General features: G+C 53.5%; 3 protein-coding genes across 4 annotated transcripts in view; 1 reads left to right on the plus strand and 2 right to left on the minus strand.

Moving 5' to 3' along the window:
• Nucleotides 1-9,821: 9,821 nt before the first annotated feature.
• On the minus strand, nucleotides 9,822-33,708 carry TRPV1 (transient receptor potential cation channel subfamily V member 1). Its single transcript, XM_036755849.1, has 15 exons — nucleotides 33,443-33,708; nucleotides 32,743-32,909; nucleotides 32,508-32,660; nucleotides 32,155-32,295; nucleotides 27,299-27,597; nucleotides 26,726-26,905; nucleotides 24,186-24,344; nucleotides 23,897-23,992; nucleotides 23,247-23,317; nucleotides 21,587-21,752; nucleotides 17,420-17,486; nucleotides 16,882-17,198; nucleotides 15,613-15,740; nucleotides 11,235-11,350; nucleotides 9,822-9,994 (listed from the first exon to the last, which is right to left on the minus strand). Exons 1-15 carry the CDS (start codon nucleotides 33,706-33,708, stop codon nucleotides 9,822-9,824), a joined length of 2,499 nt encoding a protein of 832 aa, XP_036611744.1.
• Nucleotides 33,709-52,071: 18,363 nt separating this feature from the next.
• On the minus strand, nucleotides 52,072-61,733 carry SHPK (sedoheptulokinase). The gene is made up of 8 exons (XM_036757401.1): nucleotides 61,511-61,733; nucleotides 58,269-58,410; nucleotides 57,344-57,527; nucleotides 56,818-56,970; nucleotides 56,254-56,429; nucleotides 55,528-55,728; nucleotides 53,715-54,160; nucleotides 52,072-52,756 (listed from the first exon to the last, which is right to left on the minus strand). Exons 1-7 carry the CDS (start codon nucleotides 61,688-61,690, stop codon nucleotides 53,751-53,753), a joined length of 1,446 nt encoding a protein of 481 aa, XP_036613296.1. The 5' UTR covers nucleotides 61,691-61,733; the 3' UTR covers nucleotides 52,072-52,756; nucleotides 53,715-53,750.
• Nucleotides 61,734-61,896: 163 nt separating this feature from the next.
• The window catches only part of CTNS (cystinosin, lysosomal cystine transporter), a 9,437-nt gene continuing 2,295 nt past the window's right edge, over nucleotides 61,897-69,038 (plus strand). The window contains exons 1-10 of one of the 2 annotated variants that reach the window (XM_036758049.1): nucleotides 61,897-61,992; nucleotides 62,650-62,726; nucleotides 64,154-64,232; nucleotides 65,079-65,163; nucleotides 65,292-65,395; nucleotides 65,568-65,699; nucleotides 66,289-66,388; nucleotides 66,473-66,592; nucleotides 67,110-67,280; nucleotides 67,605-67,722. In XM_036758049.1, the coding sequence (XP_036613944.1) occupies nucleotides 62,657-62,726; nucleotides 64,154-64,232; nucleotides 65,079-65,163; nucleotides 65,292-65,395; nucleotides 65,568-65,699; nucleotides 66,289-66,388; nucleotides 66,473-66,592; nucleotides 67,110-67,280; nucleotides 67,605-67,722 (979 nt within the window). In that variant the 5' untranslated portion in view covers nucleotides 61,897-61,992; nucleotides 62,650-62,656. The remainder of the gene's footprint in view (nucleotides 61,993-62,649; nucleotides 62,727-64,153; nucleotides 64,233-65,078; nucleotides 65,164-65,291; nucleotides 65,396-65,567; nucleotides 65,700-66,288; nucleotides 66,389-66,472; nucleotides 66,593-67,109; nucleotides 67,281-67,604; nucleotides 67,723-69,038) is intronic. The other variant, XM_036758050.1, reaches the window with a different exon arrangement.

Raw genomic sequence — 69,038 nt, forward strand, 5'->3', positions numbered from 1 at the left:
CTGATTCTCACCATCCAAGATACTGACAATTCTCCCATTCTCTGGGTGAACCTACTCAAGATATCTGTGATTTCCTGCTGTGTAAAATCCTCCAAAACCAGCCTAAACTGAGTATTATCATCTTTTGTTTCCTGCCTCCTCTGCTCTATGGGGTGCATTTCTCTTTGAGAAGTCTGGTGTGATACTGTCTCACTCTCTCTGTGAGACGTACCATGAAACAAAGTATCGCCTCCTGCCATAGGTTCTGACACTGTATCCTCCTGTTTAGATTCTCTGCCCCTGTTACCATGGTAACCAGACTGCCTGCTAGCCTCAATCTCAGCTGAACTGTGGTGCACTCTTGACCTCCTTGGCTCCCTCTGCCTTCTAGCTGAATTTACAACAAGGCCGTTGGCTTCCTGCTATTCTGCCGCCTGAGTTTCTCCATCTTGCTGTAGTAGAGGCTAAGTATTCTCAGACATTTCAGCAACTGTCTGAGTCTGAGCTCTATCTCTTAATAGCCCGTCTGTGTGTTCACTTACAATACAATAGGCTGTGAGTAAAATCCAGCCTCATCTAGAGATTGCTCTTGGGATCCCCATTCCTGGCTCAACAGTAACCTCTCTGAGGCATGGCTCCAAATCTCTGGGTCCTCCACTCTGTAGCTTCTGCTTCCAGTCCTCACAGAGACCAGCGCCCTTAGGCCACTCCCTTGCAAGTGAGCAATAAGTTACATCCTCTCATCCTAGGATAATCATTTCTTCTTCTAAAGCCTTTCTACCTCTAAACAGAGATCTTCTACCTTGTGATCCCATCTTCCTAGTCACCAAATTATGTGCCAGTAAGGCAATAAACACACTAGCAATGATAATCGTGAATATGCCTATGTAGTTCTGTATTGCAAAGTATACAAGACTCTCCACACAGAAGGAAGAAGAAGCAAACCATTTATTCAGACACTAGGGAACCATATCCCATAAGCCATTCATCCAGTCAGTCCACTTCATCATAACAGCAAGGAACCCAAAACATTCAATACACAATATCACAACATGGAGACTGGCCATCCCAAAACCTCTCTGACCCTCTGCTGGGATTTTCCCCGAAACAAACTCACAGTACAGCTAAGTCAGCCTGTTAAGTTCTAACAATCACAAGGGCTGCCATTAGCAGCCATTAGTAGCCATAACATTTTTCTCTCTTTCTCTCTGCATTTCCTGTGACATGACTTCCTTTTCCTGTCAGGAAGCTCTTCCCACCATGTAACTTAGGCTTCCTGTGATGTAATCAGGTCACATGGCCTATTAATGGGTGGGAAAGATCTTCAAATCTAGTTGCTACTACAAAAACCCAAAGAGAAGAGAGTCTTCAGGAGGAGAGAGTGACCATCAGTGTCCAAGGCTGCAGAGAGGCTGAGGAGAATGAGCACTGAGAAAAGGCTGTTGGGTTTGGTGATTAAGAGATCATTGATGACTTTGGAGAGAGCAGCATTGGTGGGAAGATGAGGTCAGAAGCTAGATTGTAAGGGTTTGAGAAGAAAGCAAGAGGAGAGAGAGTGGAGATACCTTTTTGAGGAGTTTGACCACAAAGAGCAGACGAGATATAGCAAATGTTTGTGGGGATGAAAGGACCGAGTAAGGGTTTTCTCAGGATGGGGGAGTCTCAGGCCTGTTTGTGGGCAGGAAGGAAAGAGCCAGTGGTCAGTGTGTGGCCTTCCTCCCCTCCACCACCCTGCTGCTCACTCAGCCTGACCCATGGGCCCATGTTCTCTCTCTCAGCCCTCTCAGCCCTGACCAGCCAGTGTCTGGGGCCTGGCCACTGTCCCTACCATAGCATGAAGAGTGCAGCAGGGGCTCTCTTCAAGCTGACCCTCGGGCTCAGGGACCTGTCAGGCCCTGAGCACTCCAAGTTTCCAGTCTTCTTCAGCTTTCTCCTCATCATGTATGTGATTCTCACCTCTGTGCTTCTCCTCAACATGCTGATTGCCCTCATGACTGAGACTGTCAATATGGCGTCCTCCAGGACTGAGAAAATCTGGCGGGTGCAGGTACTGGAGTGTCTAGTGACTGGGAACTGACCCGGCACCTATCATCCCCAGAAGCTTAGCAGGCAGAGGGGCACAAGGGGCATTTTGTTCTTGCCAGACCCAAGATCTGTGAGTGGGCAGGACTGTTAGAACCTGGAGGGGTTTCATTTACTCTCTGAAGCCCCAGAGTTCTGTGGGTTAGCCTGACATTCCTGTTCATGATGAATTCTTGTTGATATGGTTAGCAAAGATGTCTGGCAATCTACAGTTTATCCTCTGGGTAGGTGGAGAATTATTATAGATAAGGGAGCCCAGAAGCAGATAGTAAGTGACTTCCCAAAGTCACCAAAGTGAAGGCCAAGGGGTTGGGTGGAGATACATGCATGAATGGACATGTACTCATGGACATGTACTCAGTGCCTGGCACTGAGCTGGGCACCGAGGTCCTGCCTTCAAGGAGCTTCCATTCTACAGGTGGAGGGGGGAAAGGCAGGGAAACCACAAGAACCCCAATGCATCAATACAAAAAACATCCAAAATCATTTCCAAAATAGGGCAGGGGGTGGGGAGGGAAGCAGAAAGGTCTTGTGTTGGAGGTGCTGGGGATTCAGGAGTCAGGGACTGGAGAGAGAGCAGTCCACTCATGGAAGCAGCAGGAGATGGAAAGTCCTTTCCTGGGCAGGGTTGGCTGGAGGGCACTCTGAAAAGACAGGTGGAGCCGGGCTGCCTGGTACCCTGGGGCCAAGAGCCTGGAGCATGGGGGTCAAGGCATGCTTAGGGTGCCTCCCTATTGGAGACCCAAGCCCTGGAGTCCCACACCAGACGGTTGATGCTGGGGAAGCTGGGGAGTGACACACCTGGGGTCCCTTAACCACCCTTCCCTGCCCTGCCTACCCCACCATAGGCCCTGCAGGGGGAGCCTTCTCACAATCCCAGGTCTGTGCCTTGTTCAAGCTAGAAGGGGCTGTTTTGGAAGTAGGGGTCACTGGGACTAAGCTTCTCCCACAAGGAGCTGGTTCTCCCACTGGTAAGCCAGAGAAGAGTCCACCTGGGTACCACTCACAGAGACCTGGTTGGCAGAGGGCACCCACCTGCCAGGGTCACAGCAGCCCCTGCAGTTCCTGGGCTGTCAGCCCATTCTGGGCTCTGACAATGGATTGAGTGGCCTCTCACTTTGATTTAGAGAGCCATCACTATCTTGGACCTGGAAAGGTGTCTGCCAGAGGCTTGGAGGTGGTGGCTTCAAGAGGGCAAGATTCACTCTAACCTGCAGGTGGGGCTGACTCCAAGCCAAGAAAGAGACCTGAGGAGGTGCTTAAGGTAAGGGCAGGAGGTCTCCTCCAGTCTGGGCCTCCTCCAGCCTCATCCATGAGGAACTAAGTCCAGGCCCCACCCCCATCAGAGACAGGTCACCCTGGACGGGTCATGTCTGACAGGCCTCCTGTCACTCAGTCAATCAACAATCATTGCAGTGCCAGGACAGCGGGGGTGGTAGAGGGGCTCCCCTGCATGGCCAAAGAACATCATCACTCCTTCAGCAGCCTGGGAAGGGGTGGGATATTAGGCAAGTCACCTCATTGGGAGGTTTGGTGTTCTCATCTGTAAAGTGGTTGTGTTCCTTACTCAACCTTGAAGCCATGGACGAGGGACTAAGGAAGATGCAGGAGCCTGGGGAGAGGGTGGGTTGCCCTGCTCACACCCCCTGAAGGCAGGCCCCACCCCATCTTTAACTTCCTTTCCCGTAGAGTGAATGAGAGGAGGAGGCAGACAAGGACTGCTGGGAGGAGCCAAGTCATGGGCATCAATGAAGACCCCACTGTCTCCCCAGGTACTGAGGCCAGAGCAGGTGGTGCCAGCCTGGGCTGAAGACAGGGCAGGGGGCAGCTGGAGAGAATGCCAGAAGCTCCCTCCTGCAGAAGCCTGTTCTGCCCATGGCCCCAGACCTGCTGGGGTGGGGACAGGGGGCCTGGAACTCTTCAGGAAAGGCTGAGGCCCAGTTCTGGGACAGGAAAGAGCCATCTTAGCACTGCTGTGGCCTTGCCAGCAGCTAAGGGCAGCAGGCAGAAGGGCAACCCGGCTTGACTTTAGGGGACAAAGCCTGGGGCCCATCAAGTTTGTGGACCCAAGGATGGGGTTCCTCCCACAGGGGATGCTCCTGCTGGGGTCCCAAAGTAGTGAGCATCTTCTGCCCTCCCCACACCCAACCCAGGCTTACCCAAGTTGGGTATGTGTGGATAAACAGCCATTTCAAGACATCACAGAGACAGACATTTTCATAAATGATTACGGCCCATCAGGATCACCCAGAGAAGGAGTGGGGCCAAGCTCAGCGCAGGTTAAAGTCAGGCAAGCCTCCAGGGATTGCTCTCTGTTTCTGAATGATCTGTGTGCCCTGAACAGGAATGGCACGGTACACCATGGAGGGGAGGGAGAATCTGGTACCACCCATGCCTGGTACACCATGATGGGGAGAGGGAGATCTGGTACCAGCCACACCTGGTATGCCATGGGTGGTATCTGGTACCACCCACACCTCGTACACCATGGTGTGGGGGGTGGAGAATGGGATTTTGGTACCACCCATACCTGGTACACCATGGGAGGGGTTATGTCTCTGGTACCACCTACACCTGGTACACCATGGTGGGGAGATGGGGGATCTGGTACCAGCCATACCAGGTATGCCATGAAGGGGAGGGGGGCTCTGGTACCAGCCACACCTGGTACGCCATGGGGGGGGTGGAGAATGAGGCTTTGGTACCACCCATACCTGGTACACCATGGGAGGGAGTATGTCTATGGTACCACCCATGCTTGGTATATCACCAGGGGCTCTGCTCAGGCAGCCAAACACAAATCACTGAGTGGTGACGTCCCCTTCATGTCCATCTCCCCATTTATGGACCCCCCCTCTTTCTGTTATCCCATAAACACACTTGCTAAATTGCCACCCTGAGGGAATGAGACCAGCATGAGTGAGCACAGGTGCCCAGCAGCCCCACCAAGAGATGCCAGTGCAAGCATCCTGTGGGGGGGGCAGCACCACCTCTGCACCCCAGCTCTGCCTGGGGCGCAAAGGGACGTGGCCCTTGAGGTCCCCACCCAGCCCCTGCTAGGCAGCTAGGTATCTCAGTGGGTGGCAGGGAGAACCTGGAGGCTGGTTCAAACCTGTCTCAGGTGCTAGGACCCTACCTCCCCTCCCCACCCCAAGGTTGTTGGGAAGATTGAATGAGATGATGTTTGTAGGTCGCTCTAGAAATGCTAGCTAAGGATGCAGGCCAGCCTCAGCTGAATGGCTGTAGACACAGACTGGGATGCCTGTCGGAGCCGGGACCTTTCTCCCTCCTGCCAGGCATGTGTAGACACAGCTGGGGGAAGGGTGGGGCCTGGAGGACCCAGAGTATCCCTGGGATTCTGCAGAAGGCACACTATTGCTGGGGGAGGGTGAAGGCAGAGGGTCCTTAAAGGAATGAAATTTATTTTTAAAAATACAGATACACCTGAACTTTGTTGGGAGACCAAATACAGTCTTTTTTTTTTAGATTCCTAAGGAATGGAAATACAAGTGTGGGTTCAGTGGCTAGAGCACTGGTCAGGAGTCAGGAAGACTTGAATTCAAATCTGGCCTCAACACTAGCTGTGTGACCCTGGGAAAGTCACTTCATCGCTGCCTTCCTCACTTTCCCCATCTGCAAAATGGATAAAATAATAACACCTACCTCCCAGGGTTGTTGGGTGGATCAATGACATGATAATTGTAAAGTGCTTAGCCCAGGGTCTGGCACGTAGTAGGTGCTCAATAAATGGTAGCTAGCATCATTACTGCTGTCGTCATCATGGGAACCTGAGGAAAGCACCTCTTTGGTCTGGAAGAAGTTTTCCTCTCCCCCATTCAGATCCAGCCCCTCCCTTGCCCTCTGCTCTCTCCCCTGGGAAGCTCTTGGGGTCCTGGCTGCTCAGCAGCCACCCTGCAGGCCAGCCCTGGGGATGGCCAGGCCACCCACACTGCACGGTCCCCAGGCTGTCCTGGCTGCCCTGTGAAGGGGGCCCTACCTTCCCCTTCGCCTCCATCCCGCGCCTTGCCCTGGGCAGGATGGACCCTTTATGTGGCTGATAAAGACAGAGCTTAGCAGGAGGATGGACTATGTAGGGAGAAGAGGTTGGGCTGAAGCTCACTCAATGTATGAGGTGGGTCTCTGACCATCTTGAGGCATCATGGGAGCGGGGGCACCCAGCAGTGAAACCTGCTCTGGTCCTCCCTTCGGAGAATTTACCATCTCCCTAGGGAGCCCCAAACTGACATCCTCCTCCCAGCTGCTCTTTCCTGTCCCCCCAGGAGCCCCCAATACGGGGCAGCCCCCCTCAGCCTCTGAGCCACTCTGGTGATGCCCCTACCTAGCCCGAAATTCAGACTTATCTCCTCCCACAAACGTTCAGAGGTCAAGTCTTTCTGGCCCTGATCACCCCAGGCCTACAGACCTGACTGGTTGGGTTAGATCCTGCTCCACCCCTTGAACAGTGGGCTTCCGCTGCAGTTATAGGAGGCCCCCTCTGATCACCTGCTTCTAGGCCCCTCAACCTGGCTGTGCAGTGAGGTGGGCCTGTCCTCATCTTGTGCAGCTAGTAAGCACCTGCTGCGTGCAGAGTTCTGGCTGGGCTGGCTAGCAGAGTCAAGGGAGGAACAGTCATGGGTCCCACCAGGAAGAGGAGCTCCTGGGACAAAGGCTGGGTGCTCCAGGGGTGGATGGGAGAAACGGCTGGCCCCCTGGCTCCACCGCAATCCCTCCCAAGGGCAGGAAAGACCCCAAACTACACTGTCCCCACTGGAGCAGTTAAAAATCATGGGGGAAACTGGGAAAAAAACCTTCACAGTCAGTGTCTCTGATAAAGGCCTTATTTTTAAAATATACAGAGAACTGAGCCAAATTTATAGGAATGCAAGTCATTCTCCAATTGAGAAATGGTCAAAGGATATGAACAGGCAGTTTTCAGAGGAAGAAATTAAGGATATCTATAGGCGTATGAAAAAACACTCTAAATTACTATTGGTTAGAGAAATGCAAATCAAAACAACTCTTAGGTGCCACATCTCTCCTGTCAGACTGGCTAAAATAACAAAGCAGGAGGATGATAAATGCTGGAGAAGATGTGGGAAAATTGGAACACTGTTACATTGTTGGTGGAGTTGTGAGAGATCCAGCCATTCTGGAGAGCAATTTGGGACTATGCCCAAAGGGCCATAAAAATGTGCATACCCTTTGACCCAGTGATACCACTTCTAGGGTTGTATCCCAAAGAGATCGTACAACTGGGAAATGGACCTGTACGTACAAAAATATTTACGGCCGCCTTTTTAGCAAAGAATTGGAAATCAAGGGGATGCCCATCAACTGGGGAATGGCTGAAAAAATTGTGGTATATGAATGTAATGGAATACTGTTGTGCTATAAGAAATGAGGAGCAGACGGACTTCATTACAAACTGGAAAGACTTGTATGATCTGATGCTGAGTGAGGGGAGCAGAACCAGGAGATCATTATACACCATTACAGACACACGGCATCTGTAAGGACTAACTTTGGTAGACTTGACTCCTCTCATCAACGCAAGGTTCAAAGACAGCTCCAAAAGAATCATGATGGACGGAGCTATCTACATCCAGAGAAAGAATTACGGAGTCTGAATGCAGAGTGAGGCGAACTATTTGCCCTCTCTTTTTTTCCTTCTTTTTTGGTTTTGTTTCCTCTTTCTCATGATTCATTCTATTGGTTATAATTCTTCTTTACAACTGGACTATTATGGAAATAAGGTCGGTGTGAAGGTACATGTAGAACCTATGTTGGATTACATGCCATCTTGGTGGGGGAGGGGGAGGAGAGGGAGGGAGAGAAAATTTGGAAGCCCCCAAACCTGTGGAACTTAGTGTTGTAAACTAAAAATAAAAAAATTTAAAACTCTTGGGGGAAGACATGTGAGGGGGGCGATACTGAGCCAGCCACCAGCCCCCCAACCCCCCGCTGGGCTTTCCCTAGCCAGAACAGGTAGAAGAGACACCAGTCCTACCTTAAGGGTGCTCAGGGGTGAGGAACCTGTGGCCTCTAGGGTTGAGTTTGGCCCTTTGAATCCAAACTTCACACAACAAATCCCCTTCCTTCAAAATATTCTGAAATGCTGTGCTTTGGAGGCTTGTTGTGGGTTTGCCTTCCACCGCCCCCAGTCTTGCCACAGCCACATTTAATGGGCTGATGGGGGCAGGAATGAGGAGCAAGATGTGTGGGCGAGGCTGGAACCCTAACCATTCTCCACTCCCTGCCTTTCTTGGGCTGTAGACTGCAAAGGCCCTCCATCCACAGGCTGCCTCAGTCTTCCTCCTAGCTGTCTGGGCTGGCTTCCTTGGGGGCTTAGGGCCAGGCTACTGGACTCTACTGCAGGAGGTTGGGGGCTGGCCAGTGCAGGCATTTGGATGCCATCCACATCAGTACCTGAGGCACCGACAGCCCCTTGTAATCATGATGTCCCCCACTTTAAAAATGAACATCGATTTCTACAGGGCAGATGGGTGGCTCTAATGGCTTTTCCTCTCCCCCCAGGACAGATACAGGGCAGGATGTGGCCCCAACCCCATCCCTGATCAGTTCAGCTTGAAAGCGATGTAAATAATGTTCTCCAAGATCCCTTTACACACACCAGGAACACTCAGCTGAGTGAAGAGGTAAATTGTCAGAGGACACTCACCTGGCACATGCCTGTGAGTATCTGTCCTCATAGACCAGCCCCCAGAGCCCTGAGGAGCAGCTTCAGTAGCAAGACCTCATATCCAAGCAGGCGGCTTGGCTCTGGGCCTTAGGGGGATTCTGGGAGCGTTAGGGGCTCTGAGAATTTGTCTTTTTAAAAAACGTATTTTGATAATGAAATTCCAACATCATTAGTTTCTTTTGCAATCATATGTATTTATTTCATGCATTTAACATTATTTAGAGAAGGTGTCCATGACAGAATGAGAGGCAAGAATTGCTGCCCTGGGCTAAGCCTCTGGATCACAGGAACCTTGGAGACAAAGGCAGAAGGATGAAGACATTTAGGACAATTCCTTCTAGTCTGTAACATGCAAGTGCATGTGCGCGTGCATGCACACACACGCACACACGGGCATGCGCGCACACACACACATGTGCACACACACACACACACACACACACACACACGGGCTAATTTCAAATATAACTAGTCCTTATTAGCTAAAGGGATCCTAAAAGCTGTGTGGGTAACATCAATATTATATGCTTAACATGTGAAATAAATTTCTTCCTGTAACCCTTTGACTTTCTAGGGGTCCTTGTTGGCCAGTTCCTGGCTTCCCTGTTCGGGGGAGGGGGTTGTGCATGTGGAGGTGACCCTAAGTATAATGAAGAAGGCAGTCAGGTAACAGGTAAGGGAGGAGATGGGGGAGGCAGAACTGGGATGCCCAGAAAATGCTTTTAGGACCAGAGAAGCAGGGCAGCCAGAGGACCCCTGCAGTCCCTGCTCCACCCCCAGGAACCAAAGGACCTCACAGTGTAGCACTGGTACCTGACACCTCCAACTGACATACTGATGGAGGCTACAGCACCAGCACCAGCAGCGCCAGCAGCAGCAGCACCAGCAGCAGCAGCACGAATTGTGGGGAGCTGAGGAGGGGACAAGTTCAGAGTTGCCAGGAGTCAATGGGCAGGACCCAGGGAGACCCAAACGACTGGAGAATCCTTGACTGTCCCGGGCTGGTGAGGCCCAAGTCACATGAGACAGCACAGGCTACCTGAGACCTGGACCATAGTCATCACTCAGAGCCCAAAGCCTGGGGGTCCTTAAACACTTCAGCATCTTCAGGCCTGAGAGACCCTGAGAAGGGCCTCAGGCGTACTTCTTCGGGGGCGTTGGAACGCCTGTCTCGGCTCGTCCCATCTCTCAAAAGTGGAACCAGAGGAAAATTCTTCCAATGTTTCCCTGAAACTGAGGTGGGGAGGGTAAAGGTCATTCAAAGAATCTGGTGCAGGAACTCTGCCTTCAGTGGCCCTGAGATAGCCAAGGGGATGGGCCACCCTCTTGTCTATGAAGTCCCTGATGCTTCTCCTCTTGCTGCTTGTGAGAAAACCCTCAGCTCCCTCTAGCCCCACCGGCTCTGTCCTCACCACCTCTGACTCACTGGCTGGCCTGGCAAGTCAAATCTCTCTACTATTAAAGTGGGACAGTAATCCTGTCCCCTTCTAAACCTGTGAAAAAGGAAACTGTGGGGAATGGGGTCAGGGAAGACAGCTAGGACTTTCTTGTTCTAAGAAACCAGGGAGAAGAAAAAAGCCTTCCCTGAAGGAGTGTGGGGCAGCCTCTCCTCTGACCTTAGAGCCTCAGTCAGGGTCCTAGAGCACTCAGAGGCAGGGAGCTGCCCAGGGCACATAGCCCCCACAGGGCAGAGGATGCACTTAGACCAGGTCTTCCTGGACCCAAAGCCGGCTCCCTGACCACTAAGCTACACAGCTCCTCATCGGGATTAAACTAGGAGAGTGACCACAGAGCTCAGACTTCACCCAAGAGCTCCTAGAGGCCAAAACCAGACAGGAAGCCCTCCTACCACCCACACCCTCTGAGTGGCCTTTTTGTGAGAACAAAGGCCCACAAGCAGAAAAGCTGCCTGCCCACCGATGGCAGGATGGCCCAGCCAAGCTTGGACTGGAAATGGGCTGGAATCTTACTGGGCTGAACAAGAATGAATGCGAAGAGTAAGGAGCAGCACCAAGTGGGGAGGGGAGAGGGGAGCCAGCTGACTGGGGGGGAGAAGGGGGAAGGGAGCTAGCTAACTGGGGGGAGGACCTTAGTCTGGGGAAGCCTCTGCTAGACAGATCTGACCAGCCCAGGACTGGAGGCCCAGGAGAGAAGGTCCCAACTGTCTGTTAGCCTTGACCGTGACAGCTGGGGACCAGCTGTTTTCCTTTTCCTTACCATTATAGCAGGCCAGCACCTTCCCAGGTGAGGTGACTACTTCAGGGGGCAGATGAGCATAGATCTCAGCCTCTCCCTTCCCTTCTGCCCTTTCTGCTCCCAATTCCAGGGCAAGGAGGGCAAGGAAGCAAGCTCATTGCCAAGTGGTGGCTTGGCCCGTAGTCTAATTCCTCCTCTTGCCACAGGCCATGGGGCAAGGGTCTCTCAGTCCCCAAGAGCAGCCTGTACCTGCCTGAGAACCCAAGAGGGTGCTCACCTCTACTGGACCGTAAATTAAAACTCAAGGTCCGCTTGATCCCTTCGCAGTTTCCAGGGTCCTCATTGATGATGCCCAGGTTGGTGTTCCAAGTGGTCCAGTTGATTTCATCAACTCTGCAAAAAAACCATCCAAGTGAGAGGCTCTCCTTAGAGGCCAGTGTCCCTCCCCACCCCTGAATCTCTGTCTTGCCATTTGTAAAAGAAGGGGCTGGAAACTGAAGAATCCCTGCCTGACCTGGGTGCCTGGGGAGGGGTCTTGTGGCCAGGGGGCCATGCCAAAGGACCCATCAGCTAGCTTCTGGGAGGCCCCCCCCCCACCTAGTGCTAGCATCCTAGGGTCTCTGGGCCCCTCCCAGTTCTAACATTCCATATTAGTCTGCTCAGCTGCACAGACTCAAGATTTGGCAAAGAGGGAGTCCTGTCCTAAAAGTCACCAAGTGATGGATATGCTTGGCGCAGTGCCCGGTACATAGTAGGTGCTTAATAAATGCTAGTAGATTGTTATTGAAGTAGATGCTCTGGTAAGCAACAACAGCAGTGCCAGGCTTGTGAGCTGGTAGGGTTGGGAGCTTCTGGCAATGAGGGCACAGGAAGGGCTCCCAAATCTCAAACCTGTCACAGTGTCTGGTGTTCTCTCACTAAAGAGTCACTCCTGTGGTTGGTTGACAGCTGTGAGGAACGATGGAGATCCCAAAGGCCCAAATCCTCATCCTGTGGTATCGCAAAGCACAGCTGAGTCCAACTGAGATCTCCTGACCCACCACAAAGCTAGATGCTAAAAGGAATTAGGATGGATGGCTCACAGGCTCTTCCTGGGGAATCCAATGAAGGGTGCACTTTTATCAGAAGGGTCCAGAAGGAGCATCATCTGTTAAGAAGGTGTACTCATGGGAGGAACCCCAGAGCAGGAGCTGAAAGCAATGTGGAGAGCATTCAGGTGAAGGTCAAAGGAAAGAGGGACAGACTACAGAATACCTAGACAGAGAAAGGAAAGAGACAAGGAGCTTGGGAAAAGATGATAAGCTGGGCCCAAAGGTATGATATAGGAGTGATGTCCCGGCATCCGATGGATCTGTGTGTGTCCATCTTTGCCTGACTTTCTGTCTCTGCCTCTCAAAAAACAGCAGCTCAGAACTTTTCAGCTTGCCATAGTGATAATTTCATCCTTCCCCTCTTTGGGGATCCAACAAGGGGAAATTCCATTGTGGATCTGATCCTTTCTGACAGGGAAGACCTGGTCACAGGAATGGAAAAGATGGAAACTTTCCAGGATAATGACTCCTCCCTCCCCCTTGTACAGGGTGTTCCTAAGGTCTGAACACAGGCAGTTGATGGCAATGTGGAGTTATTACATGGAGTTCACATGAATCTTGCAAAGTGCATCAACCTTTGCATCACAAATGAATTTAAGATGTTATTTGTTAATATTCCAACTAAATAAAATGTTGTTGAAAGTTTCATTCTTTTCATTTCTTGAAAATATACCTTTATTCCTCCATGTCCAGACTCTAGGAACACCCTGTAGAGCTGGTAAGAGAGGAGAGGCTTCTGACACCAAGAAGAGATTCCACTTTTGCTGGAGGTGCCTAAGACAATGATAACTGTATAAAGAACCACATTGGCTCTGCTCAGGTTCTCTTCTGCTGAGAGCACCCTTTGTACTGGGAAGGTCGCCAGGAGCTGAGAGGTGCCCAAGATTCACAGGGAAGGCCAAAAGGAGCCCATGCTGCCTTGGAGGGACTCAGGAGCCTTGGGCCAGATGAACTTGTTCCAGTAGAAATATCAGGGACAAGCCCCTGTCTGCAGTGACATGTTAATGAGCATGGAAGACAGAAGTGTATCACAAGCTGGAGAAGAGAAAATCCGGATCCTGTTCCTCACAAAGGGGAGAGAGCAGAGTCTACAAACAATGGGCCAGGATGACTGCAGATGGCCCCAGAAGATAGAGACACGTGGATCAGACAATAATACAATTAGATGGACTCAAAACTGGTTGAATGGTCCCACTCCAAGAGTAGTTAATAGTTCTGGAATTTGAAAGGAGGTCTCCAGTGGAAGGCTGCAGGGATCTACACTAGGAATTGGCTATTTAAGATTTTTATCATTCACTTGGATAAAGGCATGGATGGTGGGCTCATTGCCTTTATCAATGGTGGGTAGGGATCCTGGCAGCCTAGAGTATCAGGCTGGATCTAATGAGACTTAGCCCAGTTTAGTAGGAATCAATGTAAAGGCTTGTACTTAGATACGAAGAATTGACTTCACAAAGACAGTGTATGGAAGACAGGGTTAGGGAATCAATTTGTCTGAAAAAGATCTGGGGTCTGAGTGGAACCACAGGCTCAATATGAGCCAACCATGGGACACAGCAGCCAAAAAAGGCTAATGTAACCTTGGGCTGTGTTGAGAGGCAAAGCATCCAAGAATAAGAAGGTGATTTCAGCTGTGTCCAACTTTTCATGACCCCATTTGGGGTTTTCTTGGCCAAGATACCGGAGTGCTTGGCCATTGCCTTCTCCAGTTTATTTTACAGATGAGGAACAGAGGGGAACAGAGTGAAGTGACTGGCCCAGAGTCACACAGCTAGTCAGTGTCTGAGGCCATATTTGAACTCAAGCCTTCCTGACTTTAGGCTGGGCACTCTCTCCACTATGAGGTACCCTGAGAGGTAATGGTCCCCTTCTCCTCTACCCTAGTCAAGTCCCACCTGAGCTCCCGGGTTTAGTTCTTGATGCTATAGCTTAAGAAGGACCCTGATGAGCTGATGAGAGGCAGAGAAGTCTGGGCTGCAGGGAAGGAAAAGCTGGAGCCATCCACAAGTGGCACAGGCTATCTAGGGAGGTGAGGACATGCCTGCCCCCTCCCTGGAGGCTGCAAACAGAGGCTCGGCAACCACTCCTCACTACATTTAGGTGGGGATTCCATTCAGGAATGTGGTAGACTAGTGGTCCCTCTGAGAGCTTGGCATCCCATGCCTTGAGGGTCCCACTTTGCTCCATCATTTCAGGGAATCCCGGCCATCTCTCCAGCACTCATGATAAATGTAATGAAAAAGATCCCCCGCCCCCCACACACACTTTGCAGGCGATGGAGCTGGTGTCCTAATAGTCCATGAAGAACCACCTGAACCAACATATCCCCCTGACTGATGCAAAGGCAGTCCAGAAAGATGGGGAAGAGAATCCCGGAGGACGAAGCCCAACAGGCAGCCACCATAGCAGCCTCCGAGAGCTTTCCAGCTGACCAAAGCCAGGCTGGCTGGCTCGCCTCAGGGCCAAAGGTTGGATCAGGCCACACTAACCTCTGCCCCCCAAACTCAGCACTGAGAATTTGTGTATCTGGGTAGTGACATCACCACTGCAGACCTGGATACCCCTTGTCTCTGTGTGTGCAGCCCCTGGCCCTGCCCAAATGCTCAATTTTTACAGATAACTTCTTCCCTCCTCTGTATAACAGGGACTGGCCAATGGAGACCAGTCCTTGAGCATGTGTGTATGTGGAGGTGGGGGCACCTGCTTCCAGGAAAATAGAATTGAGGGTTCTACCCTCCCTCCACTTCAGAGTATTCTGAGAATGGTACTAGTGGCTGCCTTCAATGGGCTGCAAAGCCAGAACTGAGGGTTCATACAAAAGGCACAGATAGACCCAACCTCCCACATCCCTACCTAAGGGGCCCAAGGCAAGGACAAACTCCAAGGGCTGGGGGTGGGAAAGTGCCCCTCCTCCCCATCACTGAGCCTCAGGGAAAGCCTCTGGCTGGGGTCTCCTCCTCTCTGGGTCTTCTTTCCTTTTTTGTTTTCCCATTAGACTTCCTTCGTCAAGCTGGAAGTTGATGGGGACCCGTCTTACAATATTGCACATGCTCTGAAGGGGAGGGCAGAGGCCTCCATTCCACATTTCAGAGGCAGGTTCTCCAAGTATCCAGGTAGGCTGGCACCGACAGGTAGCACAGGCCCGTGGTGGCCAGCCCCTGTTCCATTGGCCATGGCCTTCCAGGCCTCCCTCCCCATGCGCAACTGCAGGACCATCTCTTTCTCCTCCCTTCCTTCCCCCTCTCTCTCCCTCCCCCTCCCTCTCCCTCTCCCTCTCTCCCTTTTCCTTTCCGTCCCTCTCTATCCCCCTTCTCTCCTCCTCCCCCTCCCCCTCTCCCTCCCCTCCCTCCCTCTTCCTTCCCCTCTCTCCCTCCCCCTCCCTCCTTCTTCCTTCCCCACTCCCACTCCCTCTCCCCTCTCTCCCTCTTCCTTCCTCTCCCTCTCTATCCCCTTTCTCTCCCCCTCCCTCCCTCTTCTTTCCCCCCTTTCCCTCCCCCCTCCCCCTCTTCCTCCTCCCCCCTTTCCCTCAGGGATGCCTGTACCACTCCCTCTCCGCAGGCTCACCGAAAGCACCACCTGTAGTCTTCCCTGCCATCAGGTGTGTAGCCCACCTGCACGAGCTTCCCTGACCGAAAGGCCTTCCTCATGCAGTTCAGAAAGCTCTTCTCAGTGTCCAGGATGGTGATGGCTCTCTGCAGGGAGATGCAGACAAGATGGAGAAGGCCCAGGGACCTTAACCTGAGATTGGCCTGGAGCAGCCCAGGATTTCCTTACTGATTTGCCCCCTTCCCTCCCTGGCCTGACATGGACAGCAGGACATTCTGGCTGATACCCCATGCAATGAGAGGCAGCCCTGGGTCTGGAAAGCCAGTGGCCAGGTTGCTGGGGGTGGGCATGGATGTGGACATCATGGGTTTGCAGCTGTAAGAGAAACCAGAAGGGGGCAGTGGGAGGATGATCAAGCTCTACACTGGGTGAGTAAAAGGAAGGTCATGACCTCCCAAGGGCTGCTCTCCATCTCCTGCCAGGGGCTTGAGCCTTGGTCTCTGCCCAGCTGAGCAAGAGGTCCAGGCTGTGGGCATCACTGAACCTTCCTCTCAAGCTGCTAACACCTGGGCCTAGCTCCTCCACATTCTCCCTGCCCCAGGGTTCCACTTCCTCAAGGACACCTGACTCTACTAGCCTGCCCAAGTCTGGTCCTAGCACTCCCCATGCTGGCCCCCAGACATCTGTGGTTATTGTGCCCTCCACCCCCTCCCCCACCCCAGCAACACAGCCCTGCCAACTCTGGCTGGGCACCCATGGTAGACCTTTGGTTTCCATCTACTGCATAGAACTAGCCTGACCAGGGACCAGAGGGGACATAGAGAGTAGGGACACACCTCTGCTCTGGCCACCCAGCTTTGCCAGGGCCCCCCTTCCAATCTAAATCCCTGCAGACAACCAGCCATCCAGACCCTGCTGGCTGCTGGCCTGGGCTTATCCGCCTTTGCCTGTTATAAGGGTCAGTGTGCCTACACTCACACACACACACACACACACACATGCACTGACATGCCTGCTCACACTTATTCACACCCTTACTCACACACATACATGCACATGCTCACAAACTCACACACACTCACAAACGTACATATACTGACACACATGCTCACACATATTCATACCCTCAGTCACACACATACATACACATGCTCACAAACGCTCACACATATACATGCACTGACATGCATGCTCATACATGTTCATACCCTCACATACATACATGCACACGCTCACACACATACACACATGTTCACACCTACACACATGCATGCACACATGGAGGACCTGGAGCTTCCAGATGTTTTTGCTCTCCTGGGCGATCTTGTTCACGGTCTCCCCCATCAAGGCGATGAGCATGTTAAGCAGCAGGATATAGGTCAGGATGACATAGGACAGTAGGAGGATGATGAAAACTGCCTTGAAGTCATAGTTCTCGGTGAACTCCAGGTCCCCCATGCCAATGGTGAACTTGAAGAGCTCCAGGCACGTGGAGTACAGGCTGTTGTAAGAGCTGGTGCACGACTTACAGCTGGTGGAGCGACGCCCCCCATGGCAGGTGGTCTCTGTGCTGTTCTGTCCATCCTCGATCAGTGTCACCACCGCTGAAGGGGCCCAGAAGGAGTTGGGGGGCCTGTGGCTGAACACCACCCCCACCCACCCATCCACCACTGCCTCCCGCCCCCAAACAACAGTCCACCAGGGCCGGCCTTCTCCCAGTGCCCAGGGGTGGCCCACACTGACTTAGCATTCCTGTTCTGCCTTGCCTCCCTCATGGAAGGACCCCCTGTGCCCACCCCTCAGAGCCCTCTGGAGATCTGCTCACCTGTGGAAAATCCAAACAGGAAGACCATGTAGACAAACATAAAGCGACACAGGTCTCTCAAAATCATCTGCAAGGAGAGGAGAGTCTGGTCAGAGTGGCCGCCTGGCCTAGGAGGCTGCCTTTTCAGGCTCCTGGCCTGCCTCTGTCCTGTCTGACCTCTCTTCTTTAGCTGGGACTCACTTCCCGGACGTGCTGCTCATGGCCAGTTTTTACAGCAGAAATGGAACAAGCCTTGACTTACTGCCAGCTCCCATTGGGGAGACTCCACGGTGCCTGAAAGATGGCTAACCAGGGTCAAGGGTCAGTCTCAGGGCCCCCTGGCAGTGGGCTCCCAGCCCAGAGGCAAGAGCTCTTCTCTGTCTCACAGCAGAAGAAACATTGTATCCAGCGTATTCTTGAACCGCCCCACCACCCGCTGTGCTGAACTTCACCATTTGCAGTACATTGTATCCAGCATGTTCCTGTAGCCTTTCGCCCATGCCTAATTTCATGTTTTCGGTACCTTGTATCCAGTGTTTTTGCTGTGTTCCAAGGATGGCATGTTTTAATGGAGGCTCCTTCTAAGCCCCAGGGCCCTAGAACTGCCCTTCAGGTGCCAGCTCCCCCCTCTGCTGATTTGAGAAATCTAAATGAAACAAAAAAGGGAGCCCGGTCCCAATGGCTCTGAGCCCCCACTTAGGAAAGTTCCTCTCATCTAGGTGGAGGTGGGGCTCTTTGCCTTATTGTACATTCTATTTGTCTTTAGCTAACCCCAAACTTTTTGTGGTTGGGACCACATTCAGATTACTGGAAACTTTGGGGGAAAGGAGTGAGCAGAATGTCGAGGGTCTATTGAGAGGCAGGCCCTGGGATGGGAAATTGAGGCTTTTCTCGGTATTTCCCTCAGGCTCCTCAGGAGATGGTAGGGCTGTCTGAGGCCCCCGGCACCCTCTTCTCCTTCCTTTTTTCTCTTCTCACAGACATAGATCAGTTCTACTTTGTCTTTTCCCCAGTTGCCCCTTGATGGCAGATTCTTTCCTGCCCAGCTTTGGACATGGGCACTCCTTCCTCTCTGCTGCCAGACTCTCACAATCCATCCTGAACTAGTTCCTGGGTGTTATGTAAGCTCCTTGGGTTGTGAGCACGATCCTGACCCAATAAGAACGGACTTCCCGGCCCATCTGTCTTTGGCTGATTCAAGATGGCGCTCAAGCCCCATTCATTCTGATTGGCCTACACGATCCAGAAGGGTCCTTCCCTAGCAAAGGAGGAGTCATCAAACCTCTCCCACACACTCATTCTGAGCGAGCTTTGTGGTACAGCAGCTCTCACCCTTCTCACTCACCTCTCCCCTCTGACTCTAACCCCTTCTGTCCACTCACTAATTAATTCTAATGATAGTAAACATAGCACCTACTATGTGCCAGGTGCTTCTGAGTCTCACCTTATTTGATCTTCACAATAACCCTAGGGGTAGGTATTTTCATTATCCCCATTTTACAGATAAGGAAACAGAGGCAGGCAGAGGCTACATGACTTGCCTGGGGGCTCACAGCTAGGAAGTGTCTGAGACTGGATTAGAACTCAGATCTTCCTGATTCCAGGCTCAGTGCTTGATGTACTGTGGTGCCCTGTCATGGCCTCACATTGACCACCCTAGTCCAGGCCCTTATCATTTCTCGCCCAGGAAAGGACTGGCTCTAAAGACTTGCCTCTAGCCCTCACCCCTCCAATCCACCTTCAGCTCAGATCTTCCCCCTTGTCTGATCTTACCTGGCCAAGCCTCAGCCCTAAATTACTCCCACCTTCTTTTGTGTTTGCTCCTTCTCACCAAATTGGCCTGACTGGTACTGCTACAAGATTATGTTACAGTATCATGTCACTGAAGCCCTCACTGCATCAAGGCAGTGCTTGCGCGCGCGCATGTGCGCGTGTACACACACACACACAGCCCATTCACTGGGAGCTCCCCCTTCTGCCCCCTCTCTTCCTCCTGCCCGTGCCTCCCATGATGAAGCAGCCTCACTCCTGATCAAGACCAACCTCTACCTGCATAAGTGATCCTCTTCCAGCCCATCTCCTCCAACAGACCACCCCCCTCTGTCTTCCTGTCTGTGGCTTCTTCCTCACAGCCCACAAACATGCTCGAGTCTCCCCCACCCTGAGAAAATTCTCTCTTGGATCTTTCTGTCCCTGCTAACTGTCGTCCTATATCTTGTCTGCCCTTTGTGGCTAAACACCTCTACAATAGGTGCCTCCACTGTCTCTACTCTCACTCTGCTTTCTGACATTATCATTCCACTGAAACTTCTCTCTAGAGTTAGCAGTGATCTCTTAATCACCAAACCCAATGGCCTTTTCTCAGTCCTTACTCTCCTCAGCTTCTCTGCAGCCTTGGACACTGTTGGTCATTCTCTCCTCCTGGAGAGTCTCTTCTCTCTGGGTTTTCAGGACATGCCCCCCCTTCCTGATTCTCCTCCTCCCTCTCTGACTGTTCCTCTGTCTCCTTTGCTGGATCCTCCTCCAGATCATGCCCTTTTGCCATGGGTACCACTTAGGTTCTGTCCTTGGCCCTCTGCAATTCTTCCTCTATAGTAATTCACTCAGTGACTTCACCAGCTTCCATGGATTATCTCCATGCCGATGATTCTCAAGGCTATTTTTCTTTCCCCAATCTCTTTGCTGACCTCCAGTCTGTCATCTCCAACTTATTTTCAGACATATCAAACTGCATGTTGACAGACATCTTAAACTCAACATGTCCTAGACTGAACTCGTTATCTTTTTTTAAACTTCTCCTCTTCCTGACTTCCCTATTTTTGTCAAGGGCAGACACTGAAGAGGCCATGTCACCCACTGCCTCCCGCGCTATTGTCAATTGTCCTGGCTTTAGTCCGGCCACTGGACTTTGATGACTCTGGAAGAGAGTGAGGCTGATGACTTTGTGCAGCTCGGCCTCACTTCAGTCCACTCACTCGTGATTTCATCAGTCTTCTTTGAAAATGAAGGATGCCAAGGGTAGTGCCATCCTGCCAGTCAGCCAGACTCAAAACCTTGAGTCAAAAGGTCATCCCTGACTCCTCCCCCATGACCTCCCAACCTACTGCCTACTTTCCTAACATCCCTTCTCCATACCCACTTCTCTCTGCTAACATTTGGGGACTTGGGTGCAGGCCTTCATCTATTCACACCTGGACTCCTGCCACAGCTGCTTGGGGGTCTGCCTGCCTCAGTCTCTCCCCACTCCAGAACATCCTCCACTTGGTTGCCACAGTGAGAGGAAATGTCTGACAATGCTGTGGCCCCCCTCAATCAACGCCAGGGGCTCCCTTTCCCTTTCATGATCAAATGTAACACCCTCTGTTTAGGATTCAAAGCCCTTCCCACACACACTGATCCAGTGACACTGGCCTTCTGGCTGTTTCATCAGTGGAGCCAAGGAGAGAGTGAGGCTGGTGACTTTGCACAGCCCTCCCTCACTTAAGTCCAATTCACTTGCAAGTTGTGGCATCACCTTACTGCTGTCATGGTCCTCTTGGAGAATGAAAGACAAACCACACCTTAACATAGTTCCAGGGCATGATCGGTGCTTAACAGATGTTTCTTGACTGACTGAAAGTCTGAGAACATAAATGTTATCACTGGAATGTTAGCACTGTTAACACCTTTGAGAGGAATCACAAGAAGATGCTGCCTGGGAACTCTGAGATAACCTTTATTTGCTCTGATCAGATAATATTGGAGAAGGTAGTAGACTGACCAGAGCCTGTGACAACAAGAACGTATTGAGTCTTCCAAACCAAGACACTGAAGTACCACTGAGACCCCAAGGATGGCTGCTTTCACCCTTGTAGCCAACTGTCCCAGAGATTTTTTTTAAAAGACCAAGTTACCTTCTCCTAACCACAGGGCAGCGGCAGTCAGAGGTCATAGGACCCTGACAGTGTGAGCTTTACAAGGAATAAGGTAGATTAGAAGGATAGAAGGACTCTTGATCCTTCCTTTGCCTCTAGACACATATCAGGTCTGATGATGTTTTTGTCTGGCTCTCTCTCCTTCCTCAGACCCTCTGTTGGGAGGGTAGCAATCACAAGGCAGCCAGCCACAATTCTGAGGCTCTGGATCTATATCCCTGTGCTGTCTAGACTATGCAGGCCCAGAGCCCTAGGGATCTTGAGATGGACCAACCTTCTCAATCATGACTGAGTAGATCCCCATCTGCTGAAAGCCTCGGGTATAGTACAGCATGTTGGTCCAGCCTATTGCCAGAGAGAACACCATGGAGGCCACGTATTCCTTACAATGGCTGAAGTACAATGCGACGGAGATCAGGAGAAACATGGACTGGACAAAACTGAGAGACAAAAGACACAGGACAGCAAAGACTTCAACAAGGGCTCAGACCTCTGTCTAGAGAGTCTCACAACCCCAGCTGAGGTGGGGGAGAGCACAGCAGAGTGACCTCTACTTTGAGGTCCTCTTGACCCTGTCCAAAGCACATAAGTGGCCTGAATGCACCATGCAGGACATTCAGGGACAGCCTTGCCCTGGTCTTAGGAGTTCCAGCACAAGATTTGGGAACCTGCTGGTCCTTCCCCCACCCTCAGCTCCACCCTTACCCCCACATCTCCTAGGGTGAACCCAGGCACCTCACACAGGTATAATGTAAACATGGACCATTTGCACATTGCCTTATATGTGGGCCTTCACAATGGCTAGGGGTGATGAAGACAGAGCCATGCCATGATAAAAACCACACAGGCAGAGAACCTGAGTTCAAATCCAGGCTTGGCCACCAACTAGCTTATGACCTTGGGTGAATCACTTCCTTGATCTGTGCTGCAGTTTCCTCGTTTGTGAAAAGAAGAGCTTGGACACTACACCATGACTGTAAAAACAGAAACTGGAACAAGCAGAAGGACAGCAGAATCATGGTGAAATACAATGGGCTGGGTCAGGCACAGATCAATGAGGATAAAGGTCGCTACCTTTCTGTCAAACAGAAAGTTTCTTGTGCCTTCAATCAAACATAACTATTTTAATTGGCTCTGTGCAGGGCCGGTCACAAGCATGGAAGATGCAGGCATGGACTCGTGTGTCCGAACGGAAAGCATCCATATCTGACATTTTTATCACAAGGGCGTGGCACCCTTGCAGCTCCAGCCAGATACTGTGTCCAATTGGGCAGCAGCTCCCCAAGGTCAGGGACCAGGGATAGGGTTGTTTCCACCCCAGAGCACCATCGACTCAGAGGATGCCAGAGCTGGAAGACCCTCATTTTGTACCTTGGCCTGGACCCACTGCCCCCAGCCCACTGATGCCTGGGCCACTTCCTGAGGCCCCTGAGAAGAGACATTGTCTGCTTGCCCTCCTGCTTAGGTGATCTCAGCCTGGGAGGCCCCCCACAGGCAGGCGACCACAGTGTCTGCTTCTCACTCCAGAGGTGGCCAGTGAAGGGGCTTAACACACAATCTGTGAGCTACTTTCCCTTGCCCCTGTGAGCTCAGTACTGAGGGTGCTCCTCCATCACCTTAGCTAGTGCACCATGGGGGACAGCCCCCCACCTGCCCCTGCCTTGGGCCTTTGGGAGAAGGAATGTCTCAGGGTGTGACCTCAGGGGTCAGCCCAAGAGGGTGCTGAGGCCAGAGAGGGAAATCACAAAGCTCAGAAGGAGCAGAGCTCATGTTTGAACTTGGGTCATCTGATGAGGCCTGGGTCATCTTCCCCACACCACTGCTCTTGAAAGATGCTGGTGGGGGTAGGGGTCAGTCAGGGCCTGCTGGGCCCCATGGCCTTGGGCCCCCTGGCAGCCACTCCCAGCTCCACCCCAAGCTGGGCCAGGACTCACAAGAGCACCTCGCTGTGGCTGTCTACAAACAGAGTCTTGAGGGAAGGCCTTCGGTGTAGGAAGTACTGGATCTACAGAGCACAGAGACAGGCCAGTCACCCTCTGTCTGTACCCCCACCTCCATTCCATCTGCCTCTGCATTGCACAGTGCCAGGCACCTTCCTCGGCAGAGGAGAGCCAAAGACCCCTGGCCAGGTGGGGTGGCAGAGCACCACCCCTGCCATCCCCAGTGTTTGACGCTCTCCCTCCCTCCTTGCCCTCCTGCCTTCCTGGGCTTCCTTCTGCCAGACCCCTCACTCTTCCCTCTCCCTGCCCCTCTCCCACCATGGCCCGTGCCTTCCCCCTGTACATGTGGCCACCCCCATTTGGGCTGGAAGCTCCTGGCAGACAAGGCCTGCCTTTGGCTGTTCTCTGTATCCAAAGCACTTAGCACAGTGCCTGGCACATAGGAGATGCCTGTTTACTGACTGACTCAGTGAGCACCCACCCCACATCCAGCTCCCTCTCTTCACAGCTGAAGGGACTGAGGCTGAGAAGAAGGAATGCCAATGTCCAATGCCACCTAGGTGCCCTGACCCCATCACTGGGCAGCTGCGGGCACAAGGCTTTTGGCTTTCAGATATGCTCAGCGGGCAGAAGATAATACTAACCCCTCGGAAAAAGAAATAGATTCCCCCTAGAACCGACAGCAGCTCTCCTGTGACTCGGAAATAGGCACCAGTGGTATAGTCAAATTTAAAGGGAGGCTGTAAGAGGAGAGGGGAAGAGACTTCAGTGGGGCTGGCAGGGGAGGGCCAGGCCAGGACCCCACTTCATGGACAAGCTCCTCCCCCCAAAGCATCAGGAGGAACAAGTGCCAGGATCCAAGGCCAAGACCCCCTGGGGAGCTGCCTGGCTGATGCCTACCCAGACCCCCACCCCAGGCAGGCCCAGACATACCAGGCCTCCCACAGGTCGATGGTAGGCAGTGCCTGTGAAGACAACCATGTACACAGAATAGACAAAGAAGTTGAAATAGAAGATGCGTTTCACAAATCGGTCCCACTTGTCCTGCAGTAGACGATTCAGGGGCTCGACCAGCAGCATGTCATGACGGTTCTGAGAGAGCAGGGAAGGGGGCGGGGTCACCCAAGCCGCCCCTCCCCCAGCTTCCACTGGCTCCAGCAGCTATCACCACCATGAGTCAGACCCAGGGCAGGGAACTGGGGACCAAAGAGAGCTTAGAGACCACCCTGGACAATCTCTCCCAGAGGCCTGGGTGTGGAGGGGAGTTGTCCAACATCACACTCATAGCCGAGTTGGGAATGGAATGTAGGGCCTCAAAGGCCACACTCAGCTCTTTCTCCTCCTCCCCACAGGTAGAACAGGCACCAGGTGGAACCCTGGCTATCCCCAGTGACTCTCAGTGACAAGGTCACCAGGTGAGCAGTGCCCGGGGACAGACCAGAGATGGGTCTGAATTCGAGCACATGCACACACATACACATAGACACACATACCCTACTCTCTACTTGAGCCTGTTTCCTCCTCTGTAAAATAGAACATTGGACAAAATTCAGTTCATTTTAATGGGTGTTGAGTAAGTGCCTGCTGCCTGTCTATACCTCTGCCTGTATCTGTACCTGTGCCTGTGTTGGTATCTATAGCTGTGTCTATGTCTATGTCTGTATCTGTGTCTATGTCTATACCTATACGTATGCTTGTATCTGTACCTGTATCTGTGTCTAAATCTATACCTACACCTGCATCTGTGTCTATGTGCATGTCTATGTCCATGTCTGTGTCTGTGTCTACATCTATGTCTGCATCTGTGTCCATGTCTATACTTATACCCATACCTATGCCTGTATCTGTACTTGTATCTGTGCCTGTGTCTATACCTATGCCTGTACTTTTTATTCCACGTCTACATCTAGACCAATTCCAATATTGACGTGATGCCAAGCACTTCACTAAATGCCAGGTACACAATGACAGAAGCAAGGCTATCCCTGGCCATCCATTCTACTTGAGTTACTCAGCCTGTCCACGAGCAAGGAAATACAAAGCAGCTGCCAAAGAAAACTGAGTCATTCCAAGACAGAGTGAGCATTCCCAAGTGGGGAAGGGGAGTCAGGAAAGGCTTCCTGGAGGACAGGGCCCCAAAGCTGTGTCTTGCAGGAGGCTAGCATTTCTAAGAGGTGGTAAATAGGGAGGGAATTCCAAACATGGGGAACCACCTGTTCAAAGGCGGAAGACAGACTGTCATGCCTAGGGAACCAGAACAGAGAGTACATGCATCTCTTATTAGCTGTGTGACCCTGTGTGAGTCACCTACCCTGTCTGCCTCAGTTTTCTCATCTGTAAAATGAGGATAATTATAACCCCTCCATCCCAGCATTGTTGTGAGGATCCAATGAGAAAATGAATGTAAAACACTTAGCAAACACTGAAGTGCTAGATCAATGTGAACTATTTAGTCAACAAACATTGATTAAGCACCTACTGTGTGCCAGGCATTGAGTAAAGTGTTAGAGATTCAAACAGAGGCAAAAGACAGACCCTGCCCTCAAGGCACTTACAATCTAATGGGGGGGGGGCAGACAGAATGACAACAACCCTGTACAACCCAGCAAGCTCTAGACAGAGTAAATTGGAGCTCATCAGTAGGGGCAGGCCCGAGCATAAGGGGAATTGGGGAAGGCTTCCTGTAGGAGGGGAGATTTTAGTTGGAACTTAAAGGAAGCCAAGCAGAGGTCAGTGGTCAGAGAGGAGGAGGGAGAGCCTTCTAGGCCTAGGGGATAAGCAGAGAGAATGCCCAGAGCCACTTGTTCAAGGCCCAGCCTGGAGGCTGGAGTCACTGGATCCAACAGAACATGGGAGGAGTCAGGTGTGAGAAGCCTGGAAAGGGAGGAGGGGCAGCTTAGGAAGGGCTTTGAGTGCCCATTAGAGGGTTTCCTGTTTGCTCCTAGAGGTGACAGGGAGCCACTGGAGTTTGTTGAGTAGGGCGTGACACGGTCAGACCTTTGGTGGCTGAATGGAGAATGGATTGTCGTGGGGGAAGACTGAGGCAGGCAGCCTTCCCCCTCACCCCTGCTTCACCCCCCAAGCAGCTACTGTAATGATCCAGGTGTGAGGTGGGCAGCTGGGTGAGGACAGCATCAGAGGAGAGGATAACACCAGAGGAGAGGATAGCACATGTTCAGGAGTTGTTACAAAGGTGAACTCAAAGGTCTTGGCCACAGGTTGGATATGTGAATAAGAGGTAGTGAGGAGTCCAGGATGACTCCTAGGTGATACAGGCCCTGGTCCTCTGGTGCCCAGCCTCCCACCTCTGCTCCCCCAGCCCCTCCCCCCAGGCCCTGCTCCCCTAGCCCCTCCCTCCGCCCTCTCCCTCTCCTCCTCCTCCCCTCCCATTCCCAGCCCCTCCCCCCAGGCCCTGCTCCCTTCACCCTCGTCCCCTCTCTCCCACCTCACCTGACCCCAGGCCCTGCCCTCACCGGGGTCTCACTGCTGCTGTAGGCAATCACCTCCAGCACCGAGTTCTTCTCGCACGTGTCAATGCAGGACAGATCATAAAGGGAAGAATGCACTGGCCCATAGGCCCACTCGGTAAACTTCCTGGAGAGGTGTCTGCACTCGGGCTCCTTGATTTCTCTGCGGAGAATATAGGCCAGGACCTAGGGCGAAGAAGCGGACAGGTCAGCCCCAGGCACTGCTGCTGGCCAGCCGGAAGGCTTGTGGCAGCTTGTGGTGGCTCGATGCCTCCTGGGCTAGATCCTCTGGGTCCTTGTCTTACCAAAGCCTGACCTCAGTGGCAGTTAGACTGAGCCTCTAACCTGGGCACAGACTAAGGCCTGAGGCTAGCCCCAGCAGGTGATCAGCTCCCTGAAGCCCCGGCCAGAGCTCTGTGGCCCCGAGGCAGCCCAGCTCCCCGGAGATAAAGGCAGAGTCTGGCCTGGAAGATCTGCCAGTTGCCAGGCCTTGGTGTGCCCTCCCCCCTTCTCCTGCCCACTGGGGCTCATTAGCCCTGCAGACCCTGTGTGCCTGCCCACCCTGTAGGTGCCACCTACCCCAATCTTCCCACTCTTGGCAGCTAGAGCCAGAGGCGTGAGCCCCTTCTTGTTGGTGATCTCCTCCAGCTTCAGGGTGGGGTGACTTTTGGTGCCAAGAATCAGGAGATCATTGTACATGCTCGTCACAAACTTGGTGTTCTCTGCCGTGTTGTCGGCCACCTCCACCAGGGCATGGAGGACGGTGTTCCCTACAGAGTCCTTGGCCTCGATGTCTGCACTCTGGTGGGGATTCTGGAGCAGGTACTGCACAATGCCCAGCTGGTTGGTGCAGGCCGCCAAAGAGAGGGGCAGCTCACCTGGGGGCCGAGCACACAGGAAGCCCCAGATGGGACTAAGGCAAGAGGAAGCCCAGGAGCTCTCTCAATCCCATCGCACTCCCTTGAACGACTATGTAGCCAAGAGTTCATGGGACTCAGCTCTAAGATCGATGAAGCCCCTCCATTATAGAAGGCCCCTGGACCTCCCCCTCCCCGTGCCTGGCAGCGTTCCAGAGGCAAAGGTTTTAGGTTAGCCACACACCTCTCACCTGAAGGCCAGGCTGACAAAAGCTGAGAGGCTTCTGGGCAGAAGGCAAACCCAGGGAGAACTTGGGTTTGTAGCCACAGTTAACCCACCTATCTACTAAACAGCTAGGAAAGACTTTGGGGAGAGAGGGCCCACCTGAACTGGAGACCTCCCATGACTGGGGGGGTGGGGCTCAAGGTAGGGTGCTGGGCCCTGGAGATAGAGATGAATGAGACACAGTCCCTAGCCTCAATGAGCTTACAGTCAAATATGGGACATAGACACAAATAACAGCCATGTAAGGGGGAAGGGGAAAAGAACAAGCATTTATTAAGCACCTACTATCTACCCACCACTGTGGTAATCACTTTATAAATTGATCTCTATATAAAGCAGAATGAGTCAAGTACAACAGGACAGCCAGAAGGACCAAGAAGAGTCTCCTTGAGGAGAAGACACCCGAGGTCAGGGGAGGGAAGAAGATGGGGTGTGAGTAAAGGCATGGGGATCAGAGAAGGTAAGACCAGGACGGAAGACAGACAGGAGGACAAGGTAGCTAGAACTTACTCTGCATGGTGGGAGAAATGTGAAATAAGATAAGAAAGGTAGGTGGAAGTCAGACCATGGAGGGCTTTGAATGCCTGAATAAAACAGAAATGATAGATAGGTATATAGGCAGATAGATAGATAGATAGATAGATAGATAGATAGATAGATAGATAGATAGATAGATGGATAGATAGATAGATGGGTGGATGGAGGGATGGAGGGATGGATGGATACATGGATAGATAGATGGATACATGGATAGGTAGGTAGGTAGGTGGGTGGGTAGGTAGACAGTAAATTTATTAAATACTTAGTATGTTCCAGGTGTTGTACTGAGCATGAGAGATAACAAGTACAAACCAGCCAGACAGTCCTTGCCCTGTCAATAAAATGATTTGTTGCTGTATAAAAAGCAATGAGGTCGATCAGGGGGTCAGATTAGATGCACAGCATGTAGGAGGAGACAAACACAGTAGATCAGTGTTCAATAAACACCAAATCCCAGGAGCCACCAACTGCTAGGAAAACTTGACAGTATTCTGGCAGAAACAAAGTATAGACCAACATCTCACACCCTATACCAAGATAAACTCCAACTGGATTGAGACATAAAAGGTGACATTATAAGCAAATTAAAAGAACAAGTAAGGAATTCACTTTGAGATCTATGGAACAGGAAAAGTTCATGACTAAGTTAGCGAGAGAGAGGAACAGGAGATAAAATGAACAATCTGGATCCTATAAAATGAAAGCATTTGCACAAACAAATCTAATGAAATAATACCACTAGTCTAGAAGCCTGATAAGAGATGATGAACTTAAAATGTTGAAGGAGACAAACATTTCTGGACATGGCCCATGTGGGGATTTGTTTGGCTGGACTATGCACATTTGTTATGTTTTATTTTTCATTTTTTTCTATTCTTCATGGGGTGGGGGTGGGATTAGTAGAAAGGAGAGAGAACAAATGCTTGTGAAAATCAATCAGTCAATATTTTCAAAAGAAAAATATACACAAAAAAGATGGTTATTGTCCCAAAGGAGCTTATATTCTAATGGAGAAAGAGACCATGTAAAGGCAGCCTGGAGACCAAAGAGGGCTATGTTTTGGAGCCTGGGGCCAAGCAAGATAAAGCAAAAGGTCACCAATCAAAGTCAGAGTGGTTCCCAGGGCAAGGGGAAGGGGAAAGAACAAGCATTTATTAAGTGCCTACTATGTGCCAAGGACTGTGTTAAGAACTTTACAATGATCATCTCACTGGATCCTCACAACAGCCCTCAAAGGAAGATGCTATTATCCCGATTTTACAGACGAGGATACTGAGGCAAACAGGTTAAGTGACTTGCTGAGGGTCACCCAGCTGACATAAGTGTCTGAAGCCAGCTTTGAACTCAGGTCTTCCTGACCTGGCCCAGTGCTCTGGGTGCTGTCCCATCTAGCTGGTGGTGGGGAGGGGCTGAGATTGATGGCCACAGGGGAGGCAGCATCAATATGAGGATAGCGATTGGGAAGAAAGAGAAGCTCTCTTCTTCAGTTGGGCAGCATAAGGACATGTTCAGAGCCATCCATTAGGGAGAGGGCATGCACTCTCATGTGAAAGGCAGACTAGACAAGGAACAAAATGAGACAAAAAAGCCATTTTTCTGGGCATGGTTGAAAATAGTTCTTGGGAGAGGCACCACAGCCAGGGGGCAGCAAGGTAAGTGGAGAGCAGAGATGACCAAGGTGGAACAGAAGGACTTGGTGACTGGCTGACGGGGGCGGGGGGGGGGGGCAGAGGGGCAGGAGGCAAGGGGAAGGGGGAGGGAGAACAAAGAGGGAGAACTTAGAGGTTCAAACCCAGGGGACTGGAAGGATGAGGTGCTATCAATCTACCGGTAAGGCAGAAGTTAAGGGGAGAGGCAGGTTCTGGGGGAGATAAGGAGCTGTATAGAGAGAGAAACAAACCAAAGGCTGAGCTTTGGGAAGGCACCCACATTTAAGGGACAGAAGGGGGATGAGAAGATGCCAAAGGAGCAGCTGGAAAGCAGTACAGGAACCATGAGAGCAGAAGAGTCAGTGGTGGGATAGGAAGCGCTCAGCAGGGGCAGATACCGCAGGGGTCAGGGAGGATGAGGACTGGAAAGTGACCCCCAAACCTGGCTTCCTGGAATTTGCCCCAGGTCTCAACATCTTGCCCTCCTGGCTCACCAAGTTGAGAGATGTGAGGAGTGAGGAAGTTCAAAGCACTGGAGGAGAGTAAAGGGGGTAGAAGAAGACGGGAGTAGGCTCCATTATGAGATACCCTGAAAGCCAAACCAAGGATGCTCACACCTCCCAACTCATGTCTTCACTGGGCAACCTGAGCCATACCTGGAGCACTCTCCCTCCTCACCTTCACCTCCCTGCTTCCCTCCCTTCTTTCCCATTTCAGCTCAAATCCCATCTTCTACATGAAGCCTTTTCTGGTCCCTCCTAATTCTAGAGCCTTCCCTGAGATCACCTCCACTTCATCCTGTCTACACCTCATTTGTACAGAGTTGTTTACACATTGCCTCCCCCATTAGACTGGGAGCTCTTCGATGGCAGTTACTGTCTTTTGCCTTTCCCTATCATCTCAGGGCTTGAGTGAGCTGACTGAGGGACTCGAGACATTGGAAGCCTTGGTCTAAAGTAGCTTTAGTCAACTGATGAATATAGAAACCAAACAGCTTAGAGGGAGAGCAGGAAGTGGAGGGTCCATACTAGTCCTCAAGGCCTGGAGAGGAATTGGGTCAAGTGTGTGCATGTGCTGTACCTTTCCTCTTCTTAGCCTCACTCTTCCTGGCCAGTAATCAACTTTCAGTGAGAACAGAGCCCTCTGGCATGAGCCTCAGTCAGCAGCAATAACAGTTAAGGGTAATAGGGAGGCACTGGGTTTATGGAGGGCCCCTGTGCCCCACCACCTTCAAAGAGACAGCAGGGATGAAGAATAGAGGCTGAGCCCCGAGGAAGTCAAGAATTCCTAGCAGCCTCTCCTACCTGCCTTCAAGTACTCAACAGGGATGACTAGCACCATTCAGATACAAACACAGTTGGAAAGGCTTGGAAATTCCAAGTTGCATCCAAGAGCCCAAGGGGAGGGCTATGGGATTCTTAGTGACCTTGGTGCTCCTCAATATCCCAGCATCAGGGAACCAAGTGTCCCCAAGAGGCCAGGAATCCTCATGTGGGGCTGCCCCATGCTCCAGGGCAAATGGGACAAGACCCCTGAAGAATGAGTGTAAGAGGGGGTGGTAACAGGGAAGGATCCAGGTCACCCCTTGAGGAACAAGCAGGCCACCAGCCTTCTCTAGGCACAGAGTAGCTGAACATGCCATACATATTCCAACCCAATGCTTCCTTACTGTTAATGGGTTCAAGAGTGCTCTTCCCCTTTGGATGGTAGCAAAGAATGGGAATCCAAGGGGGTCCTCATCAACTGGGAATTGGCCAAACAACTCCTAGTTCATGAATGTCACTGAATATTACGGAGCTATAGGGAATGACGACCAGGAAGGACACCGAGAAGCATGAACTGATGTAAAGGGGTGTGAGCAGAGCCAAGAAAGCAACTTGCCAAATGAGGCTGACAAGAGCCACAGAAGGACCCAGACAGAATCGCCCTGAGGAGAGCCTTGGCCACTCTTGTAAGGGCAGATCAATACATCTTTGTTATACTGGATCCTTCCCTGGGAGCAGAGAAGAGGAGGCATGCAGGGAAAACGGACCTGATGTGAAAACAAAAGATATCAACAGAAATAAAAGAAAAGAATCAGTGCCCATCACATATTCTGCCTACCAAAATAAAAGCCAGGTCTTCCTTTGGTTTTCTTAAAGAAGTCTCCATGGGCTGCGGCATGGACGTCGGCACCATTTTCCACCAGGAGCGTCACCAGGGCCATGTTCCGTCTCTCGATAGCGATGTGCAGAGCTGTCTGACCTGGGGCAAGGGCCACAAGGATGATGTCATCAACTCAGAAGTCAACACCACTGTCTGTGTCTCCACTGTTCTGAGCATCAGGTCTTGCTCTCAGGGAGCTTCCTGGCACGATGCCCAGTCGTTGGAGGCCCTCACTGAATGCTGGTCTGACTGAGGCCAGAGCCCCCTGGGGTCTACCAGGCACAAAGGGTCCCTCTCTTCCTGCCTCTCACCCTTGTAGTAGCTATCTGTGTAGCTGGCATTCACAAACTCCTCCAGGTTGCCAGTCTGCCTGGCGATCTCCAGAAGGAGAGGGATGGTCTCATTCTTGCCATCCTGTAGGTTCAGCATGGCTTTGAGCAGGCAAGTCTTCCCCGTTTCTGGGTCTAAGATACAAGATAAGGGTCAATGGCACATGTTCGCCTGGGGGACCCTTCCCTTCCAGGGAGTGGCAAAGGGGAGCACTACCTTTAAACTCACTGTCTGTGAGCTTCTTCAGGCTTCGGTGGAGGTAGACCAGCAGGTCACTGAGCTCCTCACAGCTGCCCTGGGCCACAGCCTCAAAGATCTTCCTTCGGTCATAGAGCTTGAGGGATTTTTCAGAGTTGGTGGGAATGGAATCCTGAGACAGCTGCCTGTGAGGACCCAATGGAGTCAGGGGACATAGAGAATGAGAGAGTCAAATGGAATGGGGGGTGCCAGCTGCCTCCTTCCCCCCCACCCCAGGTTAGCATGCTAGAGGCTCCTGCTTAGCTGGCCCAGCTAATTCTGAAGTCAACCCAACCAACCCTTTAGAATAGAAAAAAGACCATGTTAACTATTTTGTTAAGTCTAATTTAAATTAAGAGAGACAAATGAGCTCAGAATGTAAGTTTTCTGCTCTCGTCCCCACTGGATAACCCCTGCCCTGTGCATTTGAAGATGTAAGTTTTCCTGGAAGCAGGAGACGGGACCTGATGACCTCCTGAAGTCATATTTGGCCTCCTGCACCTGCTGCATCTTAGCTCAGGTGTGTGAGTGCCACAGAATGTACTCAAAGCCTGTGTGAGACTGCTGATCCTTGAGATCAGTTAGCTAATATGCCCAGCATCTGGGTCTCCATTGGAAGGAGGACTGTGGATACCACAGGCTACTCTTTGGGGACTCTGGGGCTGGGATGGAAACTTACTGGACAAACTGATCATTACACTGTGGCCTTTCCACCATGGGGCTGAACTTAATGATGGGGCATGGAGCTGGCTCCCCTTCCTGATAGGAGGAGTCCATCACAGAAGACTCCTCTGAATTGCACCTGCCCAGGAGGCGGCTCCGGCTCCGGGGGGTGGAGAGGGCCAGGCTCTTGGGCTGCAGAGGTTTTGAGGCCAGGGCATTGTCCGGGGTGCCTGGGCAGGGCTCAGAGGGACTTTCTGCCTCCTCTGGGCCTGACTTCTTCATCTTTGCCAGCGGTCACAAGTTAGGCTGCAGGAAAACCAAGAAGAAACTCCATTTCTATACCCAGTCCTGTGATGGTTATCCCCATCCCCACCATCACGGCTGGCATTTGGATCATGTGTGGGGACTCCAGGGAATATCATCCCATTTTACAAATGAAGAAACTCAGAAACTTGTGGTCGCACCTGAGGCGACGTTCTACCCAGCCCCTCCTGACTCTGAGTCCCTGGTTCTTTGTTCTCCCCACCTTTTCAGGCACCTTCTGAAGATCAGAAGATCCAAAGCTGTCCTACAGCATGCCTGCCCCATCCTGGCCCAGACCCAGGTCAAGTGCCCGAAACCTCGGGTTGAGGGGCTGTAGACTGCAGGGAGGGTCGCCAGGGTCATCTAAAAATGTTCTCACTGGACCTCAGCCAACCCCACCCGGGGAATGATTTATGGTTGCCTTGGGCAGTTGGCAAGGAAGCAAGGGGCAGTTCCATGTCTGGTTCTGTGGGTCCCTGAATCACTTACCGGTCCTTTGCCACCTTTCTTGACTCCTCTCGTAGAAGGGAAAAAGAAGAGCAGAGACTGTACCATCCCTTGTTTCCTGGCTACCCCCAAGAAGGCAGAAAGAGGAAAGGGGCCAGACAGCCTGGCTTCCATTGCCCCCAGAGCTAGGGTCCTAAGCACACTCTCCTTCCATTCAGTCAGACCGAACAAGGGGCATGTGCTTACGATGTGTCGAGACTTAGCCAGAGCTAATACTCAAGAACACGCACAATCTTCAGTTGGATTGGCCAAGCCCTTGCCTTTCTTCACCTACGGAATGGATCTAGCACTTAGCACAGTACCTGGCACATAGTAGGTGCTTCATCAATGTTGACTGATTACTAGCAACATGCTGTAGTCACTGGGAAGAATTTGGCCTAATTTCACTGCCTCTTTTGCATCTCAATCCACAAACAAACATTTAAGGACTGGCACAGTGCTAGGCACTGGGGAGAGGACTGAAAAGATGACACAATTTTCCCTCTCAAGGAACTGACATTCTATCAGAGGAAACAATGTATACACAGACAAGTCTAAATGTGGGGCACTGATTAAGGAAATCCAATGAGTCTACTTGGCTTCTGTTCAGTAACTTCAGATTAAGTGTGGGTCCTTCAGACTCGCTTGTCAGATTTGTGTCTCCCAGACTACAAGCCATTCACCTACAGTTGGTAGCAAACAGTAGGTGCCAGCCAATGTCCCCTCATCATCCCTTGGATGCAGCCTGTGCTTGTTCCCAGTCAACCTCTTCTTTGGGACCCCCTCAAGACAGGGAGAGCTCTATGCCCTTTGCCAGCAGGAAACAGTTTCAGGAGCTAAGACCTTTGCCCTTACCCCAAAAGAATTTGGGTCCCATTTATTTGAGGGGGAATGATGGAAATGGGATCTGAACCCCCAAAAGGAAAAGACCATGTCTTTGGGTTCTGTACCCCAAAAAGGAAAAGCCTCCAGCCTACCCAGGAGACCCAGGTCCCTGGCTTTCACCTGGGGCAATCAACCCTTCCCAGTTAATTAACTGCCCTTTCATTGTCTGCACCTGGCCTCACCCTAGATAGCCACGCCCTTAATTCCATCTAGACCCTTTCTCTGTTCCCACAGAGTTCTACACAGAAGATCCATCTTGCCTCCATCAAGGTGCTTAGATTCCTTAAGAATGTCGCCAGCATGGTGGATTTTTAGAATCATATGTACCTTCTATCAGTGTTTTAATAAACTTTGTTTTTGGCTTAAAGAAGGCTTGGGTCAAATTCATTCGGGCGAGACCCACGAGTTGCTATTTTAGGGTTCCAGCACCCCTAGTCCTCAACAATACACCTAAATACTTCCCTCTGAAAACAAATTATGTCTGACTTACTACATGAAAATCAACTAACAATCATTGTGGGGAAACACTGATGGGGGCTCATGCATTGTAGCAATGATGGAGACAAATGGTAGAAATGCTTTTCTGTTGAGCAGAAAAACAAATCGGGGATGGGGGGACTCCAAGCCTTCTCAGGTATCTTCCAGCCCCAGAGCTAGTACCCTATGAACTATAATTAACCCTAACCCATGGGGCTTTTCTGTACATTCATTCATTCATTCCATAAGCATTCACGAAGCACCTACTGTATGAAAGTCACTATGCTGGTTGTAGGAATGCAAAGAAATGAAACCACTTCTGCCTTTAAGCAATTTATGTCCTACAGAGAAGAAGCCATCCATATAATTTGTTTAAAAAAAAAAAGGCAGCAAAGACCAGTAATTTGAGTGGGAGTGGGGTGGGGTGGGGTGGAAAGGGAAAGGGAGATAGGGAAAAGCCTCTTGGAGGAGGCTGCACAGGCTGTACGAGGCTGCTAAGTCTTGAGGGAAGCTTGGAGGTCCTGGAGGCAGAGAAAAGTGCTCCAAACCTGGGGGCCAGCCATACACAAAGGTGTGGAGGTGGGAAACGAATGTCCTGCATGGGGAACCCAGTTCTCAGACACACTCAGATAATACCTTTATTCATCGGTTGGTACTGGCTGCCAGTTGAAAGGAGATCTTCCATTCAAACTAAACACAAGCTGTGGCTTAGGAAGAAAATAGGGATGCCAGGCAAAGAGGCAGTGGGGCCAAGTGACCAGAGCCCTGGCTAGGAATAAGGAAGCCAGGGCTGCTCTTCCAGCTCTGCCCATAACTAGCCCTTTGGACTCAGGCTGGAAGCTCTGCCCCTCAAAGAAAGCATCACTCACTCTCAGAGCTGGAAGGGGCCAACCTGTGTGACACCCACATCCCAGAGGCTGGGAGGAGGCAAGGCCTTCGATGGCATCTTGGGGGGTGGGTTTGGGGTTTGGGTTTTTTTCCACCCACTGCCTCCCCTGAGGCACAAAAACCTTTCTCTGAGGCTCCAGAGCACGAAGAGCAGGCCTTTACCCACTCTGGCTGCCCTCTCTGGGCGCTCTCCAGAAACTGCCCCAGTCCTGGCTAAAATGTGGCCTTGAAATCAAGTGAGGCTGGCCACAGGCACTAATGGTGTGGTCAGAGCCCAGCTGGGCCCCCACCTTCTTACTCGGACATCATGACCACATGCACTTTTCATCTCTTGGCAGGATGTTTATATGAGCTGTTCCAGCCATAAACCCTCTTCAACCGCAGGCCAATGGCCTAGCAATGACCAAACCTAGCCAGGCCAAGTCCATCCCTGGGACCGTCTTTGAGGCCAGAGTCGGTATCTGGGAGTCTGCAAATAGGAGGGCACAGAGCCATCACGTCTCCTTCCTGGCTCCAGAGAATCCAAGGACCCTGGCAGATTCACCAGAGGCTGAACCCTGGAAGACCTGGTGGATTTGAGGGAGCCATGAAGAGAGTGTCCCTGAGAAGGTGTCTGGAGTGCGAAGTCTTAGCCACAGAGAGCTCTGTCAATCCAGCTAATACTGACTCCTATCCTGGAGAGCAGTTCAGGGTTTAAATGGATGAGTTCTGCCTTAGAAATGTTTTCATTAACAAAATTAAAGGACTCAAAACTTTGAATTAAAGAGACATTTTTGGTATTTGAAGAAGTGAATGATGTAAAATAGATTGCTTTACGAGACAATGAAGTCCCTGTCTCTGAAGGTATGCAAGCAGAGACTTGTCAGGGTTCATGTAGGGAACAAGTCTCTGAGGTCTGAGCTATTGGCAGGAAGTAAAGAGTCAGGGAGGAGAGGGCAGCAGCACCCTCCAAAACTGCCTTTAGATCTTGTCCTCAAGTCAGCCAATCTAGGGACAAAAATCCCTCATCCTCAGGTGTGGTGTCCTGGAAACAAAGAAAGCCCCAGTGCTGAGATGCAGCCTCTTAGGGTGGTGCAGGGTCCAGTCCCCACCCCCACTTGCCACCTTGTCTTGCCAAGCCAAATCTCAGAGTGCCACGCAAGGGGTTCAGACAAGCTTTGGTGAGGCCTCCCTGGGAGTTCCCTACATCGGTGAAATCATGGGTCAGACCCAAACCAACCCAAACACAGAAATATCATGGTAGGACCCAAGTCAAGAGCTGGAAGGGACGTTAGAGGTCATCTGACCCAATGCCCTCATTTTACAGAGAGAGAGACTGAGGGCCAAGGAGGTGGAGGGACCCACACACTCATAGGCACCTGACCCTAGAAAAGCCTCCCTGTCATGGGCCCTGCACCACCAACTCCAGCTTTCCCCAGGAGCCCTGACGTCCCACCTAAATAAAGACAAAGTGTCAAGCTAGTTAATGTGGGGGAGGGGGGGAGGCTGGCAATGGGGTCCATGGCCTGCCAGGGCCCAGGGCTCTCTCCCTGCACCCCCAAAGTGCCATTCCACAGGACACCTGGAGAGCCAGGAAGTGAGGACTAAGCCTCCCTGTGGTCATGGAAGGGCTTTAAACATGTGGGAGATGCTTGGCTACTCTCTAAAGCAGTGGGCAACCACCCTCCAGGCCAGGATCCTGCCCCAGTCAGGGACAGTGGACCAGAGTCTCTCTCCCTGAGCACTAATGGGCCTAGAAACAGCCTGACCGGGGCCTAGTGGGGGGTGGAGATCCTGGAGTCACAGCAGAAGCCAGGCTGGGGGAGGGAAGGTCCAGTGTCCCAGCCATGGGGAGAAGGGGACAGCTAGAACGTTGCCCATAAAATTTTAGCACTGGGAGGGACTTAAGATATCGTCTGATCTGACACCTTCATCTTACAGAAGGGGAAACTGAGACCCAGACCCCAGGGAGGCTGCCCAGCAGAACTTACACAGGGCTGGGATTTAAACCCAAATCTTCTGACTCTAACCCAGTGCCTTTGCCCCTACCTGCTGGCTGCCCTCTGGTCTCGAACTGGGTCTCCCATGCCAGACATCCCACCTCCCCACAATCACTATTTCCACGAAGGGGCTGCTGTTCTGGAGCACCCCTCCTCCCCCTCCTCTTCTCCCCCATTTCCATGAACAATGGGGTGGCTTCTCAAGCCAGGGTATCTGTGGGCACCCAAGATTGGCACAGCTGAGGTCCTTGAGGCCGGGCCAGGCTGCCTGGACGAGGGTAGAACTGGAGCTGGTCTCCAGATGAGTACCACCTGCCACTACCATGGTCACCCTGGGCCCCCTAGGGCTTAGACTTCTCTTTCAAAGGGCCACAGTGTTTCTGGTTCAAGGCACAGCAGAGGGGCCCTGGATGCATCGTGCAGTCCGAGGAGCCCTGGCCCCCAGCCCAGAGCATCCCTGGTGGGAGGGGGTGCTTCTGAAGGTGCTGTCTCAGGATGTTCCCAGGGGTGGGGCACAGGAGCATGAAGGCAGCTGGGGAGGAAGGGGGGCCGGCCCAAGATCAGGGGAGCTGAGCAGGGGCCACAGTCCTCAGATGGGGGCACCACCCTCCAAGCCCTGTCCTCGCCCCCATCTCCTTTGGGGGCTGCTTTCCTGGGGCTTTGTCTAAAGCAAGACTGCGCACTTCGGAGGGCGGACTTCACTCCGCTCCTCTCCTCCTACCCTTTTAGGACCAGCAAACACCACGCCTTCTGAAGAGATGAGCCCCGAGGGCCTCCCGGCGGGCACAGAGCACAGCCCTCTGAAACCCCAAATCCCTGTCCATCACTCGGGATGACAAGATAGGGCCGGACTCACCTTGGCGGCCACCTGCCGGAGTACAGACATTTCCCAGGGACTAGGGCCCTCTGTGGCCGGCTGGCGCAGGCCAGAGCCCCCCTCGCCTCCCGGGCTGAGTTGGGGCTGCAGCCAACGGAGCCAGGGTTTAAGTACTGCCCTAAGGAGGGGGGCAGCGGGATGCTGGGGGATGGACGAAGCACAGCTGCGGCTCTAGCAGCTGCGGCTGCTCTCAGTCCCATGAGGCCCCAAAGCTCTTTCCCATCATTTTCGCCCTTTTCAGTAGCTTCATTTAGCTGGGGCCCCTCCCGGAAAGCTTTCAGGGCCGCAAAGCATTTAGGTCCATCACACCCATCTGAGGCTCTGAGCCTGAACTCAGCAGAGGAAGCAACCCCAGCCAATCACTCAAACAGCACCGATTACCAGGAGCCTGCCCCTAGGTGAGGGGGCCCTGGGCTAAGCGCTGGGGACATGAGGAAAGGCAGAAGACAGGCCTGCCCTCAAGGAGCTGCCAGCCTGAGGGGGGAGACTATGTGCCAAAGGAGAGTGGTGGTATGAAGAGCCGGGGATGCCAGTTGGGCTCCGTTTGCCAACCTTTACCAGGAAGCCTGACTGCTGCTGACCTCCCAGCCGTAGGGACTGTCCCTGGTAGTATCCTGGGATGAAGTCAGGAAGCTGGAAGAAAGGCTTGAAGCCCAGCAGTTCCTGAACTGAAAAGACATGGGAAGGGACAGCAGAGGGGGCTGTGGGCTTGGCTGCAAGGGTGGGGCTGGCTGGGCTGGGCAACCCTTCATCTTCCAGAGGAGGCCTAGGGTGCCCAAAGGCCCCCAGCGAGTTAGGAACAAGCACTCATGGCCTCCGATTCCTCCCTCCTTCACCAGCTAGAGATTATACTTCCAACCTGTAAAAGAGCTTTGTCTTGCTGGCCCTCCCCATCTGCCAAGGTCCTGAGGAGATAATGGAAACGGCCCAAGAAACCATTATATTTATTAATCAAACCGAAGGAAGCCATTATGACATATTAATAAAAACCCGAGCGAGAAGTGCCCCAAACTCCCACTTGCGGCAGATGCTCACACACACACACACACACACACACACACACACACACACACACACACTGTACTCCATCAGCTTTTAATCACCCAAGGAGATCAGAGGAGAGATGGGGAGGCCAGGGAGCATCACTGGCAGGGCTGAGAGACCTTCCTCAGCCACACCTTGGACCCCTGAGTAGGCAGCTCAGTGCTGCCTCTAACTCTGGGTCTCACCCTAACCCCATGTGCCAGGCACCATGCTGAGGGAACACATACCAGCAAAAAGCCAGCCCCTGCCCTCAAGGAGCTGACCCTCTAATGTAGGAGGACAGTGGTTGAAGGCATGTGTTTGCTTTTAGCTTTCTTCCAACAGTGAATCAGCTGATAAATTAATTAATGACAGAAGGTAGAGGAAGAGATACTGGCCTAGGGGCACAGCATCAAAATGGAAAAAGTCCAAAGCAGAGCTGGGAGGGGCAGGAAGGGAGGCCAGCCTGGGCCCATTTCCCCAGGGGGGGGGGGGAGGAGCTCACTGCTAGGGAGAACGGGCAGATCCAGATGGTTTGGGGCCACAGCACCCTCAAATGTCCAGGCCTCTCCAACTCCTCCGTGACAGTGGACAAGAGAGGCCCAAATTTACCACCGACATTCCTACTGGCATTTGGAGACACAGGAACACACGAGCACACATACACATATGCACACGCGTGCACCCACAGGGCTATGGAGCCCACATATGTCTCTGGGCCTGGGAAAGGCTGGAGCCAGGTCATACCAGCTCAGGAGGGAGTTTTCAGTCTGAGTATTAACACGTTGCAAACCAGCAGCAGTTACAAATGATTGCTTTCTGGGCTTCACCTCTAGACTTGAGAAAGTAATGGAAACTATGCCAATGCGAAGGGGCCAGTCTCCAGGTGGGAGAGGCCCGGACTCCAGCTGCTGCTGCCCCCACCCCTCCTCTTGGCACCAGGATCCAGGATATGCCCCTGAAGTCTGAGACCTCATCTCCTTCGACTGCAGGCGGCCCAAGGCACAAAATCGATCCATCAATTCACTCCAAAAGTATTTATTAAACACCTATTAGGAGCCAGGCATGAAACCATACAAATGCTCATGGTCTAGCCTTCAGGGGGCTGCACTGCTCTACAGCCATCCCTTTACTCATCCTGGATTGCCTGTGCCTCCCTCCTCCACCAGTGATGTTCCAAACCTCAGCCTCTAAAAAATCCCCACCTGCCTTCCATCCCCATCAGCAGCCGATGACCTCATCTGTTTTCCAGAGAAAACCTAGGCTACTGGGAACACAGACCCTCATCTGCCTACTCTCCCCCTCTCCCTCCCTACATCTCCCTACTCTCCCAACCTTCTGCATCTTCCCCATCTACTCCTCCACCAGGCTCTTCTCACAGTGCCTTTCATTCCCACCCTGCCCCTCTCCCCAAGAAGTTATTTCTCTCTCCCTCCCTCCTCTGTCTCTGTCTTCCTCCTTTGTCTCTCTCCTCTTTCTGTCTCTCTGTCTCTCCCTCTCCTCTCTCTCTCTCTTTCTCTCTCTTTCCTCTGTCTCTCTCTCCTCTCTTTCTCTCTCTCCCTCTCCTCTCTCCCTTTCTTTCTCTCTCTTTCCTCTGTCTCTCTCTCCTCTCTTTCTCTCTCCCCTTCTTTCTTTCTCCCTCCTTTCATCTCCGTCTCTCTCCTCCCTGTCTCCCTCCCTTCTTTTCTCTCTCTTTCCCCTCTCTCCATCTCTTTCATCTGTCTCTCTCATCTATCTGTCTCCCTCTCTCCTTTCTTCTCCCTCCTTCTGTCTCTCCCTTTCTCCTCTCTCTCCCTCCCTCCTTCTCTCTCTGTCTCTCTGTTTCTGTCTGTCTTTGTCCCTCTCTCCCCTTCTCCTGGATCTTTCTTCTTTTATACCAGCTCCTACAAACTGACCCTGCCATCCCCCACAGCTGCCATCCTAGATTTCTCACTCATTTCACTGCTTAACTCTTACAAAATGGGAGGGGGGCTCTGATCCCTCCTGTCTCCCTTGCTCCTCAGACCCTTACAGTCCACTCTGCCATGCTGGCTCCCTCAGAGATCTTTGAACTGCCCAGTCCAGTGGCCCCATGGACCACCTTCTGCTTGAGACAGCCTGCCCTGTCTCTGGCCAGGCTTTCCACTCTCCCAAGACTGATGGGAAGCCCAAAGGCCCCATTTTTACCCCTCCTCTTTCAACTCCCCCCACCCCCATCCAGTTAATGGACTCACCCAGTCTGGGACTTTGCCCTGGGACTGTGCTTTCCTAATTGTAGCCTGTGGTACATTCTGGCTGTAGGACCCTGGGCAAGTCACTTACACCTCTCAGGGCTCTTGGCAATCCTATAAGACTGTAAGTTGTAAAGCATTTGAATGAATGAAAAAACAAACGAACGAACGAACGAAAACACATTGATCAAGCACTTACTGTGTGCTCAGCACTAGGACACAAACAGACAAGCCAGGCAGTCCCTGCTCTCAAGGAGCTTATATTCTAAAGGGAGCCAGCACAGGGAAGGTTTCAGCTGGAGCTCAGGGGGAAAGGTAGTCTAGTAGCCTTTAGGGGGCAGCAGTGAGGCCAATGGTCAGGCCTCTTCTATCATTTTCCCTGATGAAACCTCATCTGTTTCTGACCATGCGCCCCCTGACAGGGCAGAGGACATGGGTGGCAGATACTGCTTTTCTGGGTCTTCCGAAGCTTTGATGGCTGCAGTGCCCAGTGCCTACCAAGGCAATGCCCAGGTCACATAATCTCCACAAGGGCTGTTGCCCTGAATGATGACATCAGAGGCCAAGCTAGCAGCAGGGCTGGAGGTCTGGGAGGACACTGGGCTCTTTTGTTCAGGGTCTGAGAGTAGCAGGCATATCCCCTGCCTCCTTCCTCTTTCTCAGAGTGCCCAAGTGCTACAGATATGTTGGCCTGCCCGCCCTTCCAGGGCAGTGAGCTGGCAGTTGGTGAGATGCAGAAGGGGGGTCCTTCTCCCCAGTGGTTGCTCCCCAGAATGATGGCTGTGGGGTTTGAGCTGGGAGCAAGGCAAATTTTCTCACCAGAAGTTCCCTACCCAGATGAAATGGCCTTTTCTTAGTCTTCATTCTCCTCGACCTCTCTGCAGCCTTGGACCCTGATGGTCACTCTCTCCCCCTGATCCTCACTTCTCCCTGGGTTTTCAGGACACCCTCTCTCCCTCCTGGTACTCCTCCCTCTCTGACTGCTATTCCTCTGTCTCTTTTGCTGGATCCTCCTCCAGATCACAACCTCTAACTGTAGGTGTCCCTGAGGGTCATGTCCAGAAAGGGCAGATGCCTCATTTTCAAAGAAGGAAAGAGAACAGAACCCTTGTCCTTGGCTTCTCCAAGCTGTCCCTTTTCCATATGAGGCCAGACATCCTGGCGCTGCAGAGCCAATGTACCTGTAAAGTGAGATTAAGGAAGGAAGATTCAGGCAGCCAGCCCAACAATACGGGGGGGGGGGGGGAGAGGGAAGGAGAGAGACAGAGACAGAGATAGAAAGACAGAGAGAGAGAGAGAGAGGTGGGGAGAGGGAGAGAGAAAGGAGAGAGAGGGAGAAAGAGAGAAGACGGGAGAGAGAGGAGAAGGGGGAGGAAAGGGAGAGGAAGGGAAGGGGGAGGGAAAGGGGGGAGGGGGAGAGGGGGAAGGAGAGGGAGAGGGAGAGAGAGAGAAGGAAAGAGAGAGAAGAGGAGGAGGAGAGAAAAGAAAGGAGGACGGCAAGGGAGGGAGAAAGAGAGAGAAGAGGGGGAGAAAAAGAGAGGAGAGGGAGAGAGAGAGAGAGAAGAGGAGAGGAGAGAGAGACAGATAGAGTGACAGACAGAGACAGAGAGACAGAGACAGAGACAAAGAGAAAATAAGGAAGGGGGGGCTAGTAAAAGCTGGAGCAGTCCAGGATGCCCTAGCTCCAGTCAGCCATTCATTCCTTGGTTGAGGGGCAGGTACTGACATGCCTTGGCTTTAAAAGTCTCTAAAGCTCTTTCCGCACTGGATCTCCCTGGATCATCTCCAGCGCCCTGGGAGCAGGTACTGCCCCTTTCACAGACAAGGAAATTGAGGCTGAGGAGGTTATGCTGCCAGTCAGCCATCTGCAGTGGGGTCTGCCGCACTAGGTCACAGAAGGTTATGTGCCCCAAGTAGAGGCCAGTGAACACAATGGCCATGGTGGGTTTCTCATCTGAGAGATAAACCGCCCCCTCCCCCTCTGCAGCCTGACAGCCGGCTTAGAAACACTAGACACAACGAGCACTGGTGAGGAATGGGTAACAATCTTCCTATCTGAGAAGACAATCCAACAAGCATTTATGAAGCGCCTGTTGTTTGCCGCCCGTGGTTCTGGGTTTTAGGGGCACAGACAATGAGTCTAGGACGTGGCTTATACATAGCAAGGTCACACAGATAAAGACCTATAGGTAAGTATAGGCTCCGTTGATGTGAGAAACGTGCTTGGAAGAAGTAACACAGAACTAATAAACCCAGGAAGGCATTTGTCCATGTTCTTGCTGGAGCAGGTAACCTAAGTTACACAGGCACACCTACTTAAGGCAGATGCACAATATGGCATTTCCCTCCCCTGGTCCCGTTGGCTCACGGTCTCGCCAAGCCTCGAGATTTCCCATTTTGAGTCCCCTCCCCCATTCTCATTTCCTTTCTATTTTGACAAGTCCTGAACTTTTTAAAAGGAATTGAAGCTTCCTTTATCATTAACATAAGAAAAGTCCCAATAGGTTGTAGACACAAGAGACAATTCTCAGATTTTCATTCAAAGTGTTCAAAGGAAGGAGATGTTCACCCTTAGACTTGTGGATAAGCAGGCCCTGCATCCCTGGGAGGGAAGTGTAAATCAACATTCCTCCTCTAACCTATTTTCCAGCATTCAGCAACAAATACAGGGATTACATATATTACATATTTTCTGTGAAAACGGAAGTTCAATTCATATCTGACAGTGAAGAAGCCCAAGCTGGTGAGGGAACCAAGAGCAGCTTCATGCAGAACCGGCAGCCCAGGCTCCATCGTGAAGGGGGACAGGACTCTCTGAGGTGTCGGTAAGGAGGCTGTGGATTCCAGGCACAGGGGACAGCCTGTAGAGAGTCCAGAGATGGGGTGTCCCATGTGGGACAGGGAGTAACAGCCAATAAAGCTGGAAAGTGGCTTGGCGCCGGGGCTCTCCAAGCCAAACAGAGAAGTCTGTTCTCCATCCCCAGGGTCTCCCCCAGCTTCAGTCCTGCCCCAAACTGGATGTCCCAGAGACAGCTTAAACTCCCCTTGTTTTCCCCAAACCCTCCCTTCTTTCAAACTCATTTCTTTCTGTCAAAGGCCCTGCCACCTTTGGAAACTTCGGGGTCCTTAGCTCCTCCCTCTCCCTCAGTGCCCAGATACTCCAGAACATCTCGGGCATCCAAACCCTTCCCTTGAAGAGGTTAAATCAAAATGATGATTGTTAGTGAACCATAGGTTTCTAGGGGTGCTCGAGACCCCAAAATACCTACACACTGGGTCCTGCCGAAAGAAGACTCAAGCCTTCTCAGCCAAGGGAAAAGACAAAGTTTATTAGGGATTCACCATAATGGGTTGTCTTAAGAAATCTCACCCTTTGTGACGGGTGTTTTCATAAGCGGGCCAGATTCAATCTGAGCTGAACTAGATTGAATCTGAGCCCCTTCATGGAGGCAAGATGGAGATTATATACACTAAGACTGTAGGAGGGATTGAGGGGTGGTCTGGGGTGACTAGAGGAGGGCTTTTGGGAGGGTCTTGAGGAGGAGTCTAAGGAGGACAAGATGAGGTCAGACTCCAGCAACCAAGAGAATGGAATTAAGAGTGGGAAGTATCTGAAGGCATGGATATTGATAGTATCAAGGGTGGGAATGTTAAACCTGAAAATTTGGTTGAAGGAAACAACAGAGCTAGGTGGTAGAAAAATCCATGTTGTTTATTATTTTCCCCTTAAAGCATAGTGGAGCTAGCTTACTTGTACGTACAAGGAGTCAGAGTATAAACTCTGGCTGCCTGACCAAAGCAATGAGAAAACTTATATACATTATTTTAGCAGAGCTAGCAAGCCTGTATGACCTCATTTTTATGACCCCCATGTATGTTTAACCATGATACAAGAAGAGGATTTTCCTTAATGGAATAGATTGTAAATACAACAAATTAGATAGTTGTCAAAGTGTCAATTGGATTTGCAACCCCAGGATCTCTGTGTTTAATTGGCCATTAACATTCCACAACATAGTACATGCCCATAAAATATTAAGATAAGGAAAAGTCACATAATTCAAGATAGTGTCTGGGGTCAAGGTTTTCACCCTTAATGGCCATGGACAGAGCAAGAAATGCTCCATCTGGATTTGTTGATACAAGAGAACAAAGAGACTGTTAGGATCAGGCTTTTCTTCTGGTTAAGTAGTTCAGGCCCTGAGTCTTATTGAAATTACAAAAATGATATAAAATAGTATAATATTTTCCACAGGAAATAGCTGGACAATAAAGGGTAAGGCTAGGTAGAGATTTGGGCCTAATGATAATGTAAGGCTTAGGGCACTAGGGGAAGGCCAGATCTAGTTGGATGATTCAAGGACAGTTCAAGGGGGCTCCCAGAGACTGTATTCCAGATTCAAGGGGGTTGCCGGAGACTGTGCCCTCATCACCGTCAGCTCCTGTAGCTACCACCTTCATCCCCACAACAGCCAGTGGTCCCCTGCCTCCAGTCGGCTTCTCACAGCTGCCCAAGTGATTCTGCTCACACCTGGTCAAGTCCCTCCTCAATCTGTGCCCTCTGCCTTCTCTGATCTAGAAGAAACTCTTCTGGTTAGCTTTCAGTCCTCATGATGAGGGCACAGTCTCTGGGAATCCCCTTGAGTCTGGAGTGCGGTCTCTGGGAGCCCCCTTGAGCTGTCCCTGAGTCTTCCGGCTGGATCTGGCCTTCCCCTAGGGCCACAAGCCTCACATTGTCATTGGGCCCAGATCTCTCCCTCTATTGTTACTTTAGATATGCATGCCTTCAGTTACTTCCCAACCTTTGATATTCCTTCAGGAACTTCCTGCCCTTAATTCTATTCTCTTGGTTCCTGGACTCTGACCTCACCTGGTCCTTCTTAGACTTCCCCTCAAGACCCTCCCTAAACCCTTCCTCTAGTCACCCCAGACCACCCCTCAATCCCTCCTACAATCTTTGTGTATATAATCTCCATCTTGCCTCCATGAAGGTGCTCAGATTCAATCTAATTCAGTAGGTTCAATCTGGCCCGCTTGTGAAAACAGGCGTCACAGGGTGGGGGGATTTCTTAAGACAGCCCATTATGGTGAATCCTTAAACTTTCTCTTTTCCCTTGGCTGAGAAGGCTTGAGTCGAATTTTTTCGGCAGGACCCGGCGTGTAGGTATTTTGGGGCCGCGGCGGTCACCCCTAGAAACATATGGTTCCCTACAATAATCATCATTTACAAAAAACCTCTTCACTCACCCCCAGGTGCCACTGTCTTTCCACCCTCGTTGGATGGCAAAGCAGCCTTGCTGTTCCTCACACAGAATATCTCCTGTGTGTGCGCACCTTTGTCCTGGGCACACCCACCGTGCCCGCCATGCCCTTCCTCTCCCTCCCCTCCTTTAAAATGCAGCTCAGGTGCACATTTAGGTTAGGATTAGAAATGACCTAACTCTAAAGCCTTGTTCTGTGAAGCCTTCCTTGATCACCCCCCACCATGCTGATGCCCCTGACTGCGGGTGCCCTCCCTCCCACGTGACTTTGTATTGAACAACTTTGCACATATTTGATTTAATCACATTCTCCTGACGCTGTCCTCTGTTTTTATATGTATTTGTCTGACCCATTGGAATGTAAGTTCCTAGTAGGAGCTTTGGAATATTTCATTCTTTGTCCTTGGACCCCCAGCACCCAAGCACAGTGCCTGGCACATGGGAGACCTTAATCAACAACTGTGGATCTGATTGATCCTAGAGACAAGCGGAAGATACTGGAGTTTATTATGAGGAGAGGTGTGTGTAACCTGGTCTATGTGTAACTTTAGGAAAATCACTGAGGTTAGATTGGAGCAGGGAGGGACTGAGGTAGGGAGCTCGATTCTGAAGCCCTGGAAATAGCCCTGGTGAGAGGTGATGGCAGCCTGAGTCAGGGTGTGGGGATGGATGAGAGGGACTGTGGAAAACAGCATGGGAAAGACCTCCCAATCTGATCCCTCCAGAGGGTGGCAAGCAGTGGTTTGTCCAGTGGGAAGAGCCCAGGTCAGAAGTCAGAGAGCCTCAGAGCTCAGCTCTTCGCCCCCTCCCCCAGGAGACTCATCTCCACCAATAAGGGGTGTCAACCTGAGAGTTTGGTTAGAGGAGGCAAACAGACTAGGTGACATAAAATTCGTATAGATTTATTCCCTTGAAGCTAACTTGTACATGATCATGGACTTGAACAAGAGAGACAGGTTTAAGTAACAATTCAGAGCTGCAGTTTGTGATCAAAGAAAGCTGGTTCTTAGGCACAAGGTAATTGACAATGTAGGGTCACTTAGAGATGCAAATGTCTCTAGCCCACAGCTCCCGCTGCAGACTTTCTGTCACCACAGACATAAAGATACTCCTGGTCTTTGAAGTTGCTGAGGCAGGAAAAGGGGATTTTTAGCATAGAGCGAAAGCAGTTTGGAGGCTTTAGATATTATTGGGGTTCAAATAATCTGAAACGTTTGACAGGGGAGAGTCCTACTCCAATGGGCTTTGGGACAGAGGTGACATTTTCAAAGCTGCTTCATCTCTCTGGGCCTCGGGCAAAGGCAACCTCTAACCCTCATGCTTTTGTGCCTTGACAATGCCCCTCCCAGGGTCTTCTTGTCATGACCCCAGAGTCCACTAGCCCTTATCTGTTTCTGTAGAGATCTACAGACCTCAGACAGTGCAAAATGCTTTCTTCTGGAGCCGTCCCTCTAACCCTGCTCGATTCCTGGGAATCTGAGTCCCAGGGCAGGGGGCTTTTAGTAATGGCCTGGCCAAAGTCTTCTTTGCAAACAGACAGGTCAGACAAGTGTCCACCTGCAGATTTTCTCTGTGTGCCCCGCCCCCCCAGTCCCACTGCTGGCATGGGCATGGCCAATGGCAAGAGGCTTCTGAGCCTGGTAGTCAGAAAAGGGCAGGGGGTGGGGGTGGGCAGGGCTCTAGTGTCTGTAGAACAAGACTGCGGGCAAGGGTTGGGGCTGGGGCAATGTTTTAGGGAGCATAGATTGTTTTAATCGATCTGCAAAGATTTCTCTAGGCTGAAGCTATTTGTGGAATTCCAAGGAGTTTCAACCAACTCTCTCGACTTTGGTCCAATCACCTAGAAACCAGAGGACTCTTCATAATGCTTAGAAGAGGAAGAGCATGTCTGCCTGTGGGGATTCATTAAGAGGCAATCAGCCACAGCAGCAGCTAATTCTCCTCCACAGCACAAGCATCTGTAAACAACATGACATCAGGAAGGCTTGGCTCTGCCAGGCAGGCCCGGCCAGGACACAGTCATTGTCAAAGACATGGACATTGTCAAGGACATAATTGCTGAGCATCTCAGAGGTGCCACTTTGCAGGAGGGTAAGGGAAGGGGGTTGGATGGGTAGGGCCCTTCACCCCAGGGCTTAAAGTCCAGCAGGGTGAGAAGGGTGGAGGGGATCAAGACAGGCTTCAAGCCTGGCCCAGCCAGGCCACTAGCAGTCAGAAGCAGGAGGGAGGCTCCCCTCTGACGAGACAGCAGAGGCCAAAAGCTCATCATGGCCAACCCTCCTGCTTGGCACTGGGCTTCTCCACCCCAAGGCTGGGCAGGCCACATGCCAAGACCAAGCCTGTTCTCAAACCTGCCTTCCCAGCATGGCAGGATTCCTGGTGCTGGGCTTCTGATGAGTCCCAGGAGACATCCAAGGAATCATTTCAGGGGTAGCTGCCTGCCCAGAACTAGGGCTCAGGTGAAGACTTCCTGCCTCCCTCTACAGGACTGGCCCCAAAGGCTCAGGGGGCTGCAAAGGGCCTTCTTCTGAGGCTGTGCAGTCTGGCCACCCCAGCCCCCACTCTGTCCAAGGGAGGAATCCCCACCTACAGCATTCCTAGCAGGCCAGACTGCTGCTCCTTGCCCTCCCCCCCAGTGATTAAGGCTGGCCCTTCCTTGTTTCCTCCTGGGCCAGGCTCTTCTCCCTCCAGCCTCAATCCTTTCTGCTTCTGTCCTGAACATGTCTACCAACTCACTCCACAGCGCTTTCTGGCTCTCACAGATGTCCAGACTAGGAACCTGAACTGTCCTTTGGAGTCTTCTTGTCATTTTCCTCCCCACCCCCAAAGTTCTGAGTCTAGTCTCCTTTTGGGTCCTTTTCATCACCATGTAACTGAGTCATTTCAGCTATGTCCAAATCTTTTGGACCTCATTTGGGGTTTTCTTGGCAAAGATACTGGAATGGTTTGCCATTTCCTTCTCCAGCTTGTTTTACAGATGAGAAACTGAGGCAAACAAGGTGAAGTGACTTTCCCAGGATCACACAGCTAGAAGTGTCTGAGGTTCGATTCTCAACTCGGGAAGATGAATTGTCCTGATCCCCAGCCCAGTGTTCTATCCACTGTGCCACCTCGCTGCCCCCTTTACCTACATGTGCCCTCACCTACAATGTCCCTGGAATCCCACCTCTCTCCTCCCTCTTGGCAGGTCCACCTCCTCCAGGGAGACATCTCTTAGACAGTTTGGATAGATGTCCCCTGCTTGGGGAGAGGGATTAGACTTCCTTCTCCAGCCCTCAGAGAATGACAAGTCAGTACAGCTCTGTTTTTCTATACTATTGATAGACTCGGATCCTGGCCCCAACTTTCACTCTCTGTGTAAATCCAGGCAAATTCCTTGGCCTTTGAGGCCTTAGTTTCCCCACAGTTAAAGGGGGATGAATATTCTCCTCCCATGTTGTTGGATTAAATGAGTGGATGCACACAGAGCAGCTATTATAACTTCTCGACCAAATATGGATTTCCAGCCCCAACCTCTCTCCCGAGCGAGTTCTCCAACACCTGGGGGGCATTTCCACTCCTACCAATTAGCAAGCATTTATCAAGACCTTATTGCATGCCAGCCCTGCCAATACGAAGACAGATATGAGACCATCCCTGCCGCTGAGGGCTAACAAAACATACCTCCATTAGAAGACACAAGATAAACAGAAAGTCAATACAAGGTAGTCTTTGAGGGGAGGGGGGAGTCAAGACAAGCTTCCCATGGATGGCATTTGAGCTGAGCTTCGGAGGAAGTGAAGGATTCTCAAAGGCAGAATCCAGGAGGCACAAAGACAGGAAATAGAATGGCCTCTAAGGACAAGAGCGAGTGAACCACTTTGTCTGGAAGGTAGAGTGCTTGAAAGGGAGTAATAAGTAACTAGTCTGGAAAAATAGGCTACAGGGGGTTGTAAAGGGCTTAAATGCCAAACCGAGAAGCTCCATTTGATCCTAGAGGTGACAGGGAGATGCTGGAGGTCCAGGAGCAAGTGAGTGGGTGGGTCAGGTCTACGCATAAGGGGGAAGGGCAGGCTGGTCCGTGAAGAGCCAAGTGGAGAGGGCAAGTGCGCTGCTGGTGCTATGGGACTGGAGCTCAGGATGACCGTCTCCTTATGACCTACGATCAGGTGTTCTATCCAGAATTGGCACATGAAGCCCCCTTACTGGAGGACCCATGACCGATCAAGGAAGAAGGCGCATTGGGCCTCTAAATGAAAAGACACGCACATGCTTCATGAGTTCTGGAGCCTTGCTTGCCCTTTAATCAATACAAAACATCATGAAAATTATTCCATAGGAATCAAAGCCATTTTATCAAAAGCCGTTCATGAAACAATCAATAAGCATTTACTATGTGTCAGGCCCTGCGATCGGGGCGGATGAACAACATGATTATTGTATTCATACTTAAGATCGCATGCACTTGACATTGAAAATATTGGTCCTGACCATCACAATTAAGTTCAATTAGCAACAAGATGCAGGGGAGGGCAGCCAGCCGGGTGACTCTGGAAGGGCAAGCACAAGCACGTTCTCTGGGCATCAAAGCTGCAGCCTCCACCCGTCCACCCCAGCGCTCCCCTGCCTGGAGCCAGGCAAGGCAAGGCCAATTCTGTTTTCACGCGGCAGTGCTTCGTGTATCTGCAGACAGCAATCACATCCTCTCTAAATATCTTCTTCAGGCCCAATGGCCCAACTTGCTTCAGCTCTTCCTCACCCACTGACTTCCAGCCTCATGGTATTTTGGCCACCCTCCAGCTGACCAGCGTGCCCTCGGAAGCGGGTGTCCAAGACGAACATCCACTTCAGGCAGGGACTGAGTAGTGCTTTAGAAAGCCTTTCTTGTGGCTTCCCAATTAATTAGTTGAAGATTAAAAATATTTGGGGATCCAAATCTTTATGGTTGATTTTATCGTCATTCTGCAAAAGAAAGCAACAGGTGTCTGGCTACAGAAGAATCACCACCCCACAAAAGGGCCATCCCTGGACTCCACAGAGCCAGATAAAGGAGGAGCCTGGGGATCAATGACTGGTGACTGCCCCCCACCCCCGATACCTAATAGCACAAAGAACCCCAGGAATGACAGTGTTATGGCTGTGGCCAGCCAGCAGCACCCACTGAGAACTCCAGAGCCAACAAGGGTGCTGCTGTCAACATGATACCAAATGATTGCTTGTATTCATGGCTCTTTCATGGCCTGTCATCCTGGATGGCCTTCTAAAAGCTTGGTCCTGCAGCCTGAGAGTTAGGCCTGCTATACCTCAGCAGCTTAGCTAGCCGACTGGGTTTGGGTTTGGAGAACAACGTAGGGCCACAGATTCCCTCCTGAACCCTGGCCAGCTTCCCGTCAGCATGTTTATGAGCTGAAGGAAACTAGGCAATCATCTGTGATAAACTGGCTCAAACCCATTCGAGTTCCTGGAAAGTCACCTGGTATATCTATGCCACCCTGCTGATGGTAGTAGACCAGTCAGCTGTGTCTTTGGGACGGAAATTTTCCAAGACAGTCATTTAAGCTTGAGATTGTGAAGGAAGCCAGGTCCTAATTCTTGGTACCAACACACTTTTCTGGCTACTACAGAATGATATGTTAGCTTCTAAGGATGGCATTCACCCTGTCCTTGCCCACTAGGGAATCATTACAAGGGTGCTCCCAAGAAGGGGTGGTCAGAGCAACAGGGTAGTGATTGTGCTCAGCTTTTCTTTCTTAAAGGGTGGCTCTGGCCCCTTGTAGATTGTACTCTGAGGCAGACTTGGGATCCTCCTTTTCCCCACTACTTCGAGAGGGTCTGGGGTTCCTCAGGGGACTGCGGGAGATCAGTCCACCCCTATGGACGGATGGACAGAGCATATAATCAAGTGAAGAAATCAAGATACCATCAGGAATGATTAGGAAAAGGCCTATGGTGCCCTTCAGCTGCTCCCTCTGGCACTTTCCTGTAGCATCACCAGGGCAGCACCAGCCGCGGCATCCACGTCCTGGCCATAGGAGACGGGGAGGGGGAAGGCCTTCTCCACTTCCTGCCTCAGCACCTCATTCTTGGACAGGGCGCTGCCACTGCCAATCACCCTTTCTATACCCCATTCTTTCAGCCGCTCAGATGGGAGCATGGCATGGATGTTCTGAACGATGCCACGGCATAAAGCTCTGGTCACGTGCCCAAGAGACAGATCAGAGGGAGAGATGCTGCTCACGGATGCCAGCTCTTCTGGAAGGTGTCTCTCTCCCAAAAGAGTTGGGTTGATGGTGAGCTGGGTGTCTGTCTGGGCCAGGGCCATCTGGATCATCTGTGAATAAATAAGTGTCTCCAGAACATCCAAGCCTACCAAAAAAAAAAAAGGCAAATGTAGATGCATCCAGTCAGCCCTTGAGTGTTTTCCCTATTGCAGAGAGAGAGCACAGATTTCCTGGTCCCCTACCACCCAGAGGCTCCTTAGCTCAGTGGTGAGAAATGGTGCCAGGCTCATAGGGTCTGACACCTGCATGAACCAAGTGGATTCACTCTGCTCCAGTCCCACACTCCAGCCCCAAACCCAGGAATGCATTTTTAGACACGAACTAAAAACCTACTGTGTGCCAGGCTCTATGCTGGGTGCTGGGCACCTTGAAGCCCCTTCCCCTGCCCAGCAAAGCCCCCTAAGGGTGCACCCCAGAGCAATGGAGGCCTTCCTGCTGCATCCTCGTGATCACCAAGGCCAGAGGCCTTCCTGCCTGACCTCCTGATGCTTCTTCCCCCAGCTCCCAAGGGTCCATCTGTCTTCTCCTAGCCCTCCCCCAGGCATCCCACAACTCCAGGCCTCCATCCTTCCCCCAACTCTGCTGCTGCACTTGATTCCTCGCTACCTGGGTCTCACCCCTCAAGACACCCGCACGTCCCCTTCCCCTCCTCATCACAGCCTCCCCTTTCTGCTTGCTTTACTTGACCCTTCCCGTTGCCATCTTAAACCACCTTCTCAACACCTGCCTCTGAGGGCTGTCCCAAATGCTCTTCCTGACATTCGAGGCCCCTTCAAGTTGAGGGTCCCACCCCTGTACACTCAGGCTGCCTCTTCTCTGAACACGGCGCAGATGGCCACCTCCACCTGTGCCAGCTGCCGAGTCACCATCCATCCTCCAAAGCCCAGCAGAGAGTGAGGCCCAGGCTTCCCTCTGGCAGGACCACACTCGGCCTCTCAGTTTCCCTGTCTTTCGGAATCTGTGTCACACTGCCCTAAATATTATATCCCTACCAGCACCTGCCATGGTATTCTCTGTACACAGGGTGATTAGCAGCGTTTGGCAAATGTCAAATGAGTGAACTTTGCACAGCTATAAAGAGACGTCACCACCCTTCCCCCTGTGTACTCTGGGGGCTAGGGACTAGACTCCTGGCAGTTCCCTGCATGAGACCCTCCATCTTCAGACTCTGAGTATTTGTACCTGCTGTGCCTTCTACCTAGAATACTTTCTCCTCTCCATCTGTCTCTGGGCCTCCTTGGCTTCCGCTGAGCCTCAGCTCACAGGAAGCCTTTCCCAGACCTTGTGAGTAAAGCCTTCCTTCACTGCTCTCTCCTATCTGTCCTGTCTGTACAGGGGCTCCCTGAGGGTAAGGACTGTCTTTTGCCTTCCTCGTAGCCTTAGCCCAAGCCCAGGGCCTGGCACATGGAAGGCGCTCAATTGATGCTCATCTACTTCTGGAGGCTGATTTACCTAGATCTGCCATCCACTGAGCCAGCATGGTGACAAACGTGGCCAACACGTTGCCGCCATTGAGGGACGCAGCCACTCCCAGGTAGGTCCGGTTGAAGAAGGGAAAGTAAGCCACTGGTGCTGAAGGATCTGGGCATTCTGCAGGCTTGAACCCTGGAGGCATGGAGGCTGCCAGCTGGACAGAAGTGCTGATGTTGAGAACTGAGCACCCAGAGAAGAAGACATTAGGCCTGAACCATGGCCCTGAGCGACGAAGGCAGAGCTGGGGGGCTGACCTCTCACCTTGCTGGGATAAGTCATATGGTCTGTGCCAGTGGAGGCAGGGTTGCTGGCAGGGGCACGACTATGGGCATGGGCAGGGTCAGCTTTCTCCAGGAGGCTGGGAGAAATCCAGCCTGCAAGCAGCAGCTCACACCTGAGGCTGAGAGCCCACTTCCAACACCCACAAGTAGGCTGGCCCAGGAGGGCGCAGAACCAGAATCACCCCCTCCTCCTGCCAGCACTGTCTAATACAGAGCAGGCCCGGGACCCTTGGGATTTTATCGACTATTTTAGAATTGCCTGATTCTGAATGAATGAGGATGGTCTGGTCTGGTCTGATCTGGTCTGGTCTGGTCTGATCTAGCTGACGGACAAACATCACTCGATGGTGTATGTGCTGCCAAAAAACCAGATGGCATCAACAGCCAGCACTGCCAGGGTCCCCAAGCCACCGCCTGCTCTCACCTGCATCCGTGCTCCGTGACATACAGGAGTACACAGAACACTGAAGGTCCCCCAAGGCTATGCCGACTTTGGTCCCCTGGGGAATGCCAAACCACTGGTGGGTGGTCTGCCCTGCTATGGTACCGGCCTCAGCCACATCTGGGAGCAGGTAGGTAGGAAAGCCAGATTCTTCCAAACTGCAAAACAAGGTGGCATCCCCGCCACTGCCCGGGTCACCACCCCTTCTGCAGCACAACTGGCTTAGGGGATGGAGACCCCAACCCAGAAGAAACTGTGCCTGCACCTCCCCCACAGGGTGGCCCCCACCAGCCTCAAGGAGAGCTACTGCCAGGACCAATTGCAGGGAGGAGCTGGAGGTCTCCAGGACTAGTGGGCCAGGGACCTGTCACGGGAGACCAGCAAGAACAAAGGCAAGATGGCGCCAAGGGCACTAGAGACCCGAAGCCTGCCACGAGAACAGAGGCCAGCCGGCCAAGTACTCAGGGTGGAAGGTCAGCTACAGCCTCGCCCTGGCTTGCCATCCACACCCTTGGGAGCTGACTCCAAGTGCTGGCAGAGACTCACATGTGGGAATTCCAGCTTTGGCTTTCGGAATTGAAGTAGCCCCAGCTGGCGGCATTGTGGTCGGACATGAGGGGTCTCTGGAGGCCACACAGCATGGCCACCACATAGTCCTGGATGGTGCCCGCCGCACTATATGGCTTCAGGAAATCGGGGCTGTTGGCAAAAACCAAAACCACGTGGCTTGCCACCCAGGATTCTGAATGGGAGCTAGCATCCCCCGATCGCTGGCCTTCCCTAAGGGGTCAGTCACCAGATGCTGCTGCCACAGCCAATGCCTGGGGAGAGGAGCCTGGGAAACCAGGGCAAGGCCATGGCAGTGGAGGATGGGCCCTGCCTCCCTACCCATGAGACCACGGCAAGGATACCTCCCCAGGGTGAATATGGAGATGAAATGAATGAAAAGCAGTCAAAAAAAAAGAAAGAAAAGTAGTAAAAGCCTTCCAAAAACAAACGCCTGGGCACAAGGCAGACCTGCCAGGCCAGGGAAGAGTGCCCAGGGAAGAGGATGCTCCGTTCTGGGACCCACCTGTTGCGCAAAAGCCAGTAGATGGTGGCGGAGCCGAATCCCGTGGCCACACTCAGGTGGGACTCGGGCCGTGGGAGGGATGCCAGGAAGCTGTTGGTGCAGCGGCCATCCTGCCAGGTAATGAGATGGCTGACCTGCTGCGGCTCAAAGACGCCGTGGGGGCCGCTCTCCGTCCAAGAGCAAGCTGAAATGAGCCATGTCCCAGACGTTCAAGGCCTGGTGGGACCCTCACAGGGCCAAGCACAGCCCCCACCCTGCCCCCTCCCCCCAGAATGCTGCCCTCAGAGCTGCCTGGCTGAGGATGAGGCTGCTGCAGGGTATGGTGGCCAGAGACACCAGATAGGGCCCATGGGGAGGGGGGGGGACCTGGGCTAATCTCTTCCTTGCTCTCAGTCTCTGTTTCATCAACTGTCAAATGGGGTTCGTAAGAGCATTGCTGTGAGGCTCAAAGGGAACACCAGTACACAGCAGGTACATAATAAATGTTTGTGGCTTGAAACTACAGAGGGTGAGGGAGATTAACCCATCAGAGGCAACAACTAGAGGAAGGAGGCCCGAGGGGGCAGAGGAGGGGCTGCCATCAGGCCTAGGAGGGAACACAGCCAGAAAGGAAGGCCTGAGAGTCAGCCTGGAGCTGGAACCAGGCCCAAAGGCCCCACGAGACCCAGGAGGGGAGGGGCCCTGCTTGCAGAAAGGTTTGCACAGCTGGCCAGGCCCAGGGGTCTTGAAGCAAGGACCACCAAGGTCCCCAGTGACCTGGCCTGCTTCGTGACTCAGTCGCCACATCAGACCTCATGTCCCTGGAAGGAGTGACTAAGACCTGACAGAAATGGAAACTGAGGCAATTACCGGGATCTGAGGCAGCCCTGTCCTCAAGACCAGGCCCTGATCCCCATCTCCCCTGCCCCAGGGCAACAGCAATCACCTCGGTGGCTCTTCCAAAACATGACCCCGTGCATCTGTCCTGACACCCCAATGCTGCGGACCCTCTGCAGCTGCCACGCCGGAAGAGCCCTGAGACATTCGCTCAAGGCTTGCACAATTCTGCGCACGTCCTGTTCCCGGCCCTGGGGATAACGGGACCAAGCCATGAGTCACGCTGAGGCCCCACATGAGGTGCCCAACGGAGCAGCGGTGCCTGGATCGAGCATGGCACACATGGGCATGCACGTGTACATACACAAGCGCGGACACACGCAGGCAGACGTGGGCACACATGAGCACAGACATACATGAGCATGGACACACGCAAGTACACGTATGAACACATGGGCACACACACACCCTCTCTCACTCCCCCTCCAGCAGGATGGCACCTCCTGAACAGAGGGTCCAGGGGGGAAGAAGGCCCAGCTTCTCTGCCTCTCAGGCTGTTCCCACTCTGGGGCCAGATGTGTGAGTGTGGGCAGAAGGGTCTCGGGTCCCAGAAAACAAGAACTGCACATGCCAAGAACCAAGCAGCCCTGAGGCGGTCTCTCCCCTCCTCCAACCTCTGCGCCGTCATGGGGCTACCTCTAAGAGGGTGTCCCTGGTCTTACGCCAAGGGCTGGGGCAAAGTCAGAAACAAAGGTCCGTATCTGCCAGGCACACACCAATGTCCACGTCCCCCCAGAGCATACAGGGCACAGGGACGGCAACCTGGGGGGAACGCAGCTGAGTAGGGATTAGGAGAGGTTTTTTGTAGAAACTGTGCATACACTAAGTGCCTACTAAATGCTTTGTTTATTCACTTGGGGAGAGGCCGGACTGGGGGTAGATTCAGTAGCCCCTGGGAGCTGATGAGGTCGCTGTTGGAAGTCAAAGCTTCTTGGGCTTTTGGGTCTGGACTGGCTGGTTGTGGACAGGAAGGATGCTAAAAACCCAGAGCCAAGCACAGACGGTGGGGTCACTCCACCAGAAACCTCCCCTCTGGCCAGCCCCTCCGCTGTGAACCCAGGGCAGCTTCTCCTCCAGAATGGGGTGAAATGTTGAAATCGAGGTCGCCCATCTCCGCAGCCCTCCTTGGGCTGGCTTGGCAACACCCGCATGGAGGAAGCCGAACTGCCTCTCCTTTCTTAGCCTCTGGCTTACATAGCTTCCCTCCCATCTCCTGTCTGGTGCCTCTGGGCTGGGGGGCTCCAATTCTTCAGGGTCTCTCCCAGGAAACATGAGCTTCTCGTGAGCAGGGACTCTGCCTCCAGCATGGCCTGGCCCTGAGAAAGCACCTCCTCAAAGAAAATCAAGCCTGACACCACACGCAGTGGATGTCGAGCTCGCCTGACTCCAAAAAGGGTCACAGGCCCCTGGGGCATGGGGCTCCCTCACTGGCCGGATGGTCCTCTCTGATCCTCCGTCTCCTCATCTGTAAAGATCCCTTTCCCTGCTCAGTCCAGGACAGCAATGGGATTTCTGACTCAGATTCTCTGTGACAGCAGGTCCAGCCGCCCCATGAGCCATCTCACATAAGCACATGGTGGTCTGTGCACAACTCGCTGCCCACGCATAACGAAGGGAAGCCAGCGGGGGGGATCCAGGCTCCTTCACCAACGTCTGGCAGTGCCAGGCCACACAGGTGGGCACCTCGAGCTTGCTGCTAGGCCTGCATCCCAGATGTCCGGCCAGGTGCCTCATTTTCGACCAGTGACAAGTCCTGTTTTCTGCTCTCCTCTGCTCCCCAAACCACACCAAGGCCAGGAAGCCCCACCTCAGGGTCTCTGGCTGACTGAAGAGTCGAGACCCCTAGCATTAGTAATGACTGCGCTTGGAACTTTGTGCCTTAGTTTATATCAATCACATGCCCACAACCATGCTTCCAAGTTTCTAAGCGAGAAGCCCCGAGCGGAACTTGGTGACCAGGAAGCCCCCAGAGCTTTCGTGGCTGGTTGTCAGGCAGACCAAAGGGGCAGGGCCTGTGAAGACCAGGGAGGCTTCATCGCACCCACCTCAAACCCTCCTCCCATCTCTCGTGAGTGCCAGATCCTGCTGGCATCTCAAACCATCCACCTGCTGGCACGGCTGGCCGTCTGCAGCTGGACCAGGGGCATCTGCTTCATCGGCCACCATGCACCTGCCTTCTCTGGCCCATCCCCCACCTTGACTCTTTCGACAACAACCTCCACCAGGCCCCAGGACAGGGCTGGGGACGGGGGCACACCGGCCAGTCACTGACCCTCGCCAAGCAGTTACCAGCCAAGGTCTGGGTCATCAGACTGGGAGCTCCGCTGGGGCATCTACTTGTCCTCGGCACAGCGCCGGGCACACTGTGCTCGGTCCCTTGTCACCTTCTGAGCCTCCCTGTCGTGGGCATCCAAGGCTCCAGTGCTCTCTGGCAACACCCTCCCAAAGGGCTTCTCTGGGCGCTCGGCTGGGCAGAGGCTCACCCCACGGGCTCACTCTCAGCCCAGGTTTCACTTGCAGCTCCATGTTTTGTGTTCTGCGTTTACAGACACATGGATCCCAGGCCCTTTGTGCCTCTGACTCACTCCCTTGATAGGCTGCGAGCCCCCAGAGGAGGGTCCTGCCGGGTGCAGTAGCAGGCATGCACCTGGGAGAACACGGCAAAGAAAAACTCACCTTCCCCCCAGGACCTGGGTCCCGGGCAGAGCAGCAGCAGGGGCTGCCACAGAGATGGGCTCCCCCATTGGAGCCCAAAGTCGGAGCAGAAACTGCAGAAGAAGCAAACAAAGCTGGGGGACAGGAGGCCGGCCTCTGGGGGTAGGGTCAGGATGGCTGGGGAATGACACTCCTCCGCCACCGCGCCTCTGGGCCTTTGCCCTGGCTGTGCCCAACACCTGCCCTACCCTCCCTGCCATCCCCAGGGGTCTTCCCCAGAGGACACCGAGCCTTCTGCAAGGGTTCAAACATCACCCTATGAACTCCAACACCACCTGTGGGTCAGCCACAAGCCAAGGAGCCCCATCAGACTCAGACTTGGAGCTGGGCAGGAACTGGAATCCGAGGAGGCCCAGAGAGAGGAGACCCTAACGGAGGCCAGAGAGGACAGGTGCCTAGGCCCCGCCCCCACCCACGCCCCGCCCCCAGGGCCCCAAGGGGAGACCAGAGAGGGCAGATGCTTAGGCCCCGCCCCCACCCACGCCCCGCCCCGCCCAGGAGCAGAGGCGGGGGGGGGGGGGGGGGGGGGGGCCCCCCCCCCCCCCCCAGACCAGAGGGGGAGGGGCGGCCGCTCACCCGCGGCCCGGCCTCCCTGCTCGCGGACACATCGGCTCGCGTGGCTCGGCTGGCGCTGGCCGTGGGCACCAGGGGCCCGCCATGAGGTCCGGCCTCCAGCAGCACCGCCTTCACGGACGAGGTGCCCAGGTCGAGGCCCAGCACGAAGCCGGCCTGGCCGTCGCCCCTCGCAGCTGCCATGGGACTGATCTGGCGTAGAAGCCCGCGGAGAAGCCGCGCAGGCGCAGACAAGAGGGCGAGGGGCCGCGCAGGCGCAGACCGCCCCAAGGGGGCAGAGCCTACCACTTCCTGCCGCCCCGGCGTGGGGGCGTGGGGACGGGGCGGGGCGGCGGCGGGGATTCTCTCCTCCCATTGGCCTGCCGGCGGCGGGGCGGGGCCGTGACGTCACACCCGGGCGGCCCCAAGTAGCCGCGGGGCGGCTGAGCCGGACCCTCCTGAGCTGGTCACGAGCTGGTGGTTCTTCTCCTTCGCTCCTCTGCCGAGTGAGTGGCTGCAACTGGTGGCTCTGGCCACTCCCGGCGTGCCCCGCGATGCCTCTCCGGGCGGCCGGAGCTCCAGCGTGGCTGGGCTCCCGAGGCGGGAGGGAGAGAGACGGGGCGAGGGGATAGAGTGCCTGGCGTCGGGCCGGCGTCCAGCCTGGCGGCGGCGGGGGACCGGAGCCTGTGCAGGGTGCGGGAGGGGGTAGGCGGGCCCTGGCCCCGGCCTCCATCTCCAGCCTCCAGATGTTTGCTCCTCATCGGGCCCAGAGTGTCGGGGGGACCCGGAACCTGCAGGCGGCCGAGCGGGGTTGCCCCTCGGACCCCAGAACCCCCCACCCCACCTCTTTCCGCTGGTGACCCTTAGGACCTGGGAGCCAACTGTAGAGGAGGCTGGGGGGGGGGCATCCTTAGAGACCCCCCCCTCACAAGGGAAGGGGCTCTGGGGGGGAACAGCCCTGGACCCCCCATCTTATAAAGGAGGGGGCTGAAGGGATGATAACCCTGGACCCCCCACCTTACAAGGGAGGGGGTTCTGGGGGGGGGACAGCCCTGGACCCCCCACCTTATAAGGGAGGGGGCTGTGGGGGGGACCACAGAGAAGGTCTCTGAGTTTGCTTCCTTTGTCGGGTCCCCCTGACTCCTCAACTCGTCTCCTCTAAGCCAGAACATGCTCAGGTGGTCGTGGTCGTGGTCCTGGTGGTGGCTCCTCTTGGTGTCCAAGCTCACCGGCGTGTGTGGTGAGTGACTGGGGGTTCGTTTCAGTCAGTGGGCCTCGAGGATGAGCCGGGCTTGGCAGGAGGGACCGAGGCCTCAGCCTGTGGCCCCAGCCCTGAGTCCATGGGACCCCAGGTGCAGCCTCTGGCAGACCCCTCGCTGACTCTGCGCACAGTACGGGTCATCTGAGGCTGTTTTCCCACCAGGCAGCATTGAGTGTTCCCCCTCCCCCCTTCTTGGTGAGAAAGAAAGTTGCTTCACTCCCACATTTGTGCATTTTGAGGATGTAACTGGAAGGGGGGTGTTGGGTCAGGAATTATACTGCCCGGCCCCTTGGCCCCCAAGGCAGTCCGGGGTGGGCCAGGACACACCAGAACCCTCAGGACCCTGTCCTACCAGGTCCAGGTGGAAGGAGGAGGGAGTCCGTAAAGGCGATGAAGGTTATCCAGGCAGAGGCTTCTGTCTGTGAAGGGCATGGTCACTCAGGCCACACGGGAAGACCTCGGGCAGAGAGAGGAGGGGCCGCCCCCCTGACGGACAGTTGGCTGGACAGTGGGGCCTGGCCAGGGCAGAGCAGGCCCCGTCTCTTTAACACGGGATTTCTTCTGGGGACACTTACCAAGAGCAGCCTCCAGAGGATGCAGGGCCTGCCTGTCGAGGTGGGCTAGGGGAGCAACTCACAGTGAGCGTTCGGGGCAGGGGGCGTCTGCAAAAGAGGGCTTGGTTTGGACTGAGCTCCCCAAGTGAGGTGTTCCCCAAGGTGTTATGGGCAGAGGCAGTGATGCTGGAACATGGGTCACTTGGGAGGAGGGCAGGTCTCAGTGGCAGGTAGGGGGTGAGTCTTGGGACCAAGCAGAGAGAAATTTTTTTGAGAGGAAAACAGTCCGGGGTGAGGTTTTACATGTGGCCAGCCTTATAGGCAGCGGCCCCTCCCTCTTGCCACAAGCCCCTCGTGTAGGCTCCAGAGCATCCCAAACTTTAAGGTCCCCTGGTCCTCAATGATGGCATAGCCAGGCTCTTCCCAGCTCCCTTGATACCACGGCCTGACCTTGAAGCTGGGGGGGCGTGGTGCAGCCAGTCTCATGGGGAGCCGTCTTCTCCAGCATTATTTTTCCCGTGGGATGGCATGTGAGGTTCTGTGCTAATGAAGGCCAGAAAGTGGCCCCCAATGGACTGGTCATGTGGTCAGAATGATTACAGGCCAGGCAGTGGACCCTGGCCAGCCCAGAGCAGAGGGTCCCCTCCCTGGGCCCCGGCTGCCCCGAGTGTGACCCTTTGGGGCCAGGTGTTCTAGAAGGAAGCTGGCAGCTGGAGCTCTCTGTGATTGAGCCACTGGACAGACTTTCCCTTCCTCCCCTGCTCCCCACCCACCATGTACCCTGAGGGTTGGGGAGGGGGGCAGCGGCTGGGCTGGCTTGGAGTTGTAATCCTGCTTATCTGCTCCCATCAGGTGCCGTTATGAACCTCACTGCCCCTCGGATTGTGAAACTTGAGAATGGTGACTCCAGAAATGTCACCATCCTTCTGGGGTGAGTGTGTCAGCCCACGCTCGGGCCCTCCTCCTCGAGGGCCAGTGGAGTGTGTGCGTGTGTGTGTGCACCTGTGTGTGGACTGTGAGGGCGTATATGCGTATGTGAGTCTTGTCTGTTGTTGGGTCTGTGTTTGTCAATGTGTGTGGGCGGGTGGTATTGTGAGTCTGTGTGTGTGTCTGTGTAGAATATGAGTGAGTTCGAGGATGGGTGTGTATGGGGGCGCTGTGAGTATATGTAAGGGAGCCCGCCAACATTAGGTGTTGTCCAAGGGTTGGGTGGGGGCAGGGAGAGAGCAGGTCCTCCTCCTGTCCCACCCCCTGCACAGTCCCCCTGGACCAGAGGCTCTTCCTCTGCCCTGTCCTGCCCCATCCACCACCCCATCACATGTTTGTGCCCTGTCTCCCCATTAGGGACAGGTCTGAAGCTGTCTCAGGGCTAAAACAGAGGTCTCTGAATTTGGAGGGGGTGGGCTGGCTGGGGCAGGGCAGGCCGGCTGGGGACACCCCCCTCCACCGTGGCCATCATCCTAGCAGTCCCAGCAGGCTCTGCTGCAGGTCCCTTAAGCACCAGCCAAGCCCCACTTCTTGTCCCAAGCCTCTGAGCCTGGCCCTGGGGTGGGAGTGGGGGGGTCTCCTTTCTCCTCCGGCCTGACCTGAGACACCCTAACCTTCCCTCCTTCCCATCCTCCCCTTCCTTTCCCTCCCTTCGCTAGGATACACCAGGTCAGAAACCCTCTGCCTGCAGTGTAGACGACTGTCCAGTGGGTCTCTCTCAGTGCTGAGGTCCCCCCAGCTGGTCCTCCCGCTGGGGTTCTGGAGGTGACCTTGCTCTCCTTCTTCCCAGGGCTCCACCAGACAAAGCCTCGGTGGTAACGCTGGACATCCTCTATGTTTCCGAAAACAAAACCATCCTCAAGTTTCCTCCTGAAGTAAGTGTCTCCTCCGCTTTGGGGGAGAAGGATTCCCCCTGAGAGCCCCTCTCTCAAAGCCAGGTCACAGGGGCTCCCTGGTCACAGGCCACAGCCTCATGGGCAGGAGTCTCTGCCGCCTCCCACAGGTCGAGGTGCCAGCTGGGCAGAAGGTTTCCTATTTCACTGTGACCGGGCTAGATGTGGGCCAAGTGACTTTGCTCCTTCGGATTGACCACTCCAACCAGACCAGGTGAGTAGGGCAGGGAGATGGGGCAGGCAAGGGGCCACCCTTGCCCCCCTCCCCCTCTCCACCCTTGCTCCCTCTCTGCCCTGGCCCCCTCGCCCCTTCCCCACTCTCCTCCCCCTCCCCCTCCGTGCGCCCTCACCACCGTCACCCTATGAGCCAATTCCTCCCTCTACAGGACCCTCGTCCACTTCCTGGTGTTCCGCAGCCGCATTCTAGACGGGCTCAGCCAGGTCATCGGGTGGATATACTTTGTGGCCTGGTCTGTCTCGTTCTACCCACAGGTGTTTGAAAATTGGAAACGCAAAAGGTAAAGGCTGGGGGTGGGGCTGAGAGGTCATCTCTGGGGTCAGCCAGGACTCTGCCTATGCCATCTTTTAGAGATGGCTTTATACAGTCACCAAGCAAAGAAGGGAGCGCCGCCCCCCGATGCAGACATGCACACATGCACATCTGCTGCTGTACTGGAAGGAGGGATGGGGGGATGCCTAGAGAAGCTCCCAAGCCTTGGTTGGGGGGAGCCTAGAGAAGGTCACTGCACCTGGTGGGGGGCCTAGAGAAGGTCCCTGCTCCTTGGGGGAGCCCTAGAGAAGGTGGCCAGCCTTCTTGCCTGCCCCTGTGTGAGGGCAGTGGGCAAGGGCTGCCTCTCACCAGTGATTGCTGGCCCCATGGCTCACATAGCCCATGACAGGAGCTGGGCTGGGAGGCCAGGGTGTGGCTCCTTGCAGTCTGGGTCTGTCCTGGCCAGGAAAACATCCGCCATTTGTTCTGATGCAGGGGTCAGGCTGTCCACATTTGGCTCTTCCACAGAGGGGGCTCTCCTGGGGAGCACGCTGTCTGGTGGCTTGGGTGGGAGAGGCCCCTGGGCTTTGGGTGCGAGGCTCTGGGTTGTCTTGCAGCGTGGTAGGCCTGAGCTTCGACTTCATTGCTCTGAACCTCACCGGCTTCATAGCATACGCCATGTTCAACGTCTGCCTCTTCTGGGTGCCCTATATCAAGGTGAGGTCCAGGGTCCTCCTCTCTGGGGTTAGCCACCAGTCAGTGCTGCCCCTCGGCTCACGGTCCCTCTGCTTTGGCCCCCAGGAGCAGTTTCTACATGAACACCCTACCGGCGTGAACCCTGTGGATAGCAACGACGTCTTCTTCAGCCTTCATGCCGTGGTCCTGACCCTGGTGGTCATCGGGCAGTGTTGTCTGTACGAGGTGGGTGAGGGTCTCCCTAGCATGGCCTGCTCCCCTCCCCCCAGACCCTGTCCTACCTTAGAAACAGAACTCAGCCCCAGGACAGGAGAGGTGGGGAGGGTTGGTAGGGCCATGTACCCTCAGGAGCTCCCTGGGGGATTGGCGGGTGCTATGTCTGGCTGGTTGGTGGGTGGGTTGGTGGGGGACTCCCGCCCCAGCCTGAACAATGATGGCTCTTTGGCAGGAGAAGATGCTGTCCAAGGGGCTGCCTGGCCTCTGGGGATTGCCAAAGATGGAGCTGCACCATTGGCATGGGTGGGGGGTTGTGTTGGCCTCCCCTGGGGTGCCAGGTCAAGGCTTCAGAGCCCTCCCTCAGAGGCTTCTCTGCCACTTCTCTGCGAGGCCCAGGCAGGCTGCCCTGTCCGTCCCTCCATCCATCCTTAGGTCTGGCGGAGCCTGATCCACGGGGGCACCGAGCTCCCGTGTGGGGGGCCTCGCTGGCATCCCCGCTCAGCTGCGCCCCCATCTGTCCCTTCAGAGAGGCAGCCAGAGAGTGTCGCGGGCCTCCGTGGGCTTCTTGGTGCTGGCCTGGCTCTTTGCCCTCATCATGATGTTTGTGGCCCTTGGGGGGGCCATCAGCTGGCTGCAATTCCTCTTCTGCTTCTCCTACATTAAGCTCGCCGTCACACTGATCAAGTACTTTCCACAGGTAGAGACCTGTTCTCCACTGCTGGGGAGGATGGACAGACGGGCAGGCGAATGGGTGGATGGGAGGCCTGTTGGTGGGGGAGCAGGAGGAGCCTTGGAGGGCAGGGGTGAGGCCTGGAGAGAAAGGAATGGACAGGATGGGGGTCTTCAAGACCACCCCAGCAGAGGTCACAGGAAGTTAGAAAGTGTGTGTGCGCACATTGGTCGGGACTTTGGACATGTGCCAAGGGGCAAAGCCCAGGAGAGGAATGGCCCTTGGAAGGAGGGCCCTCCCTCATCCCTGTGGGCACCGCCTTCTCACCCTCTCTGTCCATCCGCATCTCAGGCGTGCCTGAACTTTCGCCGGAAGAGCACGGAGGGCTGGAGCATCGGCAATGTCCTCCTGGATTTCACAGGAGGCTTCTTCAGCCTCCTCCAGATGTTCATCCAGTCGTACAACAACGGTGAGTGGCCAGGCCGGCCTAGTGGCCCAGGATGAGGCGCCCAGCCATGCCTCAGACAGGGGCACACCACCAGCTTAAGTGGCTTTTTATCTTTTAATTATTCTTAATGTTTTCAAAACATTCTGAGTCTCAAATTTCTCCCTCCCCACCTTGAGAAGGCAAGCGATATGTGAGCCCTGTGTGTGTCAGGCACCGCACAGCCCCACATTAGGCACATTGCAAAGCAGAGCAGGAGAAATCCTCAGATGGCACGGGCTGGACGCTTGGCGTGGTCTGAGAGGCCTGCTGCTTTTGGGCTGTCACTGAGGGCGACAGTGACTGGGCATTTCCAGAGGGGTCAGTGAGCAGGGAGGGGCAGAGAGAAGAGGGTGGAGGCACGTGTCTGCTAGCCTGACAGAGTCCCCTCCTGGGGGCCAGGCTCTAGACACACATGCCCCAAATACCCTCTGAGGAGGCAGGAGCAGGGCTCAGAGGCAGGCCTGACTCGCCCTAGGGCCTCAAGCCAAGTCCCAGGTCAGCCTGTGTGGATGAGCCTGGGGAGCGGCCCCAGGCAGAGGCCGGAATCTAAATTCACCATTGGCTGGGCCTCAGGGCTTTCTGGCTCACTAACATCTGTTAGGCACCTACTTAGTACCAGGCCCTGGGCTGAGCTCTTGGCTCCTCACAACCCCCCTGGGAGGTGGTACAGTTATTTTATCCCAGTTTTACAGATGAGGGAGGAGACTGAGGCAGAGAGCACTTCAGTGATTTGCCCAGGTTCACCCAGCTAGGAAGTGTCTGGATTTGAACTCAGGTCTTCCTGCTTCTGGGCCCAGCATTCTGGGCACAGTGGCAGGGCCCCTTGGCATCAGACTCAGAGAAGCTGTGCAAACATCTTAGACAAAATGCACAGAAGAAAAAGTGGCAAAATCCTGGAATCTGAAGTGCCGTCCCCTTTCCCATTTACGTGTGATGAGGTCCATCCTTTGGGTGCCTGTTCCAGGCTGTGACCCCTCCTCTGCTTCACGGGGGCACTCCCTGTTGGCACCAGAGATGGCACACCAGACATGGGCGCTCAGTCCTGGTCTCTGCTACCCCAGAGAGCCGTAGGGTAAAGGAGGCACTGGTGGGGCAGAAGAATGGAGCTGGAGCACCCCCTCCCCCATGCCCGCCTGCAGCCGTGCTCTCCCCAGCAGTGGCGGCAGCGCCGCTCCCTCAGACAGCTGTGCTCACTAGCTTGGTTTGGTCCTTATCAGACCATGTGGTCAAAGGAGAGCCAAGCCCCTCGGGGAGAGTCCCCCAGGCTAGCTGGGGACTTGGGAACAGAGGAGGAGGGC

The sequence above is a fragment of the Trichosurus vulpecula genome, chromosome 4 (assembly GCF_011100635.1).
Source record: "Trichosurus vulpecula isolate mTriVul1 chromosome 4, mTriVul1.pri, whole genome shotgun sequence".
Taxonomy (NCBI): Eukaryota; Metazoa; Chordata; class Mammalia; order Diprotodontia; family Phalangeridae; genus Trichosurus; species Trichosurus vulpecula.

Bases quoted from the DNA above. Each gene is read 5' to 3' on its own strand.
- TRPV1 (XM_036755849.1), bottom strand. From the start codon at position 33,708: ATGAAGAAGTCAGGCCCAGAGGAGGCAGAAAGTCCCTCTGAGCCCTGC. The intron at 32,910-33,442 runs GTAAGTTTCCAT...GGGTCCTCACAG, and splicing joins TGTAATGATCAGTTTGTCCA to GCAGCTGTCTCAGGATTCCA. The intron at 26,906-27,298 runs GTAGGTGGCACC...TCTTCGCCCTAG, and splicing joins CCAAGAGTGGGAAGATTGGG to GTCCTGGCCTATATTCTCCG.
- SHPK (XM_036757401.1), bottom strand. From the start codon at position 61,690: ATGGCAGCTGCGAGGGGCGACGGCCAGGCCGGCTTCGTGCTGGGCCTC. The intron at 58,411-61,510 runs GTGAGCGGCCGC...CGTTATCCCCAG, and splicing joins GCAGGGAGGCCGGGCCGCGG to GGCCGGGAACAGGACGTGCG. The intron at 56,971-57,343 runs GTGGGTCCCAGA...TTTTGCCAACAG, and splicing joins TACTGGCTTTTGCGCAACAG to CCCCGATTTCCTGAAGCCAT.